A 72,089-nucleotide genomic window follows, 5' to 3' on the forward strand; every position below is an offset into this window, starting at 1 on the left:
TAGCATATCATATAAATATAGAACATGTGTTTAGTTAATTTTAAAAGTCAAGTTAGAAGGATTAACTTTTGTTCGCGAACAAGTTTAGAATTAACTAAACTATGTTCTAGTAATTACGAGTTTAAACCTTCGAATAAGATAGTTTTATATATATGAATCGAATGATGTTATGAACATCATTACTACCTCAAGTTTAGTAGGTAAACCTACTGGAAGTGACAAGAAATGATCTAGCTTCAAAGGATCTTGGATGGCTTGAAAGTTCTTGAAGTAGGATCATGACACAAAAACAAGTTCAAGTAAGATTTTTACTCGAATTAAGATAGTTTATAGTTATAGAAATTGAATCAAAGTTTGAATATGAATATTACCTTGAATAAGAAAGATAACCTACTGTATATAACAAAGGTTTCTTGATCTTAGATGATTACTTGGAATGGATTAGAAAGCTTGAAAGTAAATTAGTAAACTTGAAGGGATTTTTGAAGTGTTCTTGAAGTGTTCTTCCTATGATGATTATAGCTTGATTCTTGAAGTGATATTTGATGAATATGATGATTAACTACTGGAAAAGTACGTTCATAATAGTGTGTGTGTGTTGAGAGAGAATTAGAAAGAGAATTGGAAGTGAAATGGAGTGAATGATGAGTGGTAATTGGTGAGTGGTGAGTGGGTTTAAAAGGAGTTCTAGTTAGTTGAGTAGCTCATGGTAGAAGTTAAAATTGATTATTCATACATGACATAATCAAGAGTGGAATCCCATGCTAGTTCCTATTGGTATATACCCATAGTAAGTACGTTTTGAAGCTGTGTATAATACGGGTAAGAATACGACTAGAATTCTTGATGAAAGAAAAGAATGGGAAAGTAACTGTAACCATTTTCGTTAAGTATGAGTGTTTTGATATATGTCTTGAAGTCTTCCAAAAGTATTTTAATACATCTAAATACACTACATGTATATACATTTTAACTGAGTCGTTAAGTCATCGTTAGTCGTTACATGTAAGTGTTGTTTTGAAACCTTTAAGTTAACGATCTCAATTAATGTTGTTAACCCATTGTTTATTATATCTAATGAGATGTTAAATTATTATATTATCATGATATTATGATATATTAATATATCTTAATATGATATATATACATTTAAATGTCGTTACAACGATAATCGTTACATATATGTCTCGTTTCGAAATCCTTAAGTTAGTAGTATTGTTTATATGTATATAACTCATTGTTAATATACTTATGGAGATACTTACTTATCATAATCTCATGTTAACCATATGTATATCCATATATATATCGTCATGTCATTTTTACAAGTTTTAACGTTCGTGAATCGCCGGTCAACTTGGGTGGTCAATTGTCTATATGAAACATATTTCAATTAATCAAGTCTTAACAAGTTTGATTGCTTAACATGTTGGAAACATTTAATAATGTAAATATCAATCTCAATTAATATATATAAACATGGAAAAGTTCGGGTCACTACAGTACCTACCCGTTAAATAAATTTCGTCCCGAAATTTTAAGCTGTTGAAGGTGTTGACGAATCTTCTGGAAATAGATGGGGTATTTCTTCTTCATCTGATCTTCACGCTCCCAGGTGAACTCGGGTCCTCTACGAGCATTCCATCGAACCTTAACAATTGGTATCTTGTTTTGCTTAAGTCTTTTAACCTCACGATCCATTATTTCGACGGGTTTCGATGAATTGGAGTTTTTCGTTGATTTGGATTTCATCTAACGGAATAGTGAGATCTTCTTTAGCAAAACATTTCTTCAAATTCGAGACGTGGAAAGTGTTATGTACAGCCGCGAGTTGTTGAGGTAACTCAAGTCGGTAAGCTACTGGTCCGACACGATCAATAATCTTGAATGGTCCAATATACCTTGGATTTAATTTCCCTCATTTACCAAATCGAACAACGCCTTTCCAAGGTGCAATTTAAGCATGGACATCTCTCCAATTTCAAATTCTATATCTTTTCTTTTAATGTCAGCGTAGCTCTTTTGTCGACTTTGGGCTGTTTTCAACCGTTGTTGAATTTGGATGATCTTCTCAGTAGTTTCTTGTATAATCTCCGGACCCATAATCTGTCTATCCCCCACTTAACTCCAACAAATCGGAGACCTGCACTTTCTACCATAAAGTGCTTCAAACGGCGCCATCTCAATGCTTGAATGGTAGCTGTTGTTGTAGGAAAATTCTGCTAATGGTAGATGTCGATCCCAACTGTTTCCGAAATCAATAACACATGCTCGTAGCATGTCTTCAAGCGTTTGTATCGTCCTTTCGCTCTGCAGATCAGTTTGTGGATGATAGGCAGTACTCATGTCTAGACGAGTTCCTAATGCTTGCTGTAATGTCTGCCAGAATCTTGAAATAAATCTGCCATCCCTATCAGAGATAATAGAGATTGGTATTCCATGTCTGGAGACGACTTCCTTCAAATACAGTCGTGCTAACTTCTCCATCTTGTCATCTTCTCTTATTGGCAGGAAATGTGCTGATTTGGTGAGACGATTAACTATTACCCAAATAGTATCAAAACCACTTGCAGTCCTTGGCAATTTTGTGATGAAATCCATGGTAATGTTTTCCCATTTCCATTCCGGGATTTTGGGTTGTTGAAGTAGACCTGATGGTTTCTGATGCTCAGCTTTGACCTTAGAACACGTCAAACATTCTCCTACGTATTTAGCAACATCGGCTTTCATACCCGGCCACCAAAAATGTTTCTTGAGATCCTTGTACATCTTCCCCGTTCCAGGATGTATTGAGTATCTGGTTTTATGAGCTTCTCTAAGTACCATTTCTCTCATATCTCCAAATTTTGGTACCCAAATCCTTTCAGCCCTATACCGGGTTCCGTCTTCCCGAATATTAAGATGCTTCTCCGATCCTTTGGGTATTTCATCCTTTAAATTTCCCTTTTTTTAAAACTCCTTATTGCGCCTCCTTTATTTGAGTAGTAAGGTTATTATGAATCATTATATTCATAGATTTTACTCGAATGGGTTCTCTGTCCTTCCTGCTCAAGGCATCGGCTACCACATTTGCTTTCCCCGGGTGGTAACGAATCTCAAAGTCGTAATCATTCAATAATTCAATCCACCTACGCTGCCTCATATTCAGTTTTTTCTGATTAAATATGTGTTGAAGACTTTTGTGGTCGGTATATATAATACTTTTGACCCCATATAAGTAGTGCCTCCAAGTCTTTAATGCAAAAACAACCGTGCCTAATTCCAAATCATGCGTCGTATAATTTTGTTCGTGAATCTTCAATTGTCTAGATGCATAAGTAATCACCTTCGTTCGTTGCATTAATACACAACCGAGACCTTGCTTTGATGCATCACAATAAATCACAAAATCATCATTCCCTTCAGGCAATGACAATATAGGTGCCGTAGTTAGTTTTTTCTTCAATAATTGAAACGCTTTCTCTTGTTCATCATTCCATTCAAATTTCTTCCCTTTATGCGTTAATGCAGTCAAGGGTTTTGCTATTCTGGAAAAGTCTTGGATGAACCTTCTGTAGTAACCAGCTAGTCCTAAAAACTGGCATATGTGTTTCGGAGTTTTCGGGGTTTCCCACTTTTCAACAGTTTCTATCTTTGCCGGATCCACCTTAATACCTTCTTTGTTCACTATGTGACCGAGGAATTGAACTTCTTCCAACCAAAATGCACACTTTGAAAACTTAGCGTACAATTCTTCCTTCCTCAATAGTTCTAACACCTTTCTCAAATGTTCACCGTGTTCTTGGTCATTCTTTGAGTAAATAAGTATGTCATCAATGAAAACAATGACAAACTTTTCAAGGTATGGTCCACACACTCGGTTCATAAGGTCCATGAACACAGCTGGTGCATTAGTTAAACCAAACAGCATGACCATAAACTCGTAATGACCGTAACGTGTTCTGAAAGCAGTCTTTGGAATATCATCTTCTTTCACCCGCATTTGATGATACCCGGAACGTAAGTCAATCTTTGAATAAACAGACGAGCCTTGTAGTTGATCAAATAAGTCATCGATTCTCGGTAGTGGGTAGCGGTTCTTGATGGTAAGTTTGTTCAACTCTCGGTAGTCGATACACAACCTGAATGTACCATCTTTCTTCTTGACAAACAAAACAGGAGCTCCCACGGTGATGTGCTTGGTCGAATGAAACCATGCTCTAAAAGTTCTTGTAATTGGCTTTGCAGTTCTTTCATCTCGCTGGGTGCGAGTATGTAAGGAGCACGAGCTATTGGTGCAGCTCCTGGTACAAGATCTATTTGAAATTCAACGGATCGATGTGGGGGTAATCCCGGTAATTCTTTCGAAAATACATCGGGAAATTCTTTTGCGACGGGAACATCATTGATGCTCTTTTCTTTAGTTTGTACTTTCTCGACGTGTGCTAAAACCGCATAGCAACCTTTTCTTATTAGTTTTTGTGCCTTCAAATTACTAATAAGATGTAGCTTCGTGTTGCCCTTTTCTCCGTACACCATTAAGGGTTTTCCTTTTTCTCGTATAATGCGAATTGTATTTTTGTAACAAACGATCTCTGCTTTCACTTCTTTCAACCAGTCCATACCGATTATCACATCAAAACTCCCTAACTCTACTGGTATCAAATCAATCTTAAATGTTTCGCCAACAAGTTTAATTTCTCGATTCCGACATATATTATCTGCTGAAATTAATTTACCATTTGCTAATTCGAGTAAAAATTTACTATCCAAAGGCGTCAATGGACAACTTAATTTAGCACAAAAATCTCTACTCATATAGCTTCTATCCGCACCCGAATCAAATAAAACGTAAGCAGATTTATTGTCAATAAGAAACGTACCCGTAACAAGCTCCGGGTCTTCCTGTGCCTCTGCCGCATTAATATTGAAAACTCTTCCGCGGCCTTGTCCATTCGTGTTCTCCTGGTTCGGGCAATTTCTAATAATGTGGCCCAGTTTTATACATTTATAACAAACTACATTGGCATAACTTGCTCCGACACTACTTGCTCCGCCATTACTCGTTCCGACACCATTTGTTCCTTTCGTTCTATTAACCCCTGGTCCGTAGACCTCACACTTCACCGCGCTATGACCATTTCTTTTACACTTGTTGCAAAATTTGGTGCAGAACCCCGAGTGATACTTTTCACACCTTTGGCATAGCTGCTTCTGATTGTTGTTGTTGTTGCGGTTATTATTGTTGTTGGGATGATTGTTGTAGTTGCTGTTGTTGTTGTTGTTGTTGTTGTTGGGCCGTTTGTTGTAGTTGCGATTGATGTTGCGATTGTTGGGATAATTGTTGCGATTATTGTTGTAATTGCTGTTGTTGTTGTATTGGTGATTCTTATCACCGTTTTCCTCCCACTTTCTTTTGACTTGCTTCACATTGGCCTCTTCAGCAGTCTGTTCTTTAATTCTTTCTTCAATCTGGTTCACTAGTTTGTGAGCCATTCTACATGCCTGTTGTATGGAGGCGGGCTCGTGTGAACTTATATCTTCTTGGATTCTTTCCGGTAATCCTTTCACAAACGCGTCGATCTTCTCTTCCTCATCTTCGAATGCTCCCGGACACAATAGGCACAATTCTGTGAATCGTCTTTCGTACGTGGTAATATCAAATCCTTGGGTTCGTAACCCTCTAAGTTCTGTCTTGAGCTTATTGACCTCGGTTCTGGGACGGTACTTCTCGTTCATCAAGTGCTTGAATGCTGACCACGGTAGTGCGTACGCATCATCTTGTCCCACTTGCTCTAGATAGGTATTCCACCATGTTAACGCAGAACCTGTGAAGGTATGCTTAGCGTACTTCACTTTATCCTCTTCAGTACACTTACTTATGGCAAGCACCGATTCGACCTTCTCGGTCCACCATTTCAATCCGATCGGTCCTTCGGTTCCATCAAATTCCAAAGGTTTGCAGGCAGTGAATTCTTTGTAGGTGCATCCTACACGATTTCCTGTACTGTCAGATCCAAGGTTATTGTTGGTATGTAGCGCAGCCTGTACTGCGGCTATGTTTGAAGCTAGAAAAGTACGGAATTCCTCTTCATTCATATTCACGGTGTGTCGAGTAGTCGGTGCCATTTCCTTCAAAATAGTCAAATGGAACAAGTTAATCATACAGAATATTAAGAGTAGTTAATAGTATTTCGTAGCATAATATGAACTCATTTATAAAAGCTTTTTCTTCATATTACTATTTAATAAGTTTAAATTCGGGTAGTACCTACCCGTTAAGTTCATACTTAGTAGCTAATATACAATTCAACTACTACAATTCTATATGAAAAACTGATTGTAATAATATTTCGCGTTCAAACTTTTATACAATATTTTACAAACTTACAATACCGCTTATTTTACATAAAGCATGAAATATAGCACACAATAACTTTGATACAAGATAGTTGTGAAGATAATTCTAGCTAGTACACAAGTCGTTCAGCAAAGGCAATAAAGACACGTAATTCATACGTCCAGAAACAAGTCATGCATTCTGGTTTTACTAGGACTACTTCCCATCCTTGGTCTTGTGGAACATAACCATTATGGCCGTTGATAAGACAGCGTGTTGTAACGTCGTCAAAGGGACAAGGGTTACGTAATGACCAACAGTCTCGTAATAACCTAAAAACCTCATTTCTTACCCCAATTACCGACTCCGTCACTTGTGGGAACGTTTTGTTTAATAGTTGTAGCCCGATGTTCTTGTTCTCACTTTGGTGAGAAGCGAACATTACTAACCCGTAAGCATAACATGCTTCTTTATGTTGCATGTTAGCCGCTTTTTCTAAATCACGAAGTCCTATATTCGGATATACTGAGTCAAAATAATTTCTTAACCCGTTGCGTAAAATAGCATTTGGGTTCCCCGCAATATATGCGTCAAAGTAAACACATCGTAACTTATGGATTTCCCAATGTGATATCCCCCATCTTTCGAACGAAAGCCTTTTATAAACCAAGGCATTCTTGGAATGTTCTTTGAATGTCTTACAAACTGATCTCGCCTTAAATAGTTGTGCCGAGGAATTCTGACCGACTCTAGACAAGATTTCATCAATCATGTCTCCGGGTAGGTCTCTTAAAATATTGGGTTGTCTATCCATTTTGTGTTTTTACACTGTAAAATAGACAAGAGTTAGATTCATAAAAAAATACTTATTAATACAAGCAATTTTTACATATATCATAAAGCATAAGCACACTATATTACATATATTACACCACACGAATACAACTATCTTATTCCAACTCGCTCGTTTCTTCTTGTTCGGTTTTGGTTCGTTTTGCCAAGTTTCTAGGGATATATGATGTTCCCCTAATACGAGCCGTCGTTGTCCACATTGGTTTAGAAAAACCTGGTGGTTTAGAGGTTCCCGGGTCATTGTTACAACTTAAGGACTTCGGGGGTTGGCGATACATATAAAGTTCATCGGGGTTGGAATTAGATTTCTCTATTTTTATGCCCTTTCCCTTATTATTTTCTTTTGCCTTTTTAAATTCAGTTGGGGTAATTTCTATAACATCATCGGAATTCTCGTCGGAATCCGATTCATCGGAGAATTGGTAATTCTTCCAATATTTTGCTTCCTTGGCGGAAACACCATTAACCATAATTAACCTTGGTCGGTTGGTTGAGGATTCTCTTTTACTTAACCGTTTTATTATTTCCCCCACCGGTTTTATTTCTTCTTCCGGTTCCGATTCTTCTTCCGGTTCTGACTCTTCTTCCGGTTCCGACTCTTCTTCCGGTTCCTCTTCGGGAACTTGTGAATCAGTCCACGAATCATTCCAATTTACATTTGACTCTTCATTATTATTAGGTGAGTCAATGGGACTTGTTCTAGAGGTAGACATCTATCACATAATATCAAACACGTTAAGAGATTAATATATCACATAATATTCATATGTTAAAAATATATAGTTTCCAACAAAAATGTTAAGCAATCATTTTTAAAGAAAACACGGTCGAAGTCCAGACTCACTAATGCATCCTAACAAACTCGATAAGACACACTAATGCAAATTTTATGGTTCTCTAAGACCAACGCTCGGATACCAACTGAAATGTCCCGTTCTTATTGATTAAAAACGTTCCATATTAATTGATTTCGTTGCGAGGTTTTGACCTCTATATGAGACGTTTTTCAAAGACTGCATTCATTTTTAAAACAAACCATAACCTTTATTTCATAAATAAAGGTTTAAAAAGCTTTACGTAGATTATCAAATAATGATAATCTAAAATATCCTGTTTACACACGACCATTACATAATGGTTTACAATACAAATATGTTACATCGAAATCAGTTTCTTGAATGCAGTTTTTACACAATATCATACAAACATGGACTCCAAATCTTGTCCTTATTTTAGTATGCAACAGCGGAAGCTCTTAATATTCACCTGAGAATAAACATGCTTTAAACGTCAACAAAAATGTTGGTGAGTTATAGGTTTAACCTATATATATCAAATCGTAACAATAGACCACAAGATTTCATATTTCAATACACATCCCATACATAGAGATAAAAATCATTCATATGGTGAACACCTGGTAACCGACATTAACAAGATGCATATATAAGAATATCCCCATCATTCCGGGACACCCTTCGGATATGATATAAATTTCGAAGTACTAAAGCATCCGGTACTTTGGATGGGGTTTGTTAAGCCCAATAGATCTATCTTTAGGATTCGCGTCAATTAGGGTGTCTGTTCCCTAATTCTTAGATTACCAGACTTAATAAAAAAGGGCATATTCGATTTCGATAATTCAACCATAGAATGTAGTTTCACCACTTGTGTCTATTTTGTAAATCATTTATAAAACCTGCATGTATTCTCATCCCAAAAATATTAGATTTTAAAAGTGGGACTATAACTCACTTTCACAGATTTTTACTTCGTCGAGAAGTAAGACTTGGCCACTGTTGATTCACGAACCTATAACAATATATACATATATTAAAGTATGTTCAAAATATATTTACAACACTTTTAATATATTTTGATGTTTTAAGTTTATTAAGTCAGCTGTCCTCATTAGTAACCTACAACTAGTTGTCCACAGTTAGATGTACAGAAATAAATCGATAAATATTATCTTGAATCAATCCACGACCCAGTGTATACGTATCTCAGTATTGCTCACAACTCAAACTATATATATTTTGGAATCAACCTCAACCCTGTATAGCTAACTCCAACATTCACATATAGAGTGTCTATGGTTGTTCCGAAATATATATAGATGTGTCGACATGATAGGTCGAAACATTGTATACGTGTCTATGGTATCTCAAGATTACATAATATACAATACAAGTTGATTAAGTTATGGTTGGAATAGATTTGTTACCAATTTTCACGTAGCTAAAATGAGAAAAATTATCCAAACTTGTTTTACCCATAACTTCTTCATTTTAAATCCGTTTTGAGTGAATCAAATTGCTATGGTTTCATATTTAACTCTATTTTATGAATCTAAACAGAAAAAGTATAGGTTTATAGTCGGAAAAATAAGTTACAAGTTGTTTTTGTAAAGGTAGTCATTTCAGTCGAAAGAATGACGTCTAGATGACCATTTTAGAAAACATACTTCCACTTTGAGTTTAACCATAATTTTTGGATATAGTTTCATGTTCATAATAAAAATTATTTTCTCAGAATAACAACTTTTAAATCAAAGTTTATCATAGTTTTTAATTAACTAACCCAAAATAGCCCGCGGTGTTACTACGACGGCGTAAATCCGGTTTTACGGTGTTTTTCGTGTTTCCAGGTTTTAAATCATTAAGTTAGCATATCATATAGATATAGAACATGTGTTTAGTTAATTTTAAAAGTCAAGTTAGAAGGATTAACTTTTGTTTGCGAACCAGTTTAGAATTAACTAAACTATGTTCTAGTGATTACGAGTTTAAACCTTCGAATAAGATAGTTTTATATATATGAATCGAATGATGTTATGAACATCATTACTACCTCAAGTTTAGTAGGTAAACCTACTGGAAGTGACAAGAAATGATCTAGCTTCAAAGGATCTTGGATGGCTTGAAAGTTCTTGAAGTAGGATCATGACACAAAAACAAGTTCAAGTAAGATTTTTACTCGAATTAAGATAGTTTATAGTTATAGAAATTGAATCAAAGTTTGAATATGAATATTACCTTGAATAAGAAAGATAACCTACTGTATATAACAAAGGTTTCTTGATCTTAGATGATTACTTAGAATGGATTAGAAAGCTTGGAAGTAAATTAGTAAACTTGAAGGGATTTTTGAAGTGTTCTTGAAGTGTTCTTCCTATGATGATTATAGCTTGATTCTTGAAGTAATTTTTAATGAAGATGATGATTAACTACTGGAAAAATACGTTCATAATAGTGTGTGTGTGTTGAGAGAGAATTAGAAAGAGAATTGGAAGTGAAATGGAGTGAATGATGAGTGGTAATTGGTGAGTGGTGAGTGGGGTTAAAAGGAGTTCTAGTTAGTTGACTAGCTCATGGTAGAAGTTAAAATTGATTAGTCATACATGACATAATCAAGAGTGGAATCCCATCTAGTTCCTATTGGTATATACCCATAGTAAGTACGTTTTGAAGCTGTGTATAATACGGGTAAGAATACGACTAGAATTCTTGATGAAAGAAAAGAATGGGAAAGTAACTGTAACCATTTTCGTTAAGTATGAGTGTTTTGATATATGTCTTGAAGTCTTCCAAAAGTATTTTAATACATCTAAATACACTACATGTATATACATTTTAACTGAGTCGTTAAGTCATCGTTAGTCGTTACATGTAAGTGTTGTTTTGAAACCTTTAAGTTAACGATCTCAATTAATGTTGTTAACCTATTGTTTATTATATCTAATGAGATGTTAAATTATTATATTATCATGATATTATGATATATTAATATATCTTAATATGATATATATACATTTAAATGTCGTTACAACGATAATCGTTACATATATGTCTCGTTTTGAAATCCTTAAGTTAGTAGTCTTGTTTATATGTATATAACTCATTGTTAATATACTTATGGAGATACTTACTTATCATAATCTCATGTTAACCATATGTATATCCATATATATATCGTCATGTCGTTTTTACAAGTTTTAACGTTCGTGAATCGCCGGTCAACTTGGGTGGTCAATTGTCTATATGAAACATATTTCAATTAATCAAGTCTTAACAAGTTTGATTGCTTAATATGTTGGAAACATTTAATCATGTAAATATCAATCTCAATTAATATATATAAACATGGAAAAGTTCGGGTCACTACAGAAAACACGGCGTAACTTACAGTGTCCCCAATGTGATATACCCCATCTTTCAAATGAAAGCCTTTTATAAACTAAGGCATGCCTGGAACATTCTTCAAATGTTCTACAAACTAATTTTGCCGTAAATAATTGTGCCGACGAATTCTGACCGACTTTAGACAAGATTTCATCAATCATGTCCGCGGGTAGGTCTTCTAAAATTTTTGGTTGTCTATCCTTAACGTCCATTGTGTTTTTATACTGTAAAACAGACGAGAATTAGATTCGTAACAGATAATTATCAAATAATACAAGCAATTTTTTTTTACATACAACAAGAAAGTACAAGCACACTTATATTACATATATTACACCGCATGATTACAACTCTTTATTCCGACTCACTTGTTTCTTCTTCTTCGGACTTGGTTTGCTTCGCTAATTTCCTAGTGATATATGGAGCTCCCCTAATACGAGCTGTTCTTTTCACAAATGATCTAGAAGGACCCGGTGGCTTAGATATTCCCAGGTTATAGCTAAAACTTAAGAAATACCGGTGTTGACGGTTGATGTGTGCGAGGTGTAGTACGAAATAGATTATATTTTACTATGAAATACTATTAAATACGATACAATTTTACACAAGTTATTTATTTATTTATAGAATGGATATATCTAAACCTTGCTACAACACTTATAGGCAGTGTACCTAATCGTAGAGTAGTGTAGTTTTTACTAAGTCCGGTTCGTTCCCAAGGGAAACAACTAAATTTAACGCTATATTATATTTTAAACTATATTTGTATATATATATATATATATATATATATATATATATATATATATATATATATATATATATATATATATATATATATATATATATATATATATATATATATATATATATAAGTAGTATTATTATTATTATAAAAGGGGGTTTTTTACCGTTTAGTGACCGGTTTGTCGATTTTATGTCTTAAGTCACAATTAAAACCTAATATAAAATATTAAATATAAATATAACTTAATTTAAAGCGTAAAGTAAATGACAATAAATAAAAATGCGATAATTAAAAGTACGATAATTAAAATACGATAAATAAAATGACGATAAATAAAAGTAAGATGAGATATAAAATAAAGGAATTATACTTATTTAAACTTCCGTAATCATGATGTTCGACGTGTTGATTTTAATTTATTACCATGGGTTAATTGTCCTTTGTCCTGGATTATTTGATATTTCCATCTGGTTTTTGTCCATAACAGTCCATCGGTCAAAAATATAAAGTGCGAGTGTCCTCGTCAAATTATCCTTTTACCTGAAGTCAAATATTCCAACTAATTGGGGACTTAAACTGTAATAAGGTTTTAATACATTGTTAATGATTACACACCAGGTTATCGACTGTGTACAATCCAAGATTTTAATACTTTATTAACAATTACACCAAGTGTCCTTGTATGTAATCCACCCCTGTTTTAATGAGTCCATTGACTATTAATCCATCCCCGTGTCCGGTTAAATGAACGATTATTAATATTTATAAATATCCCGCCCATCGTATCCGATTGAGTGTATGTGGTTATTTATAATTACCTAAAATTGTAAATCTCTATATTAAATTAACGAACTATCATTCAGTTAAACAAATATAAAGCCCATTAATAGCCCATAGTCCAATTTCCACAAGTGTCGGTCTTTTGTCCAAACCCCAATTATGGTCCAAAACCCAATAACTCAGTCTTAATATTTAGTCTAACATCACGATTACTTCGGCTTAATTAAACATAATAATAACTTAGCTACGAGACATTAATTTAAAAAGGTTGAACGCGTAGTGTTACACGGACAGAATTTCGACTTACAAACTTAAAACATTTGCCACTATAACCTTATTATTATTAACTTAAAATTAAAATTAAAATTAAAATTATAAATATAAATATATTGAGAGAGAGTAAGATATATGATTGATGAAGGTGTATTTTACTCGTCCAAATTCGTGGTATTTATAGGACCTGGCCATGTTTTCTGGCTCATGCGATCGCATGAGTTTTACTCATGCTGGCCATGCGATCGCATGGCCCCTTGTCCCACCTCACATGTCTTGGTTTGCTAGCTTGCCGACGTTTTATTTATATATATATATATATATATATATATATATATAATATAATTTATATTAATTATATATATTATATTATATTCTTGTGCATAGTTGACTTGTAATTTTAGCTCTGTTACGTTGCGCGCTGATAGTTGGTTCATGTCCCGATTTTGGATTTTCGAACGTCCTTGAGTACTATTTAATATCTTGTACTTTGCGTTTTGCAGCTTGTACTCTTGTAATTTTGAGACGTTTCTCATCAATGAATTGAACCACTTGGATTGTACTTTGTACTTTTTAGCATTTTGGTCATTTGCGTCTTCAAATTGTCGAATCTGTCTTTTGTCTTCACCTTTTATTATTTAAATGAATATCACTTGTAAATAGAATAATTGCAACTAAAAGCTTGTCTTTCTTGAAGGATAATGCTATGAAATATGTGTTCGTTTTTAGCATTATCAAATATTCTCACACTTGAGCGTTGCTTGTCCTCAAGCAATATAGAACTTGAATATAACTTTACTAGAATCACTTCTTTATTCTTCACACTTTGTACATCAGTGATTTTAATACGGCGGTATGAACAATAGTAGTAACGATGTGGTTTACAGTCCCACATGACTATAAAAATTTAGATCCTTTAGGAAATTGGATCTTTATGAAAACGTTTGATCTTTTGAAAATTCAATCTAGCTTTTACCCTAGATAATTTTTCCGGAATAACCCTTCACCGGTGTTTGCAAAATGTTTTTGTGGGTTTTGTGGGTTATGTATTTGAAAATTTTAGCTCAAAACTTATGGTTTTGTGTCACCCACTTCCTAACCTTGTATTGGGAAAGCAACACGTCCAGTATACTTTCTCCGTATATTACCTTTCGGTAAACTACCGTCCGATTGTAAAGGAAAGCATTGAACAAGTAACTATTAAGGCAATGTCTAATGACATGCTTTTGATTATCATCTATATCGTGTCGGATGCAATTACTATCCTTTGTAGGAGCAATAGTAAAGATCACCCTATAGTTTTTTCGGTCTGGTACAAGGTCCTGTCTTCGACCATGCTATGCAACCACCGTTCTTACGGTTGACACCCGATTTGGTTCAGGGGACCTAATGATTTCCAGGTGAATTCCTAGGATTTTACGTTCAATGGTAATGAACGCATTGAAAATAGGGTTTCAGAAAACAAATCGGTTTGTAATTTTGATCAAAATATTTTCTTGTTCAAGCTCGAGTTTAGATATCATTGAATTCCATGAGTTTGTAATTCTCAATCTTTAAGGTCAATCTCAAGAATTGAGTAATATCAGGCTTAAAAGCTGATTTTTTTTATCTTTAAAGAGATTATCCTTTCTGGAGATCTGATTCATTAGTCTTATAAGCTAATTTGCACGGTGCCCCCCCCCCCATTGTAAGAGACAGATCCTCTCATGGTTAGGATAAGTCTGACCACATGGCGACCCTGTTTGATGCTGAGGTCCGTGGATTTCCAGCTGATTTTCGAGAAAACTTTTCAAGGTTTTTTGTAGACTCTACAACTGGTCTGGACGACAACTTCCTGACCTAAATCAAGAAGCGCGTGTCTTTTTCTCGGAAGACTTTACTTCCTTTTAAATTCCATTTATATTACAATAAACTGGGTAAAACTGATTAATATTGTTCAAAACAAAAGTATTTTCAATTATTTGTACAAAAATATGTAATATATGTTCTAAATAACTTGGTAAATTTTTCCCACACTTGGCTTTTATTTTTCTTTCTTTGCATTTTTATTTTCCTCTATTCCATTTTAAATGAATTCAAGCGTTTTGAGTTATTTCTCAATTTATGTCCTTTCCGAGGTAACAATAATTTCGGTGTTAACACCTAGTTTTATCGTTCATAAATATGTACAAACATGATTTTGAGTTCATTTAGTTAAAATATTTTAAAAATTTTACTAGAAGTGGGTAGTCAGTATATAAGACTAGGGTTGTTCTTTATTATCATAGAGCACTAGATTCTAATACAACTTCTGCGCGACTAGTAAAGTTTAACGGTGGCTATTAAACCAAGTGTATAAGTCAAAAAATTTTAAAGCCGAAAGAATTTAATCCCTTCCCACACTTAAGATCTTGCAATGTCCTCATTTGCAAGAAATCGGTTAACAATTTAAATTATTGAGGGTGATTAGCGTAGAAAAATGATTAAATTTTACTAAAGTTTCCAAACATATTGTTATTTGTGTTGAATGATAAATGGTGCACATCATTTATTCATTCCTGCAGTTGTTATAGCACATTTATTTTGCATCTTGTCATCAAAATTAGTTGCTTTTGCTGAACTTAATGCCAGTCTTTGAAAATGCGCTGTTTTACCCTGTTGTGTACATGAGATAAAATGCATACAATACAAATATAAACATGCATGGTAATTTGAAATGAGACTTAATATCCCACTTTCAAATTACAAAAATGAAATATTAGTACAAAATAATAAAAATGTTAAACATTACATAAAAGTATCAAAATGTTATATGTTTAACATAAATAGATAAAAATAATAAAAGATAAGAAATCACCAATGGAACACTATTGATTTGGATAGGGGTTCCAGTTCATATCATCGCTCGGGTTCCATGGTTGGTGATAGGTGTTCTGGTAGGCTTGGTTGGGGTCATACAGGTCAAAGGGTGGTCGCATGTCGGGCTGATGTGGTGGATAGTAAGCAGGTCGAGTTAAGATGTAGTTATGTGGTATCTGATATGATAGCTGGCTCATGATTTGGTTCTGATGAACTTGCCAGCTATCGTGTTGGCGTCGCCTGGAAGTCTCATACACATTCGCGGCTTGCCACTGCTCATACTGACGATGCCTATCCTAATTACTCATTTCCACCTCATCTATACGCTGGAAAACGTCAGTAAAACTATCCCTAATGACATCCCTGATGTCATCTGCTTCCTCCATCTCCTCATCCGAACCCCTCTCTACCTGTGGATGGGTGCCAAGATATGGTATTGGCATATTATGCCTCCGTTTTAGTACATTTCCACCTTGATATACCTGCAAACCTATAGTATCGGTTTGTTCCTCAACTACCATCATTGGACCCCCCGTGTTCCCTATCTACACCTAAGTACTCTCCAATGAGAGTAACAAAAATACCTCCTCCTATTATTCCCCCGTCCTGTATACCTTCCACAACTTTGGACAAATAATACCCAACACAGTAGGGAATATTAACAAAGCCTCTAGTGTCTCGAATGCACTTAAGGTAAAATAAATCGTTTAGAGTCATTTTCTCCTTGTTTTTACCTCTTTGTGTAATCGAGTTAGCTAAAAATCTATGTATTATACGAAGATCGGCTCTATTAATATCTAAATATGAGTGTCTTCCTCCCCATGTAAAAATATTAAAATTTTACATACGCCTCCATACGGCGTTAGCGTCAAAATCTCTATCTACCCTCTCACCGTGATAAATTAAAGCTGTACAGTCAGGTGATAATAATTCAGTGGGGGTGTAAATCTGTAAAGCTCTAGCCATGTCTATCATAGACATCCTGTACATCCTACCTCCAAGTAAAAATCTAAGAAAAGTCTTATCGTCTAACCTATCTACATCCTTATTTAAGGCTATGTACTCATTAGCTCAACACACCACTCCTTATATACAGGCCTACGAGTGGTAAATAAACGTTCCCAATTAGTAAAAGAAGAGCTGCCATACCTTTGGATTAGATGCTGCCTAACTGGGTTAGCTAGGTGGACCGTTTCCAAAGGCTCCCAATCTATTACCCTTAGTACTTCTACATTTTTTGTCCAAAGCTTAAATTTTTTACTTTGGTACGTCGGGTAATCTCTCCAACTTCTATCAAACCTTAGATTGGGGTGTAACTCCTGTTCATGAATTCTCGAGTGTTCTATTACATGGTGAACGGGAATTACTATGTAGGTAATAAAAAATTGTGGTTCTGGTTCATAGTATGGCACGTGTTGATTATAATGTTGTTATTGTTCAGGTTGTGGTTCCAGTTGTGGTTCTTGATCAGGTTCTTGTTCAGGTCGTCTAGACGATGATGCACTGTCTGTATCTGTATTTCTCTGCAAAACACATTAAACACAAAATTTGTGCATCCAAATACGCATTAGTGTTAGCAAAATACAAATTAAAACAATTACAATAACATGTTTAATTCATATTAAACTTATACTCATTTTCATATTTTTATCAATTCTACAATTTTTCAAATAAGCATATATGAAAATGTATACAAAGTTCATAAGCATTCAACTCAAATAACATGTCAAAATAATCAATACTAGCAATTAAACAAGTTTCAAATGGCATTTATATCAAATTAATCAAGTTCGTGATTTTTAGACTTAAAAAGTCCACTTTGATGTTCAAAAATCATGTTTAGGATCAAAGTTTGGATCATTTAACAACCTAAACATGTTACACTACTTAATTTAATAATAATTCATAACAAAAATCGGCCATAACTTGTTTATATCAAAAAGCCCAAATTGCTCAAGAACACAAACCCTAGATTTCTAAAAATTTTGAAGTTTAAGGCTTCAAATCATGACAAATAGCATCAATCTAGGCTATACAAGCATAATATACTAATAATTTAACTCTAATTATACTAGAAATTATCAAACTAAGATTATTGCAATTAATTGAAATTATCACAAAAATTAGGAAATTTAGGAGTTTAGGGGTGAAATTTTTACCTTTCTGCTTCCCCATCTGAGAAAAGACATGATTATAGCGGATTATAGAACGAAATTTGGTTGATTTTGGTGAAAAATGATGATTTTAGAGAGGGTTTGGGGTGTTTGCTCGTGTTTTTGTGTGTGTTAAATGTGGAGATAGAAGCAGCTCGTGGGGATTTTTTTAATCTGTCCAGGTTTTTGCCTCCATGCGATCGCATGGAATACTAGGCAAAACCTCATGTGATCGCATGGGGTGTATTTTTTTTTTCTTTTTTTTATAAAAACCTTTATCTTGTAAAACACTTAATTAATTTAATTTTAAAAATTTATTTCTTTTTAGAATGAGGGTGTTTCGGTACATTTACCTAGTTTGTCCCTCAACAAAATTTTAAAATTTCTCATTTTAAAGCGTTATTTTAAAAGCAAAGATTTTTGGGTTTTTTAATGTTTTTGACATACTTGAAATCAATAAGATTAAAATAAATGATAATAAAATTTCTCGTCCCACCATCGGGTAAAGCAATTTCGGTTCAACGACCTAGTCTTCAACTTACGACGAATTTTAAAAATTATATTTTTAATTTAATGAAATAAAGTACATTTTTGTTTTTAAATTCACACCAAACTTAAATTTAAAATGCATAAAATTTCATATAAATATTAATAATATTTATAAACATTAATTTTACAATCTTACATTTGGAAATAATATAGTTATATATTAATTTTAAAAAAAACAAGGTAAAAATAAAAATAAAAATCTTTTTGGTCTTTTATCCCACTTTAATCAATCAAATATTATCAAAAATATACGTCCCTCTTTTGGGTAAAGTAATTTTGGCTATTTTACCTAGTTTTACTCCTGACGAATTTTTGAAATATTTGGATTGATTGATTAAAGATATTTATACCTTATGAATAAACGGTAAATTTCGCAGTGATGTAATAAATTTTTGTATGATATCAATAATTTAGGTTTCGCATACCTAATTTTATTGAATATCAATTTAATACTTTATAGCAAACGATTCAGCGTTTATTATCAAAAGGTTAAAAGCAATAAATAAAAATAAATAAAAACTGTACATACTTACCTGTGAGAAAGAATTCTCAGAGACCTGCTTTAGCCGATTCATAGGAGAGTCGTGTGATTTGGTTTTCCATAGCTACATAAGCGTAACCTCGATTCTTCGATAACTTTTCTTCTAAACATATGAACGGTCCTTCTCTGCATAGAGTAACAAATTCGGTATTTGAATATGTTTGATTGTTTGAACATTTACCTTCGTGTGACCATTTTCCGCATTTATGACATCTTTCAAGTGTCGTGCTCTTCTTTTTGTTGCGGATTTTGATTTTCCTTTACCAAAATGTGTCTTATGATGATTTTTCCTGAGTTCTTTCCTCAATTCGTCCATTTTTCCTCTTATGAATGATACCAGTTCACTCGGGAAAGTGTTATTATTACGTTTAGTAATCATAGCGTGTAGTAGTAGACCATGGTTCAGATCAAAGGAATTCTTCATCTCGTAAAACCTAAAAGAAATAAAAATTCAGAATGGGGGGAGAAGACTAGTTCTTTAGGGTCTGCTAGGGAAAAACCATTCGAATACCATTTTCGAGAACTACACGAAAACAGAACATCTAACTCTAACAGAAATTCATATTATCCTTAAAAAGACTTAATTCTCCCCAAACTTAGTTAGCTGTGGTGTTGAAATTATGATTAACTTCATTGTTATCTTCAATTGGATCATCAACAACTTGCATATCTCTAACTTTGGCTTCAAGCCATTGATTGATTTCTTCTGTAACATTCACAAATTCAATTAACATTGCCTTTTCTTTAGGCGACAAATTGGATACTAATCGGTTACATAACTTAAAGTTCCCCTTAATCCTAACATCTTGAATCCGTTTATAAAGTTTCTTCATTGAACTGTTGAAAACGGGTTCATCTAATTTCGTATCAATAACGGGGTTCTTTGTTATCGGGTTATCATTAGGTGTTTCTTCATCTTCGCCACACATAGGCATTTTTATGGGTTCAACAGTTTTGGTTGGTGGAGATCTAAACTTTCGGTTCACAAAGGTAATCGATTTGTCACCATCCCTAAGTGTCATTCTACCTTCTCTTACATCAATGAATGCTTCGGTGGTTGCTAAAAATGGTCGACCTAATATTAGAGGAATATCAAGGTCTTTCTCCATATTAATAACTATGAAGTTTGCAACAAAGGTCAAACTTCCCACTTTAACAAGTAAATTATTGGCTATTCCAACCGGGTGTTTAATGGTTTGGTCAAATAATTGAACACCTATGCTGGTTGGTCTTAATTTACCCACACCTAATCTTTTGTATAAGGAAAGAGGCATAACATTTGCACTTGCTCCTAAATCTGCGAGTCCATTATACATAGCACCATCATTAAGCAAGCAAGAAATGATAAATTCACCTGGGTCTCCTACTTTAGTAAGTAGAGTTAGTTTGTTAACCTTTTTCGGGTGATCTTTTCTTGGTTCTTTCACTTCTACTTGAACTTCTTGTTCACATTTTTCTTCGTTTCTTGGAATGGGAGGTTTGTATAGGAATTCTTCTTCATCACTCCAATTTGAAGCTTCCCCGTCTTCCAATTTTGGTTTTTCATATGTTGTTGATAACATATTTATGTTTTCATTCTGAGGGTTTTCTTGGGTGGTGAAATTATGATTGACTTCATTGTCAACTTCCATTGGACCATGTATGTAAGGTTTAACTCTGTCACCATTAACTTTAAATTCAATCCCATTTGAATTTATCAACTCTATTGTTCCATATGGGAAAACGTTTTTGACTATGAATGGTCCAGACCATCTTGATTTCAATTTTCCAGGAAATAGCTTGAATCGTGAATTGAAAAGAAGGACTCTGTCTCCTTCTTTAAATTCTTTTGAACTTCTGATTCTTTTATCATGCCATTTCTTTGTTCTTTCTTTATAGATTAACGAATTTTCGTATGCTTCATGTCTTAATTCTTCTAATTTGTTTAGTTGACTTAACCGTAGACGTTCAGCTTCTTGTAAATCAAGATTACACGTCTTCAAAGCCCAAAATGCTTTGTGCTCAATTTCTACTGAAAGGTGACATGCTTTTCCGTAAACGAGTTTAAAAGGTGTGGTTCTAATTGGAGTTTTGTAGGCTGTTTTAAAAGCTCAGAGTGCATCCTCCAATTTCATGGACCATTCCTTCGGATTTGATCCTACAATTTTTTTAGAATACGTTTTAATGCTCGGTTGGTATTTTCAACTTGTACACTTATTTGTGGATGATAAGTGGTTGAGATTTTATGAGTTACTCCATATCTTTTGAGAACTTTCTCAAGTTGATTATTACAAAAATGAGTACCCCGATCACTTATTAAAGCTTTCGATGTTTCAAACCTAGCAAAAATACGTTTTAGGAAGTTGACTACAACTCGTGCATCGTTAGTTGGGAGAGCTTGTGCTTCAGCTCATTTAGATACATAATCAATGGCTACGAGAATATAGAAATTATTATGAGATTTTGGAAATGGACTCATAAAGTCAATACCCCAAACGTCAAATACTTCACATACTTGAAGGACATTTTGTGGCATTTCATCACGTTGACTTATTTTTCCGGCCCTTTGACAAGCATCACAGGATTTACAAAGAAGGTGTGCGTCTTTGAAAATTGTAGGCCAATAAAATCCAGCATCGTAGACTTTTCTTGCTGTGAGTTGAGGCCCATAATGCCCTCCTGTTGGTCCTGTGTGACAATGGTTTAGGATTTGACTAGATTCATCTCCGAATACGCATCGGTGTATTATTCCATCGGGACAACTTTTAAACAAATGTGGATCTTCCCAGAAATAGTGTTTTATATCACTAAAGAATTTCTTTCGTTTTTGGTACGACAAACCTTCTTCAAGGAATCCACATACTAAGTAGTTTGCATAGTCTGCAAACCATGAAATTTTATTATAATCGATCTTCAAAAGATATTCATCAGGAAAGTTGTCTTGTATGGCCGATTCGTTTAGAACTTCTAATTCGGGATTTTCAAGACGAGAAAGATGATCAGCGACGAGATTTTCTGCTCCCTTTTTGTCTCGGATTTCAATATCGAATTCTTGTAAGAGTAAGATCCAACGGATTAATCTTGGTTTGGCATCTTGTTTTGAAAACAAGTATCTAAGAGCAGAATGATCGGTATAGACCACCGTTTTAGCTATAAACAGATATGAACGAAATTTGTCAAAAGCAAAGACAATAGCAAGGGGTTCTTTTTCAGTAGTTGTGTAATTCGTTTGTGCTCCTTGTAACGTCTTACTAGCGTAATAAATAGGTTGAAATCATTTTTCAATCCTTTGTCCTAAACGGCTCCCATTGCAAAATCACTTGCATCGCACATGAGTTCAAATGGTAAATTCCAATTTGGAGTTATCATGATCGGCGCATTAGTGAGTTTTTTCTTTAAGAATATTAAAACATTTGATACATTCATCTGAAAAGATGAATGGAGCATCCTTTTCAAGCAGTTTATTCATAGGAGTGGCAATTTTAGAAAAATCTTTTATGAAACGTCGGTAAAAACCGGCATGCCCTAGAAAACTCCTAACTCCTCTAACATTGGTGGGATGTAGAAGTTTAGCAATTACATCTACTTTAGCTCTATCCACTTCAATTCCTTCCTTTGAAATTTTATGACCAAGTACGATGCCTTCTTTAACCATGAAATGGCATTTTTCCCAATTAAGAACTAGATTTGATTGCTCGCATCTAATAAGCATTCGTTCAAGATTAACTAGACATGATTCAAATGTATCACCGAAAACTGAAAATTCATCCATGAAAACTTCCATGCATTCTTCTATCATGTCGTGAAAAATCACCATCATGCACCTTTGAAAGGTTGCAGGAGCGTTGCAAAGTCCAAATGGCATGCGTTTGTAAGCAAAAGTACCATAAGGGCACGTGAATGTGGTTTTCTCTTGGTCCTCGGGTGCGATTGGAATCTGAAAGTATCCGGAGAAACCGTCAAGAAAACACTAGTAACTATTCCCAGCTAACCTTTCCAACATTTGATCAATGAAAGGTAAAGGAAAGTGATCTTTTCTGGTGGCCTTCATTTAATTTTCTATAATCAATACAAACACGCCATCCTATTACAGTCCTAGTAGGAATAAGCTCATCTTTTTCATTTGTGATGACAGTCATGCCACCCTTCTTAGGTACGCATTGAACTGGGCTTACCCATGGACTATCAAAGATTGGATAAATTAAACCTGCATCTAGCAGTTTAATAATTTCTTTCTTAACAACATCTTGCATATTAGGATTTAGTCTTCGTTGGCGTTGCACATAGGTTTTATGACCTTCTTCCATAAGGATTTTATGTGTGCAATACGAAGGACTTATGCCTTTAATGTCATGAATCTTCCATGCAATAGCTGGTTTATGAGCTTTTAGCACAGAAATGAGTTGAGATTTTTTATTTTCTGTAAGAGAAGACGATATTATTACAGGTAATTCAGATTCACCATGTAAATAATCGTATTCCAAATGGGTTGGAAGTGGCTTTAACTCTAATATTGGTGGTTCTTCTATCGATGATTTGTATCGATATCTGTCTTCATCTTTTAGCATTTGAAGTTCTTCTGTTGTTGGTTCGTATTCATTAGCCATGAGTGTAGCTAACATTTCAGCTTCATCAATTGGTTCAGTTCCTTCTCCTAAAGAACATTCTCCTGTTCCTTGTAATTCTTGAAATTCTTGTAACAATTGTGCATGTGAATCTATAGTTTGAATATAATAACATGTATCATCTGCAGATTGCGGTTATTGCATGGCTCTATCAATAGAAAAGGTAACACTCTCGTCCTCTATACTTAGGGTCAGTTTCTTACCGAACACATCTATTATTGCTTTGGCCGTGTTTAAGAATGGTCTTCCTAGTATGAGAGGAACTCGAGAATCTTCTTCCATGTCCAGAATAACAAAATCTACTGGAAATACTAAAGTACCAACTTTAACTTGCATGTTTTCTGTAATACCCAAATAACAGGTATTATTATAACATAGTTGTTATTTATTCTATTTATAAAAAAAACACTCCATTTAGTTTTGTCGGCCAACGAAACCAAAACATAATTGTTGGTTCATTCCTTACCTAATATATCATAATAATGACCATTTTTTTATTCTATTGATTGATACTGAACATGGCTTTTGAGTCAGAATTCAACAACTCCAATTACAATATACAATAGAAAATAAGAAACTTGAGAAGTAGTGTGTAGCTGAAATTTCATTCCTTTAGGTTCTATATTATAAAAGGCAACCCTTAGTACAACCATTTCAAAATACGGAGTAATAAAAAAAAACTTTAAGAGAAACGAACGTGAACAAACACCTTGAGTTCAAGTATAGCAACAACTTGAGGTAACTTCCATATTTAATATATGCTTATAATTATTTACTGTTAGAAGGCATACATAAAGTTTAATGATCAATTTTTACATAGTTACTCATTTAGTGTTCATATACATAATCAAAACTAACCAACAGTTATATTCATTATTTTCAATGGTGATATGGGAAGGTTGAGTCTTAAAACTATATATATATTTTTTGTTTCAAATAGAAAGATTAAAAAAAATGAAGTTAACACTTCATGTATGTACGAATGATTGAAATTAAGTATGGTGTCACTTTATAAATTTCAAACTTCCAACTCTTAATATATCATCAAGTTTACAAATTAAATATACACGAGAGTTGATTTAAAAATCAAAGTTGACATACAGTAGGTGGTAGTATGCATACAAACAACTCATGAGTCATTATAATATATAGATTTAATTTTATAGACGAAAATGATATTTGATTAATTTAGTAAGTTTTAGCTTTATATCAAATAAGTATAACATCTCATATTTTAGTGGTTGTTGTTTATGACATGTTACGAATATAATAGTATGGATGATACATATGAACCTATTAACCAAATAACTAGGGTTCTCAGTTAGAAGGTTATAATATTTGTAGAAGGTAGTAAAAAGTTATATTATAATTGTAGGAGGCCTGTAGAGAAAGCCAGGAAGGCTAGTCAGATATTGTCAGGTGAGTTCATCAGATTTTTCCAAACTGGGATACATGCATAGTTAGTTTTATTTAAAGTTCAGTTATCATGCTTTTATTTTAAAATAAGGCAGTCATGCATGCGTAGAGTATATTATTTCCTTATGAACTTGCAGTTGTTTAGCAGTTATCTGGTACCATGATATTTTCGTCTAGTAAGACAAATTCGCAGTCTTATATTGGTTCATAAAGATATATATATATATATATATATATATATATATATATATATATATATATATATATATATATATATATATATATATATATATATATATCTTGCATGCTAGTCAGTTTTATTTTGTAGTTACACAATTTATTTTAGAATGGCATGATATTTTAAGAAGCATTTTGTTATAGTTAAACTATGAGCTCACCAGCGTTAGCTGACCCAGTTTAGCATGTATCTCAGGAAAAGATAAGGCATCAAGCTCTAAGGGAAAGGCAGTTTAGCAAATGACCAAGACTTTATGATTTGAGTTTGATATATTAAAGAGTGTTTTGTGTGAAATGTAAAATGCTTTAATGTAGTTATAAGTCTTCCGCACTTTGGTTTGAAATGTATGATTGAGCATTAAGTTTTTAAGTTATTGCTAGTAGTCATGAGCCATGAAGTTTAGGCCGTGACAAGTTGGCATCAGAGCATTTAGTTTAAGAGAATAGGTACTTGACTTAGATACCTAGACTTAAACCGTAGATTCTAAGGGACAGTAGTTCGTAGTAGTTAATAATGATTAATAGAAACCAGCATTATGATACGTAGTAGAAATAACTAGAACATGTATGTAAGGTAAAGTGACAATTATACTTGGCCAATATAAATTGTGAGTTTACAGGTACATGCATGTGCTAGGTAATTCCTATTATGTGGATTAATAGTTGTTTTCTATAGTTTTATTAATGTTTCACCTATCAGCATTATTATCATTACAATAATTCTTTTATAATGTAATAATAAGTCAGTGAGCTAACTCATTACATTAAATACCAGTAAGAATGTCCAATAGATCAGGAAGAGCAGCTTCAGTGACTCCTGAAAATAGCTCTCCTCATGAGGGGTTAAATAATTTGGAACCGAATCAAGGTCGGGGTAGGGGAAGGCCTCAAAAAGGATGAGGGCATGGATTAATTAATTCAACAACTCATTGGGCTAGATCAACAGTTGGTCAAGGCAGAGGCAGAGGCAGAGGAAATGTGGAGAAAAGGTTGAATGATCAAGAATTTAGAGCAACGATAAATGAAGAAGTTACCAGAGCTCTTCGAGCTGCCTTACCTGAAGAAATTACACAAATTCGCCAAGCTGATCGGAATGAGCGAGAACATATAACAAGCGAGGCAGATACCAGGAACACGGAAAACTCTAGGGATACTAGAAGTAAGATCAACACTGGAGAAACAATACCGGAAGATGAGGAACATGAAAGTGGGAACCAGACTGGTCGTAAGAAAAAGGGGTGTAACTATAAAAGCTTCGCGGCATGCCATCCACCTAACTTTAATGGTGAAGGTGATGCAACAGTTACTATGAAGTGGATAAGGGAAATGGAATTAGTGATTGAGACCAGTAACTGCGCAGATGAGGATTCTGTGAAATATGCAGTACATTCTTTCAAGTCAGAAGCTCTATTTTGGTGGGATAATATAAAAGATGTTCGAGGGTTAGCTGCTATTCGAAAGCTTACTTGGAAAGAGTTTAAAGATATCCTTATGGGGAAGTTTTGTCCAGAGGGTGAGATTAACCAATTAGAGCAAGAATTCTTATCTTTGGAGCAAGGGAACATGTCGATGCGCGAGTATACTACTAGATTTAATGAGAAGGCAAGATTTGCTCCACATCAAGTGTCTATAGAAAAAAGAAGAATCAATCGTTTTATTTATGGCATGAATCCAGGAGTCAGAGAACTTGTTAGGGCCATGAAGCCTAAAACTTATCAGGAGGCTGTAGATGCAGGACCAGAGATGGAGAAAGAAAAACTATGACAGAATGATGGCACAAGTGGTTTTAAGAGGAAGTGGGAAGGGAACGATGAAGAATCAAAGAGGCACAATTCTAAAAACAAAAAGAAGAGAGGTAATGAAAATAAACCTCATTGTAAGAAATGTAACCGGTCACATTCTGGGGAATGTAAATTAGGGTCGACATCCTGCTATAAATGTGGGAAAACAGGTCACATTTTAAAGGAATGTCCACTGTGGACATGATACAATTGTGGTGGTACGGGACACATCGCACCTAACTGTCCGAATCCATAGAAGGCTGCTACGTGAAATTTGCGATTAACTAATGGAAAATCTGATAAGAGTGGAGGTATACCAATTGCTAAGGGTCGAGCTTATATAATGACTACAGAGGAAGCTAAAGAGACGCCTGATGTAGTTTCAGGTACTTTTCTTGTCAATAATGTCTATGCAAACGTTTTATTTGATTCTGGTGCAAATAGAAGTTTTGTATCTGCCACTTTTTGCCATTATTTAAATAAGGATGTCAAGAAGTTAGATAGAAATTTTTTAGTCGAAATGGCTGATGGTGGACAAACAACAATTTGTGAAATATTCGAAGATTGCATAATTAACTTAGATGGAAACGAATTGCCAGTTAAATTAATGCCTATGCCCTTAGGAGGATTCGATGTAGTAATTGGTATGGATTGGTTATCGGATAACAAAGCATGAATTGTATGTGATGAGAAGATGATTGAGTTACGGGCTCCAAGTGGAGAATGCATACATATTTATGGTGATAAAAGGAAGAACGATATTGCTATCATATCTACAATAAAGGCTAGAAAATACTTAAGAAAAGGATGTGTTGCTTATCTAGCATACGCGATAGATGCTGAGCCAGACCAAAGAGTGGAGGATGTCCCAATTGTTAAAGAGTATCCAGATGTCTTTCCAGAAGATTTGGCAGGAATTCCACTAGAAAGTCAAGTTGAATTCAGAATCGACATCGTGCCAGGTGCAGCACCGATAGCTAAAGCACCATACCATTTAGCTCCAATAGAGATGCAAGAACTCATGAAGCAGTTGCAAGAATTGTTAGATAAAGGTTTTATACGACCAAGTTCATCGCCATGGGGAGCTCCGATTCTGTTCGTAAAGAAGAAAGATGGAACGATGCGAATGTGCATAGATTATCATGAATTGAATAAGGTGACAATCAAGAATAGATATCCATTACCAAGAATTGATGATTTGTTTGATCAACTTCAAGGAGCTAGTTATTTCTCAAAGATAGATTTGAGGTCGGGTTATTATCAATTGAAAGTTCACGAACAAGACATACCAAAGACAGCTTTTCGTACAAGATACGGTCATTATGAATTTCTGGTAATGCCGTTTGGATTAACAAATCCACCTGCGGCGTTCATGGATTTAATGAATAGAGTATGTAAGCCGTATCTAGACAAGTTTGTCATTGTATTCATTGATGACATACTTGTTTATTCAAAGACTCGAGAGGATCATGAGCGACATTTAAGAGTTATATTAGAACTATTGAGGAAAGAACAACTTTATGCCAAGTTTTCAAAATGTGAGTTTTGGAGTCGGGAAGTACAATTTTTGGGTCACGCAGTGAATGAACGAGGAATCCAAGTAGATCCGGCAAAGGTTGAAGCAGTAATGAAATGGCAACCACCAAGAACACCTTCAGAAATTCGAAGTTTTCTAGGATTGGCTGGCTATTACAGGAGGTTCATACAAGATTTCTCAAGGATAGCAAAACCATTAACTAGGTTGACACAGAAGAAAGCCAAGTTTGAGTGGGGATCTGAAGAAGATGAGGCATTTGAAACTTTAAAGAAGAAACTCAGTAGTGCACCAATCTTATCCCTACCCGAGGGAACTGAAGATTTTGTGGTCTACAGTGATGCATCACATAAAGGATTTGGATGTGTTTTAATGCAACGTAATAAGGTTATCGCATATGCATCTCGTCAATTGAAAGTTCATGAAGAAGGTTACACGACACATGATTTAGAATTAGGTGCAGTAGTGTTTGCCTTAAAGCTTTGGAGACACTATCTCTATGGCACCAAATGTGTGATTTACACAGATCATCAAAGTTTGAAACATGTGTTTGATCAGAAGAATTTGAATATGCGACAACGTCGATGGTTAGAGTTGTTAAATGACTACGATTGTGAGATACGTTACCATCCTGGAAAAGCGAATGTAGTTGCAGATGCCTTAAGCAGAAAAGAGCGATTGAAGCCACTCAAAATTAGGGCAATGAGAATAGATGTCAAGATTGATTTAGCTGATCAGATACGTGAAACTCAGCAAAAAGCTCTTCAAGAAGATAACATTAAGAAGGAAAGAATGACTGGGAGATTAAAGTTGCTAGAAGAAGGTCGTGATGGAATTCAGAGATTTAATGGCAGAGTATGGATTCCAAAACTAGGAGATCTTCAGAGTAAAGTACTTGAGGAAGCACACAAGTCTAAGTACACAATGCACCCTGGAAGCAATAAAATGTACAAAGACTTAAGAAATGACTATTGGTGGCCAGGGATGAAAAGATCTATCGCGCAGTATGTGGAAAGATGTTTAACATGCTTGAAAGATAAGACAGAGCACCAGAAGCCGTCAGGTTATCTACAACAATATGAAATTCCTGTATGGAAATGGGAAAATCTCACCATGGATTTTGTCACGAAGCTACCGAAGACGTTGCGAGGTCATGATGCAATATGGGTGATTGTAGATAGGCTGACAAAATCAACTCACTTTTTACCGATCAAGGAGACTTACCCATTAGAGAAGTTGGAGCGGTTGTATATAAATGAAGTCGTATCAAGACACGGTGTACCTGTGTCGATTGTATCAGACAGAGATGCTCGATTTACTTCGAGGTTTTGGAGAAGTTTTCAGATTGAATTAGGTACTCGTTTGAACCTAAGTACCGCATATCATCCTCAGACAGATGGGAAAAGTGAACGGCTGATTCAGACGATGGAGGACATGCTAAGGGCTTGTGTGATAGACTTTGGAGGTCATTGGGATGACTATCTGCCACTTATTGAATTTTCTTATAACAACAGTTACCATTCAAGCATTAATGCAGCTCCTTATGAAGCATTGTATGGTAGAGGAGAAAGCCAGATGTTAGGTCCCGAAATTATCCAAGAAACAACAGACTAGATTGTTCAGATCAAAGAAAAGATGAAAACTGCACAAGACAGATACAAAAGTTATGCTGATAAAAAAAGGAGACCAGTAGAGTTTTCCATTGGAGATCGAGTAATGCTAAAGGTATCTCCATAGAAAGGGCTGATAAGATTTGGCAAAAGAGGGAAATTGAGTCCACGTTACATTGGACCATTTGAAATCATAGCAAGAGTTGGAGTGGTAGCTTATCGTTTAAAGTTGACAGAGGAACTAAGAAGTATACATAACACATTTCATGTGTCAAATTTAAGAAAGTGTATAATTGATGAGTCAACAGTTGTACCACTTGAAGAGGTTCAAGTAAATGAAAAGCTAAGATACGATGAGGAGCCAATTAAGATAATAGATAGCAAAGTTAAGAAGCTGAGAAGCAAAGAGATACCGATGGTAAAAGTTGAGTGGCGATTCCATCGAGGTCCTCAAGCAACTTGGGAACCGGAAAGGGAAATGAGAGAAAAGTATCCCGAGCTTTTCGCCACCTAATAAATTTCAGGGACGAAATTTGTGATAAGAGTAGAGGAGTTGTAATACCCAAATAACAGGTATTATTATAACATACTTGTTATTTATTCTATTTATAAAAAAAACACTCCATTTAGTTTTGTCAGCCAACGAAACCAAAACATAATTGTTGGTTCATTCCTTACCTAATATATCATAATAATGACCATTTTTTTATTCTATTGATTGATACTGAACATGGCTTTTGATTCAGAATTCAACAACTCCAATTACAATATACAATAGAAAATAAGAAACTTGAGAAGTAGTGTGTAGCTGAAATTTCATTCCTTTAGGTTCTATATTATAAAAGGTAACCCTTAGTACAACCATTTCAAAATATGGAGTAATAAAAAAAAACTTTAAGAGAAGCGAATGTAAACAAACACCTTGAGTTCAAGTATAGCAACAACTTGAGGTAACTTCCATATTTAATATATGCTTATGATTATTTACTGTTAGAAGGCATACATAAAGTTTAATGATCAATTTTTACATAGATTACTCATTTAGTGTTCATATATATAATCAAAACTAACCAACAGTTATATTCATTATTTTCAATGGTGATATGGGAAGGTTGAGTCTTAAAACTATATATATTTTTTTTGTTTCAAATAGAAAGATTAAAAAAAAAATGTGTACGAATGATTGAAATGAAGTATGGTGTCACTTTATAAATTTCAAACTTCCAACTCTTAATATATCATCAAGTTTACAAATTAAATATACATGAGAGTTGATTTAAAAATCAAAGTTGACATACAGTAGGTGGTAGTATGCATACAAACAACTCATGAGTCATTATAATATATAGATTTAATTTTATAGACGAAAATGATATTTGATTAATTTAGTAAGTTTTAGCTTTATATCAAATAAGTATAACATCTCATATTATAGTGGTTGTTGTTTATGACATGTTACGAATATAATAGTATGGATGATACATATGAACCTATCAACCAAACAACTAGGGTTCTCAGTTAGAAGGATATAATATTTGTAGAAGGTAGTAAAAAGTTATATTATAATTGTAGGAGGCCTGTAGAGAAAGCCAGGAAGGCTAGTCAGATATTGTCAGGTGAGTTCATCAGATTTTTCCAAACTGGGATACATGCATAGTTAGTTTTATTTAAAGTTCAGTTATCATGCTTTTATTTTAAAATAAGGCAGTCATGCATGCGTAGAGTATATTATTTCCTTATGAACTTGCAGTTGTTTAGCAGTTATCTGGTACCATGATATTTTCGTCTAGTAATACAAATTCGCAGTCTTATATTGGTTCATAAAGATATAGATATATATATATATATATATATATATATATATATATATATATATATATATATATATATATATATATATATATATATTGCATGCTAGTCAGTTTTATTTTGCAGTTACACCATTTATTTTGGAATGGCATGATATTTTAAGAAGTATTTTGTTATAGTTAAACTATGTGCTCACCAGCATTAGCTGACCCAGTTTAGCATGTATCTCAGGAAAAGATAAGGCATCAAGCTCTAAGGAAAAGGCAGTTTAGCAAATGACCAAAACTTTATGATTTGAGTTTGATATATTAAAGAGTGTTTTGTGTGAAATGTAAAATGCTTTAATGTAGTTATAAGTCTTCCGCACTTTGGTTTGAAATGTATGATTGAGCATTAAGTTATTAAGTTATTGCTAGTAGTCATGAGCCATGAAGTTTAGGCCGTGACATTTTCCATTATCCCTCTAGGATATTTTACTGATCGATTGGCTAGTTGTATGCTTATTCATGTTGGTTTCAATTCTTCGAGGTCTAGTTTAGCGTATAGTGAATACGGCATTAAATTTATACTAGCACCTAAGTCTGCCAATGCTTCTATTGAACTAAGACTTCCCAGAAAACATGGAATTTTGAAACTTCCTGGATCTGAGATTTTTTCTGGTAGCTTATTCAATAGCACTGCAGAACAATTAGCATTCATAGTAACAGCCGAAAGTTCTTCCATTTTCTTTCTATTTGTGATTAGATCTTTCAGAAATTTAGCATATCTAGGCATTCCTAAAATCACATCAATGAAAGGAAGATTTACATTTATTTGTTTAAACATATCCAAAAATTTGGATTGCTCGGCTTCAAGTCTTTCTTTTCTCATTTTACTCGGGTAAGGAAGTGGTGGTTGGTATGGTTTAACATAAGGTTTAGCCTTAACTGTGTTATTTTCATTAACCTTTTCAACTACCGGTTCTGATTCCTTCTCTTTTTCTGGCTGTGGTGCCTGTGTAGTAGGAATAGCGTCATTAGAAATTACAGTCATTTCAGGTGGTTTAAGTGTAATACCACTTCTCGTGGTAATGGCTTTAGCTGTTTCATTCCGGGAGTTAGCATTTGTATCACTAGGTAGACTTCCCGGTTTTCTTTCACCTATCAACCTTGCTAGGATGCTTACTTCTTATTCCAGATTTTGAATAAAAGCTTGTTGATTTCTAAATGCTTGAGCATTTTGTTCATTGGTTTGTTTCTGAGATGTGAAAAACTGAGTTTGTGAAACGACCCATCCGTATTACTATAAACATAGTACGTTATTCATTGGTCTCATAGCGAGGTATTCGACCTCTATATGATACGTTTTAGAAAGTTTTGCATTCGTTTCATGAAAAGCACACCAGTATTATACATAATGCATATTTTTAAACAAGTGGGCGATTATTTAAGAATAAATCCCCATGATACATCGGTTTCCAAATACTACACACGTGACATAACAGTCGAATACAATACATGACAAAGTTTTTATTGAATGCAACACTTCATTTAAACAAAAGCATGAGACTCCATGCATAGCTTGCTCAGATAATGCAACAGCGGAAGACTTTCTTAAGGACCTGAGAATAAACATGCTTAAACAGTCAACACAAAGGTTGGTGAGATATATAGGTTTAAAGCTAGCATCGATATAAATATAGACCACAAGATTTTATAGTTATAAATATTTCAATAAAGATATTCTATAAGTTGTTGAGCGCTTCGGTAACCATACTTAACCATAAATGTAGCATATTCTCTTTATTATGAAATCTCCCTACACTGTACCAAGTGTAGTAAAAATAAAGTACTATGTAACCGTTTATGATACTAGAGCTACTAGCCCGGTTGGGGTTGTCAAACCCGATAGATCTATCAATAGGATTCGCGCTTACATGTTCTTACAACATGTAAATATTAGTTACCAAACTATTAGGGAAGATATGCAAGGTGGTACAACTCAACGTAGAATATATTTTAAGTACTTGTGTCCATGGCGTAAAACATAAAATGATGTATTCTCATCCCAAAATATGTTTAGAGTTTAAAAATGGGACTATATACTCACAGTAGTAAAAGTATATTAATAATAAGTTTTCAGCTTATTAAAAATATGGCCGTCGTCCTTGGATTCACGAACCTATAACAATAATAATGATTCAGATAATAATACGACATGTGAATAAAATAAAACAAGTTCATAGAATACTTATATATTAATTTTTAACATTTTTATGTTAGTAGTCTTTTGTTAGTAGTCCAAAATAGTCCGAAATGTCCAATAGTCCAATAATCGGTATATACATAATCTTAGAATTACCCCCACGATGTATTGTATACGTATTCTCTTTGCATCAACCCAGAGACGTATTGTATACGTTTTGTCTTAGAATTTATCAAAACGTATTGTATACTTATTGTCTTAGGATTTATCAAAACGTATGTATACTTATTGTCATGAAATGTACCAAGATTATTATATATATATACAATCTTGGAATTAGCTAAGATTATAATATTTTGTTATACTAATGATAACATATCCAAATATATATAGAAAAAGTTAGCAAGGATACGGTTAATATAGTTTTTACAATATAAATTTCGTCCATACAACGTTAATTTTAGCAGATTTTGTTTTGCTCGCCAAATATTCATTACAACTCCGTTTAAAGTGAATAAAATTGCTATGGTTTCATAATGAACTGTAGTATTTAGAACTAAACTGAAAAAGTGGTGGTTTATAGTCGGAGTTACAGGTTACAAGTCATATTTGAAAGAGGTAGTCATTTCCGTCGAAAAACGAAATCTTGATGACCATTTTGAAAAACATACTTCCACTTTGAGTTTAACAATAATTTTTGGATATAGTTTCATGTTCATAAGAAATATCATTTTCTTAGAAGAACTACTTTTAAATCAAAGTTTATCATAGTTTTTAATTATCCAACCCAAAACAGCCCCCGGTTTTACTACAACGGCGTATGTCCGGTTTTACGGTGTTCTTCGCGTTTACAGGTTTTAAATCATTAAGTTAGCTTATCATATAGATATAGAACATGTGTTTAGTGGATTTTAAAAGCTATGTTAGAAGGATTAACTTTGTTTGCAAACAAGTTTAGAATTAACTAAACTATGTTCTAGTGATTACAAGTTTAAATCTTCGAATAAGATAGTTATATATATATATATATATATATATATATATATATATATATATATATATATATATATATATATATATATATATATATATATATATATATATGAATCGAATGATGTTATGAACATCATTACTACCTCAAGTATAGTAGGTAAACCTACTGGAAATGATGAGAAAATAACTTGAGCTTCAAAGTGTAGTGACCCGAACTTTTCCATGATTATATATTAATTGAAAACTATATTTGCATGTTTAAATGTTTCCAACATATTAAACAATCAAACTTGTTAAGACTTGATTATTTGAAATGAGTTTCATGTAGACAATTGACCACCCAAGTTGACCGGCGATTCACGAACGTTAAAACTTGTAAAAACTATATGATGACATACATATGGATATATATAGTTATCATGATATTATGATAAGTATGTACCTCATTAATGTCACACCCCCCAAAATGTACAAGGGGGTAATTGTGACCAATCATATCATAACACAGTTGTATAAACGAGAACGACTCTATATGAGACTTTTTAAATAAAACCTTTGTTAATAAAACAGCGGAAGCAGTAATACATGTTTACATTATTATTAAAACGTAAAATAAATGTTTATGAACTAAAATATAATATGCGATGTGGACTCCATGCAAGCATCAAATCTATCATCACAAAGTTGCAAACAGCTAGCTCAATCATCACCTGAGACAAAACATGCTTAAAGTGTCAACCAAAAAGGTTGAGTGAAATTCACAGGTTTATAAATAATATCCAAAGTTTTAGACCACAATATTTAGTTTAAAGTTGATTGATATAGAAATATCAATCTAAAAGTGTTGCTGCATTTTGTAATATCGCTACTAAACAAGTTTACCATATGACACCTTGTACTGTCAGTGTCGTGGAATCATTATTATGTAACCAAAGACCAACGGTCAAATGGTTAGAGACATTACTCTCAATAGGCCTACTCACAATAATTAAGTTTGCATTTAAACGTAGCAATTAACGATATTACGGTAGGGATTTAGCATGAATCAAAGCATGACAGCATAGTTAACAATTTAGTACTTGTGTCTAAGCGTAAAACAGTTATAAAGCAAGCATGTGTCTCACCCCAAAAGTTGTAAAATAGTTATGAAACAGTAAAAAGTGGGGCTATGAAGTTCACCTTAGTAGCACAAAAGAGTATTCCACGAAAGAATTGAACGGAAGGACGTGACCGAGATCTCAACCTAGAGATAGAACGTATGATCAGACATTGCCTAACAGACAATAGTATATAGTACTATATTAATAGTAATGGTTCACTAAAGAATTTCCATTTTCGGAAGGTTACTATTTATGGAAAGTTCCCACTTATAGTAATTTTCCAATTTTAGAAAGTGCGGGTTAATCTTTAGCAAGACGTTGTACAACTTTACTCAAACTTCATTGCTATCAAACAAGTCAGGAATGACCAGATGTAACCCGGGGCCCAGGACTCTTGACCAGAATCTAAGTCATGGCATTCGAGATCCACAAGCTTACCCATAAATGGCAACCTAGACATCATTCACTTACGACCGTGAGTAGCGATGAAGTTCACATGAATTGTATATTAGCTGATGAAGTTCACATGAATTGTACATTATCTTTGATTAACCTTCACTTTAGGTTTATATGTTATTATATATGTTATATTATATTTATTAATGTATTAACAATTTGATTATCTTATATTATATACTATAAGTTATTATTATTAAATTAGTATAGTTATAAAATAAGTGTTTATTAATAATGTATTGTTATTAACTTACATTATAAGCATTATACTTTATTATATAGTATACTTAGTTATTAACCGTAAGTTATAATAATAATATTAATTTAGTATATTTAATATACTTATGTTAATCGAAAATCATACTAATATATGTTAATTCAAATATTAATTCATTAAATATTATATTTATAATTTTTATAAACTTAGTTAATTATACAATTCAGTAGGATATTTTATAAAAATAATTTTATCAAGTTTTTGTATTTATTTCCCACTTTTATTTATATATATACTCGGTTTATATTAATCAAATTTAATTAGGTAATAAATATTAAATCGACCTAAATAAATAATTTTATATTTTTTACAGGTTCTATATTATGTAAAAATGTTATAAAAATTATTAAATCAAATTTTATTTCAAAATATTATTTATTTAATGTTTTCTAATTATTTAACCATTGTAATCGGCCTATAATTAAATAAATAGGAAAATAATTTAAATTAATTTTTATATTTTTTTTAAAGTATCTAGTGATGCTACTAATCATATAAAAATTTTATAAAAATATTCAATACACGTTTGTATTTATTTTGTATTTTCTTTATTATTTCTCTCGGTTTAGAATAATGCAAAAGTAAATTCTTTTTAAATACTAATCGTCCCATTTATTTAATTTTTATAATTTTTACTTGTTTATAAAAGTATAATAATCTCAAAAAAAATATAATTATTTTTATTACTGTTTAATATTTTATTACGAATTTTATATTGTTTTTATGTTTAAATACTACATAATTCATATTTAATTATAATTAATATTCCATAAATTATCAAAATTATTTTTATACATCATAATACTTATAATACTGATTATAACATGTAAAAATAATTTATATATATTAAATTCAAATTTTTAAAGAATATACAAAAAATAAAAGCAATTCGATAAAAAATATAGAAAATACCTCAAGTACTTTCCCAAATTTGTGAGAGAGTTTTTCCAAAGATTTGATACAAGTTTTTATGAAATAGAAGTGTGTATTTATAGGAAAAAAATGGTTGGTGAAAAGAAAAAATATAAATAAAATAAAGGTGCCAATTTTGACAAAAAAATAAAAATATGTTAAAAATGTTTTTAATAAGTTTTTGTTTTTGAAAATATTTAGTCAAAATTCATGGGCTCATTATTTAATTTATAAAAAAAATCTCTTTTTTTAATAGCTAAAATATATATATATATATATATATATATATATATATATATATATATATATATATATATATATATAATGATTAAAATAACTTATCATTTAATTAATAATTATGTTTCATATAGTTTTAAATATAATACGCATTAATATTAATATTAACTAAAGTTATTTTATATAATTAGTGTAAACTTTAGTTAACAAAAAGTGTCGACTAAAAATAAATATTTGATCAATGTCAAATTTAATTATATATTACGTATGGATAACAACCCTATAGTCAAATTAGTCAATTCAGGTATGGAAATATGAGGGTTGTTATAGTGCCTACCCGTTAAAAGAAATTTCGTCCCGAAATTTAGTTGTTGTCATTAATCGGTGTTGTTCGTACATAGACTAGGATATTTACGTTTTATTTGGTTTTCACGTTCCCAGGTATGCTCGAGGCCTTGCGTGAATTCCAACGGATAGAATATTGTTCTGTTTCAAGAATTAAAATTATACAAACCATAATTTCTACAAGTTCTTCTACGAAGTGCATTTTATTATTAATGCGGAGATCATTCAAAATGATGATGTTATACAAGTCATTTCAGTAAATTGGATATATAAAATGTGTTATGAATAATATCGAGCTCATTTTAACCTTGAGCGTTTATGCCACCACGCTAGGGTAGACAAAATAGAGAGGAGTTCATGAAAATCATAGTCGTGAAATTTGATAGAGATTGTCATTCTTTACAACAAGAATGATGAATATGAGTTGAAAATATTGTTTTATCAACATTGGGTAATATGGATAAAACGATTCGATTATAGGAAGAGTATAAATGAAGTTATCTTAAAAGTTTGAAATAAGGAAATATCAGTTTGCCTTAACTTTTGACATAATTAAAGGTGATTTCCGGAATTCAAGGGATTTAAAGGAAATCTTTATAATCTGTATAAGATTTGATTCTCCGATAATTAAGGAAATTAAAATTGCCTTGATTGTTGTGTCTAGAATTTTGCTATAAATTAGCTTCTTCTGTTTCATTATCATCACCACTTCTATACTTTCTTTCTCGATTCATACTTCCAAAGATTGTGAAAATGCTCTATCCAGTTCTTATCCTGGATATTTTTCTGACTATCGTTTCTGTCATTCTTCTTTTTCATTTACCCCCAGAGGAATATGTTTACTTCTACAATTACCTTGGGGTTATAGTGTTTTTAATTCTCCCGTGTCTTTATGTTGCTATACGCATTGATATACACGGTTTGTAATTTCCGTGTTGTTATCGGGCTTTATATTTTCCCTTATATGTCGGAGCTCTATGCTCTTGTTATTCCTTCCCGACTTCAAGTCAAGCGAATAATGGTCTAGAATTCGTAGGTATGGAGTTTCGAATGATCATAATATACAAAGCAGAAGGAAAGGTAATAACACGATTTGATTTGTCAAATTACTAGAATTACTAAGGATAGAACTATCGAGAATATATGTTCTTGATATGTTCAGAGGTTAAGTAGAATGTAAAAGTCATGTAACATGGCAAATGATGATTATAAAGTCTATGAATCATCATCTTCCATTAAAAATTTAGCATGACTTACTGTAATATAATCACGTTGGCCTGACATCATTATATTATACTAACTCATGCTTCAATTCCCAACACTACCTCAAATCATTCAAAATTTAAACTTGTATGTTATAGAAATATAGAAACTAAAAAGTTTCCTTTATTATGTAACACAGATAGTGCGAAGTGATAAATAATTTCGGACAAGAATAGTTATGAAGGTATCTTCAGAAATATAGAGGATATTTATAACGAAAGATACGATAATATCTTAGAATTTTCTAAGATCCAATGATAATGAGGAAAATTCTTGTGTAAGGATTTAGAATGCGTAAGGAGATCTTTTGTGGTTTTCATCAGAATTTGAATCATCTAGATTCTTTGATTACAGGTTTAGTCCTTGTGATTTGTCCATGGTCTCCTTCATGGTTAGCTCAATCCGTTTTTCAGTTCTAAATCTGAGCTTTTTCAATATGTCATTCTTTATCATCAAACTTTTGGCCATTAAGACCACCTATAGCTTTTGCTGCTTCGTCAGCATTCTCAAGGTTAACGAATCTGAATCATTGATTATCAATCTGAGGTGTTTTCAAGAATTTTAAATTTGAAGTGTTTAAGAGTAGGATGTAACCATCAATGGTTCTAATTTTGGTGGTTTGACGTGATAATTCATCACAAAATACGAATGAATATATATATGAATTTAGTAATCTTTAGGAAGATAACACCTGCTAAAGCTTTACTTGGATTTTGATATGTCAAAATTAGAATATGTAATTGAATTTGTACGAAAATGGTTGTTCTTTAGTGAACGGATACATATATCTTGTGAACGTAAGTAGTATAGTTAATGATTATTGAATCAGAATTGAAGAATGTACAATGCAACATATTAATGTGAGATATAAATATTTCTCGGGTATTACCTACCCGTTAAAATATTTTCACAATTAACAGTTTGTACAAAAGAACTTTAATTACAATCTTTATAGAGATATACGTTCATATATGTATTCTTCAAATATAATATAGATTTAATGAGTTAATATAATATTAAAATCATTTGATTTGCGGTTGGAACAAGAATAAATAATCTTCAAAACTTGAGAGATTACATAATCGTCGCGGAATATTTCTTTAATGGAGTTATGAATCAATACTTCATCGTTCATTGTTATTGATATACCTCGGTATATGATGTTGGTGCTCGTGGAATTCTTGTGAAATTCACAAGACACGAATAATGTTTTCTAAAAAGTTTTGAGTACATCTAAAATGGAAGTGTAAAATCAGACATGTATTTGAATAATACACTTGATTTATTATGAAATGGAGTTTATTGTGCTGAAGCAGTGATTAACGATCATTAAGTCATTAATGAAGGATGTACATTATAGCATATTAGTGATATGAATTAACCAAGTAGTACATACTAGTTAAGATTTACACGTAATAGCTTAGTATGAAAAGATTTATCATTGTTTCAAACCATATATATATAAAGTATACATATATAATTCTTCAGGAAGAATGAGTCAATACATCTTAACTCATTATTACTAATATTCCTTAGTATCTATGGGGCGTATGATGTTGATATCCGAGGTACTGAGTGTGATGTTAAGGCGTGAAATGCAGATGTTGTTGTTGGTGATGCTGATGCTGTTGGTGGTGATGCTAATGGTGCTTACAATGCTTGTGGTGTTGGTGATGTTGGTGGTATTGTTGGTACTAGTAGTGCTGGTTATGTTGCTGGTGCTGCTTGTGGTACTTGGGTAGTAGGTGTGAGCCTAGCTTCCAAATTGTACACTGTTTCCTCCAGGGTTTCTACTTTTTGCTCGAGTCTATGGATTTGTTCTACCCATTCCTCCGTAAGGTTTGTCAATTCTTGATATTTAGTTCGAAGTCTTCTAACTTCTTCTAATAATCCTATCTGGTTAGAATTCGGGAGTAGAGGACGAATACTGTCTTGGGCTACATTGAGTCGACCTTCGAGGCGGAAAATCCTTGCGAAGAGAGTGAAAGTGGTATGCGAACAGGTTCGCCGGTAAGTGGATCGAGTACTCTGATGTTTGGTGGTAAGTTTGGCTTGTGATAAGGAGTACCTTCTTCATTTCTCCATAGGGTGAGTATTTCGCGAACCCATCCCCATTTTCTGAAGAAATCTCGGTAATTGATCGGTGGGTGTGCTCCCATCACGCTATCTTCGGAGCTAGAGGAACTTGAGGAATCAGGTGAGAAATCCATATTATGTGTTTGGAATAAGGTTTGATATGAAATGGGTGTTGAATATTGAATGATATATTCGTCTCCTTGAATACATATATATAGAAAAATATTTCCGTAATTTACGGAGGAAATTTAGGAAAAGTGTTAGACAAAGTCTATTGGGATAGATATGATAAGATATGATTTGTCTATACTCCATTTATGCAATAATTGCAGTATGACGTGTCTAGATTAAAAATGATAAGTATGTAATCAGATAATGATTAAAGACTTTCAATTCGTAATGGCCTATTCAGGTCTAGGGCTTGAGCTATAGGATCCTTTAAATTGGTAATCCAAACCCTTCCATTCTAGAGTTTCGTAGACGCCATCCGTCAAGAAAATTCAATGATCAAAAATAACGAGAAAACAAAGATTTAAAAGTAACGAATATGAGTAGTGATGACATTATAATATCTTTGAGATTCTCGATAACTCAATGACATTTTCCGGTTCACAAACCGATGCATAAAGGCATAAAGCATATAGGTACGTGGTATAACAAGGAGGTTATATACGTTTGAGTATGAATAGTAACAAATATTGGAGTTTCAAAAATCATGGATAATATTTCATGTAATACATATGTAATACACAAAACCATGATAGATGACATAGGAATGTCGAGAACGGTGTCGCATTTAAATGTGGTGGCGGAATTGAATAGTACTTAGGAGAATGAGCAGAGTTCTTAGATTGACTCGGCATTCTAAGATAAGTAAAGTTTCTAAAGTATAGTGCAGCATTTAACAGTTAAAAGCAATAATTAAAGGCACTATAGTCAAAGGAAGTTGTAGTCCTACATTGCTAAGGTACCTAATTGTATAAGGCACACTTAAAATGCAATCCTGGTTCTCTACAACAGCCTGCTCTGATACCAATCTGTCACACCCCCCAAAATGGACAAGGGGTAATTGTGACCAATCATATCATAACACAGTTGTATAAACGAGAACGACTCTATATGAGACTTTTTAAATAAAACCTTTGTTAATAAAACTGCGGAAGCAGTAATACATGTTTACATTATTATTAAAACGTAAAATAAATGTTTATGAACTAAAATATAATATGCGATGTGGACTCCATGCAAGCATCAAATCTATCATCACAAAGTTGCAAACAGCTAGCTCAATCATCACCTGAGATAAAACATGCTTAAAGTGTCAACCAAAAAGGTTGAGTGAAATTCACAGGTTTATAAATAATATCAAAAGTTTTAGACCACAAGATTTAGTTTAAAGTTGATTGATATAGAAATATCAATCTAAAAGTGTTGCTGCATTTTGTAATATTGCTACTAAACAAGTTTACCCTATGACACCTTGTACTATCAGTGTCGTGGAATCATTATTATGTAACCAAAGACCAACGGTCGAATTGTTAGAGACGTTACTCTCAATAGGCCTACTCACAATAATTAAGTTTGCATTTAAACATAGCAATTAACGATATTACGGTAGGGATTTAGCATGAATCAAAGCATGACAGCATAGTTAACAATTTAGTACTTGTGTCTAAGCGTAAAACAGTTATAAAGCAAGCACATGTCTCACCCCAAAAGTTGTAAAACAGTAATGAAACAGTAAAAAGTGGGGCTATGAAGTTCACCTAAGTAGCACAAAAGAGTATTCCACGAAAGAATTGAACGGAAGGACGTGGCCGAGATCTCAACCTAGAGATAGAACGTATGATCAAACATTGCCTAACAGACAATAGTATATAGTACTATATTGATAGTAATGGTTCACTACAGAATTTCCATTTTCGGAAGGTTACTATTTATGGAAAGTTTACACTTATAGTAATTTTCCAATTTTAGAAAGTTCGAGTTAATCTTTAGCAAGATGTTGTACAACTTTACTCAAACTTTGTTGCTATCAAATAAGTCAGGAATGACCAGATGTATCGGGGGGCTCAGGACTCTTGACCAGAATCTAAGTCATGGCATTCGAGATCCACAAGCTTACCCATAAATGGCAACCTAGACATCATTCACTTACGACCGTGAGTAGCGATGAAGTTCACATGAATTGTACATTATCTTTGATTAACCTTCACTTTAGGTTTATATGTTATTATATATGTTATATTATATTTATTAATGTATTAACAATTTGATTATCTTATATTATATACTATAAGTTATTATTATTAAATTAGTATAGTTATAAAATAAGTGTTTATTAATAATGTATTGTTATTAACTTACATTATAAGTATTATACTTTATTATATAGTATACTTAGTTATTAACCGTAAGTTATAATAATAATATTAATTTAGTATATGTAATATACTTATGTTAATCGAAAATCATACTAATATATGTTAATTCGAATATTAATTCATTAAATATTATATTTATAATTTTTATAAACTTAATTAATTATACAATTCAGTAGGATATTTTATAAAAATAATTTTATCAAGTTTTTGTATTTATTTCCCACTTTTCTTTATATATATACTCGGTTTATATTAATCAAATTTAATTAGGTAATAAATATTAAATCGACCTAAATAAATAATTTTATATTTTTTACAGGTTCTATATTATGTAAAAATATTATAAAAATTATTAAATCAAATTTTATATCAAAATATTATTAATTTAATGTTTTCTAATTATTTAACAATTGTAATCGACCTATAATTAAATAAATAAGAAAAATAATTTAAAATTAATTTTTATATTTTTTTTAAAGTATCTAGTGATGCTACTAATCATATAAAATTTTTATAAAAATATTTAATACACGTTTGTATTTATTTTGTATTTTCTTTATTATTTCTCTCGGTTTAGAATAATGCAAAAATAAATTCTTTTGAAATACTAATCGTCCCATTTATTTAATTTTTATAATTTTTGATTGTTTATAAAAGTATAATAATCTCAAAAAAAAATTTATAATTATTTTTATTACTGTTTAATATTTTATTATGAATTTTATATTGTTTTTATGTTTACATACTACATAATTCGTATTTAATTATAAATAATATTCCATAAATTATCAAAATTATTTTTATACATCATAATACTTATAATACTAATTATAACATGTAAAAATAATTTATATATATTAAATTCAAATTTTTAAAGAATATACAAAAAAATAAAAGCAATTCGATAAAAAATATAGAAAATACCTCAAGTACTTTCCCAAGTTTGTGAGAGAGTTTTTCCAAAGATTTGATACAAGTTTTTATGAAATGGAAGTGGGTATTTATAGAAAAAAAATGGTTGGTGAAAAGAAAAAATATAAATAAAATAAAGGTGCCAATTTTGACAAAAAAATAAAAACATGTTAAAAATGTTTTTAATACGTTTTTGTTTTTGAAAATATTTAGTCAAAATTCATGGGCTCATTATTTAATTTATAAAAAAATCTCTTTTTTTAATAGCTAAAAATATATATATATAATGATTAAAATAACTTATCATTTAATTAATAATTATGTTTCATATAGTTTTAAATACAATACGCATTAATATTAATATTAACTAAAGTTATTTTATATAATTAGTGTAAACTTTAGTTAACAAAAAGTGTCGACTAAAAATAAATATTTGATCAATGTCAAATTTAATTATATATTAGGTATGGATAACAACCCTATAGTCAAATTAGTCAATTCAGGTATGGAAATATGAGGGTTGTTATAATTAAGTATTTTAACAATGAGTTATATACATAAAAATGAGACTATTGAATTAAGAAACTTGAAAACGGTATATATAACGATTATCGTTATAACAACGTCTTACTAATTACATATAAATCATTTTAAGATATTGATACACTATATATAAACATGTTAAATGATAAGTAAACATATCATTAAGTATAATAACAATGAACTACATATGTAAAAACAAGACTACTAACTTAAGAATTTCGAAACGAGACATATATGTAACGATTATCGTTGTAACGACATTTAACTGTATATATATCATATTAAGATATATTAATACATCATTATATCATGATAATGTAATAATTTAACATCTCATTAGATATAATAAACAATGTGTTAACAACATTTAACAAGATCATTAACTTAAAGGTTTCAAAACAACATTTACATGTAACGACTAACGATGACTTAACGACTCAGTTAAAATGTATATACATTTAGTGTATTTAGATGTATTAGTACACTTTTGAAAGACTTCAAGATACATATCAAAGTACTTCTACTTAACAAAAATGCTTACAATTACATCCTCATTCATTTTCATCAACAATTCTACTTGTATGCACTCGTATTTGTACTTGTACAATACACAGCTTCTAAATGTATTTACTATTAGTATATACACTCCAATGATCAGCTCTTAGCAGCCCATGTGAGTCACCTAACTATGTGGGAACCATCATTTAACATCTAGCATGACTTATGAGCAAGGAAACAAAAACAAGAACTCCTTTTAACCCCACTCACCTTCACCACTCACCACCTACTCCATTTCACTTCCAATTTTCTTCCTAATTCTCTCTCAAAACACACACACTCTTCCATGAACGTCTAAGTTACTATTTTTCCAGCAAAAATCATCAAATACAAGCTTTAATTATTACCTATAATCATCATAAAAACACATCAAGAACACTTCCAAGTTTACAAGTTTACTTCCAAGTTTCCTAATCCATTCCAAGCAATCATCTAAGATCAAGAAACCTTTGTTATTTACAGTAGGTTATCTTTCTAAATTAAGGTAATATTCATATTCAAGCTTTGATTCAATTTCTATAACTATAACTATCTTAATTCGAGTAATAATCTTACTTGAACTTGTTTTTGTGTCATGATTCTATTTCAAGAACTTCCAAGCCATCAAAGATCCTTTGAAGCTTAAGTTATTTTTTCATCATTTCCAGTAGGTTTACCTACTAAAATTGAGGTAGTAATGATGTTCATAACATCATTCGATTCATATATATAAAACTACCTTATTCGAAGGTTTAAACTTGTAATCACTAGAACATAGTTTAGTTAATTCTAAACTTGTTCGCAAACAAAAGTTAATCCTTATAAATTGACTTTTAAAATCAACTAAACACAAGTTCTATATCTATATGATATGCTAACTTAATGATTTAAAACCTGAAAACACGAAAAATACCGTAAAACCGGATATACGCCATCGTAGTAACACCGCGGGCTGTTTTGGGTTAGTTAATTAAAAACTATGATAAACTTTGATTTAAAAGTTGTTCTTCTGGGAAAATTATTTTTCTTATGAACATGAAACTATATCCAAAAATCATGGTTAAACTCAAAGTGGAAGTATGTTTTCCAAAATGGTCATCTAGACGTCGTTCTTTCGACTGAAATGACTACCTTTACAAAAACGACTTGTAACCTGTATTTCCAACTATAAACTTATACTTTTTATGTTTAGATTCATAAACTTAAGTTCAATATGAAACCATAGCAACTTGAATCACTCAAAACGGATTTAAAACGAAGAAGTTACGGGTAAAACAAGATTGGATATTTTTGCTTGTTGTAACTACGTGAAAATTGGTAACAAATCAATATTAATCATATCCTAGCTAACTCATACTGTATTATACATGTATTCTAATATATTATGTAATCTTGGGATACCATAGACACGTATGCAAATGTTTTGACATATCATATCGACCCATGTATATATATTATTTGGAACAACCATAGACACTCTATATGTAGTAATGTTGGAGTTAGCTATACAGGGTTGAGGTTGATTCCAAAAATAAATATACTTTGAGTTGTGATCTAGCCTGAGACGTGTATACACTGGGTCGTGGATTGATTCAAGATAATATATATCGATTTATTTATGTACATCTAACTGTGGACAACTAGTTGTAGGTTACTAACGAGGACAGCTGACTTAATAAACTTAAAACAGTAAAACGTATTAAAAATATTGTAAATATATTTTGAACATACTTTGATATATATATACATATTTGTTATAGGTTCGTGAATCGACCAGTGGCCAAGTCTTACTTCCCGACGAAGTAAAAATCTGTGAAAGTGAGTTATAGTCCCACTTTTAAAATCTATTATTTTTTAGATGAGAATACATGCAGTTTTATAAATGTTTTACAAAATAGACACAAGTGATCAAAATTACATTCTATGTTGAATTATCGAACCGAATATGCCCCTTTTTAGCTTGGTAGCCTAAGAATTGGTGTTTATGATAATTGCCACCAATTGAAGCGAATCCTAAAGATAGATCTATTTGGCCCAACAAGCCTCATTCAAGTTACGGATGCTTTAGTACTTCGATTTATCATGTCCGATGAGAGTCCCGGAATGATGGGGATATTCTATATGCATCCTGTTAAGGTCGTTTACCAGGTGTTCATCATATGAATGATTTTTATGCAGATTGCATGTTGTTTATGAGAAATGGAAATATGAAATCTTGTGGTCTATTATTACTATTTGATAAATATGTAGGTTAAACCTATAACTCACCAACATTTTTTTTGACGTTTAAAGCATGTTTATTCTCAGGTGATTATTAAGAGCTTCCGCTGTTGCATGCTAATTTATGGACAAGAGTTGGAGTCAGCATGCTAGTATAATATTGTTTAAAAACTGCATTCGAAGACTTAAATTGATGTGTAATATTATTGTAAACCATTATGTAATAATCGTGTGAAAACGCTATATTTTAGATTATCATTATTTGATAATCGTCGTAATATTTTTAAACCTTTATCGATAAAATAAAGGTTATGGTTTGTTTTAAAATCGAATGCAGTCTTTGAAAAACGTCTCATATAGAGGTCAAAACCTCGCAACAAAATTAATTAATATGGAACGTTTATAAATCGATATGAACGGGACATTTCACAAAGGATCTTTGATGGCTTGGAAGTTCTTGAAGCCGAATCATGACACGAAAACAAGTTCAAGTAAGATTACTACTTGATTTAAGGTAGTTATGTTTATAGGAATTAAACCAAAGCTTGGATATGATTATTACCTTGATTAAGAATGAAAAGTTACTGAGATTAGATGGAAGTTCTTGATCTTTGATGAGTTGTTGGATTGGATTAAAAAGATTGGAAGTAATCTTGCAACTTCTTGATTCTAGGTTGTTTTTATGATGATTAAAGCTTGTAATTGAAGCTAAATGATGGGGAAAATACTTGAAGATGATCAAGTATGAAGTTAGGAGTATTTTAAGAGAGAATTGGGAGTGTAAGTATGAGAAAATGAAATAAAGAAATGGTGTGTATGCATAAAAACGTTTTTTTAGTTTATAAAGAAAGAAAAGATTCCTAATTTTGTTTTCTTGCTAAATAATTCATGCTACTTCACAAATGGTTGGTTCCACATGTTCCTTAAATATTTAAGGCTGCTAAGGAGCAGATTTTTATTGGTATATACCAATAGTAAATACATCTAGAAGCGGGGTATAATACGAGTGCAAATACCGAGCGAATACGAGTAGAATTCTTGATGAAAACAAATGGGAATACAATTGTGATTATTATTGTTAAGTAAGAGTGTTTTGATATATGTATTGAAGTCCTTCAAATTTGTATTAATACATCTTAATACATTATATATATATATATATATATATATATATATATATATATATATATATATATATATATATATATATATATATATATATATATATATATATATATATATATATATATATATGTATATATATATATATATATATATATATATATATATATATATATATATATATATACATTTTAACTGAGTCGTTAAATTATCGTTAGTCGTTACATGTAAGTGTTGTTTCGAAACTTTTAAGTTAACGACCTTGTTAAATGTAATTAATCCCATTGTTATTATATCTAATGGGATGTTAAATTGTTATATTATCATGATAATATGGTGTGTTAATATATCTTAATACGATATATAAATATTAAGACGTTATTACAACGATAATCGTTACGTATATATATCGTTTCGAAATCCTTAAGTTAGTAGTCTCATTTTATGTATATAGTTCATTGTTAATATACTTAATGAGATACTTAATTATCATTTCATCATGTTAAATATATATATAAGTTCATATATATATTATCATGTTATTTACAAGTTATAACGTTCGTGAATCATCGGACAAGTTGGGTGGTCACACGTTTACATAAAATTCGTTTCAATTAATCAAGTCTTAAAAAGTTTGATTGCTTAATATGTTGGAAACATTTAATCATGTAGATATTAATATTGTTCAATATATAATCATGGAAAAATCCTGGTCATGACAGTTTGAGATTCAACTAGCTTTGACATCATGTCTTCTAAATTTGGCTTTTTATCATCGGTTTGTGGTGGTTTATTTTGAAAAATAGGTCTTTGCTGGTTGTAAGTATTGTTAGATACTTGTTGATTGCTAGGACCTTGTTGGTTGTTGTATGGAACATTTCGGTTATAATTCTGATTGTAGTTTGGTCTTGGCGGTTGATAATTACTTTGATAATTATTTCCAGGCCTTTGGTTCATGTATGAAACATTCTCTCGTTGTTCCATTGTTTGTTCAATACTGAGACAATCTTTTGTCAAATGTGGTCCTCCACACTACTCACAACTAATTTAAAATGTCCCGTTCATATTGATTATAACCGTTCCATATTAATTGATTTCGTTGCGAGGTTTTGACCTCTATATGAGACGTTTTTCAAAGACTGCATTCATTTTTAAAACAACCATAACCTTTATTTTATCAATAAAGGTTTTAAAAAAAACATTACGTAGATTATCAAATAATGATAATCTAAAATATACTGATTACACACGACCATTACATAATGGTTTATAATAGAAATATATTACATCGACATATGTTTCTTGAATGCAGTTTTTACACAATATCAAACAAACATGGACTTCAAATCTTGTCCTTATTTTAGTATGCAACAGCGGAAGCTCTTAATATTCACCTGAGAATAAACATGCTTTAAAAGTCAACAAAAATGTTGGTGAGTTATAGGTTTAACCTATATATCAAATCGTAACAATAGACCACAAGATTTCATATTTCAATACACATCCCATACATAGAGATAAAAATTATTCATATGGTGAACACTGTTAACCGACATTAACAAGATGCATATGTAAGAATATCCCCATCATTCCGGGACAACCTTCGGATATGATATAAATTTCGAAGTACTAAAGCATCCGGTACTTTGGATGGGGTTTGTTAGGCCCAATAGATCTATATTTAGGATTCGCGTCAATTAGGGTGTCTGTTCCCTAATTCTTAGATTACCAGACTTAATAAAAAGGGGCATATTCGATTTCAATAATTCAACCATAGAATGTAGTTTCACTTACTTGTGTCTATTTTGTAAATCATTTATAAAAACTGCATGTATTCACATCCCAAAAATATTAGATTTTAAAAGTGGGACTATAACTCACTTTCACAGATTTTTACTTCATCGGGAAGTAAGACTTGGCCACTGGTCGATTCACGAACCTATAACAAATATGTACATATATATCAAAGTATGTTCAAAATATATTTACAACACTTTTAATACATTTTGATGTTTTAAGTTTATTAAGTCAGCTGTCCTCGTTAGTAACCTACAACTAGTTGTCCACAGTTAGATGTACAGAAATAAATCGATATATATTATCTTGAATCAATCCATGACCCAGTGTATACAAGTCTTAGGCTAGATCACAACTCAAAGTATATATATTTTTGGAATCAACCTCAACCCTGTATAGCTAACTCCAACATTACTGTATATAGAGTGTCTATGGTTGTTCCAAATAATATATATACATGGGTCGATATGATATGTCAAAACATTTGCATACGTGTCTATGGTATCCCAAGATTACATAATATATTAGAATACATGTATAATACAATATAAGTTAGCTAGGATATGATTTGTATAGAATTGTTAATATTTCCCGTAGCTACAAAAATCAAAAAATATCCAATCTTGTTTTACCCATAACTTCTTCATTTTAAATCCGTTTTGAGTGAATCAAATTGCTATGGTTTCATATTGAACTCTATTTTATGAATCTAAACAGAAATTGTATAAGTTTATAGTCGTAAATATAAGTTACAAGTCATTTTTGTAAGAGGTAGTCATTTCAGTCGAAAGAACGACGTCCTGATGACCATTTTGAAAAACATACTTTCACTTTGAGTTTAACCATGATTTTTGGATATAGTTTCATGTTCATAAGAAAAATCATTTTCCCAGAAGAACAACTTTTAAATCAAAGTTTATCATAGTTTTTAATTATCAAACCCAAAACAGCCCGCAGTGTTACTACGACGGTGTATGTCCAGTTTTACGGTGTTTTTCGTGTTCCAGGTTTTAAATAATTAAGTTAGCATATCATATAGATATAGAACATGTGTTTAGTTGATTTTAAAAGTCAAGTTAGAAGGATTAACATTTGTTTGCGAACAAGTTTAGAATTAACTAACCTATGTTCTAGTGATTTCAAGTTTAAACCTTCGAATAAGATAGCTTTATATGTATGAATCGAATGATGTTATGAACATCATTACTACCTCAAGTTTTGTGGATAAACCTACTGGAAAAGAGACAAATGGATCTAGCTTCAAAGGATCTTGGATGGCTTGAAAGTTCTTGAAGTAGAATCATGACACGAAAACAAGTTCAAGTAAGATTTCCACTCGAAATAAGATTGTTATAGTTATAGAAATTGAATCAAAGTTTGAATATGAGTATTACCTTATATTAGAAAGATATATTACTGTAAATAAGAAAGATTTCTTGAGGTTGGATGATCACTCTACAAGATTGGAAGTAAGCTAGCAAACTTGGAAGTATTCTTGATTTTATGAAACTGGAAATTGTAGAATTTATGAAGAACACTTAGAACTTGAAGATAGAACTTGAGAGAGATCAATTAGATGAAGAAAATTGAAGAATGAAAGTGTTTGTAGGTGTTTTTGGTCATTGGTGTATGGATTAGATATAAAGGATATGTAATTTTGTTTTCATGTAAATAAGTCATGAATGATTACTCATATTTTTGTAATTTTATGAGATATTTCATGCTAGTTGCCAAATGATGGTTCCCACATGTGTTAGGTGACTCAAATGGGCTACTAAGAGCTGATCATTGGAGTGTATATACCAATAGTACCTACATCTAAAAGCTGTGTATTGTACGAGTACGAATACGGGTGCATACGAGTAGAATTGTTGATGAAACTGAACGAGGATGTAATTGTAAGCATTTTTGTTAAGTAGAAGTATTATGATAAGTGTCTTGAAGTCTTTCAAAAGTGTATGAATACATATTAAAACACTACATGTATATACATTTTAACTGAGTCGTTAAGTCATCGTTAGTTGTTACATGTAAGTGTTGTTTTGAAACCTTTAGGTTAACGATCTTGTTAAATGTTGTTAACCCAATGTTTATAATATCAAATGAGATTTTAAATTATTATATTATCATTATATTATGATGTATGAATATCTCTTAATATGATATATATACATTAAATGTCGTTACAACGATAATCGTTACATATATGTCTCGTTTCAAAATCATTAAGTTAGTAGTCTTGCTTTTACATATGTAGTTCATTGTTAATATACTTAATGATATGTTTACTTATCATAATATCATGTTAACTATATATATATATCCATATATATGTCATCATATAGTTTTTACAAGTTTTAACGTTCGTGAATCACCGGTCAACTTGGGTGGTCAATTGTCTATATGACACCTATTTCAATTAATCAAGTCTTAACAAGTTTGATTGCTTAACATGTTGGAAACACTTAATCATGTAAATAACAATTTCATTTATTATATATAAAAACATGGAAAAGTTCGGGTCAGTACATAATTCGTATAGCGTGAATATCTTTAGTCATCTTTTCCATTCGTCTTTCGAAAGCATCTAACTTTGCGGAAATGGAATCAAAGTCATGGCTAGAATCGGCTCTAGCCGCTTTAGATGATCTAACGTTGTCTTTTTCTTGATGCCACTCATGTAAGTGGGAAGTAGTGTTATCAATAATTTTGTAAGTTTCAGTTGCGGTTTTCTTCATAATGGAACCACCAGCTGCTATATCGATGTCTTTTCGTGTAGTAATATCGCATCCTTGGTAGAATATTTGTACTATTTGATAAGTGTCTAAACCATGTTGAGGACATCCTCTCAACAACTTTCCAAATCTTGTCCACGCCTCATATAGAGTTTCATTTGGCTTTTTCGTGAACGTAACAATTTCTTCTTGAAGTCTCACAGCTTTAGATGCTGGAAAGAATTGTTTAAGAAATTTTTCAACTAAGACATCCCATGTATCAATCGCCCCTTCAGGTAATGATTCTAACCAATCTTTGGTTTCTCCCTTTAAAGTCCAGGGAAATAACATGAGATATATCTGTTCATCCTCAACTTCTCTGTAACGACCCGGAAATTTTCGACCAAATTTAAACTCTAATCTCTATATGGTTCCGACACGATAAGCAAAAACCCTAAAGTTGACCCGCACTTTTTCGATCGTTCTATACTCATAAGATTAATATTTACATAAATTAAACCTTACCAACATGATAAGCAATCCAAATTGTTGAGACTTATGTTTTCGAAAAGAGTTTTACACAACGTTTGACCGTCTAGTTTGACCGATGATATCACGAACTATACAATATATGATAATTATACGTTTGTGTATATATATGTATATATACATATTTAACATGATCTAAGAATGTTTTAATATCTCATTTTGTATTAATAACAATAAGTTATAAGTATATTTTGAAACTACTAACTTAAGTTTTCAAAACGATAACCATACGTAACGTTATTTGACTTAAATACTTATGACCTATATTGTTTATACATATATCGTATAAGTAATGTATTTAATCACTTTTAAAGACTTAAATACATAAAACAATATAAGTATATTTACAAAAGATAGCTATATTTGAATCCTCGTTCCGTTTTCTCAAAGATTTCTATACGTATACCTAGGGTATATGTACCCGTATCATACGCAGCTTCTAGATGTATTTACTATTGGTATATACCAATAAAAATCTGCTCCTTAGCAGCCTTAAATGATTAAGAAACATGTGGAACCAACCATTTGTCAAGTAGCATGAATTATTTAGCAAGAAAACAAAGTTAGGTATTTTTTTTTTCCTTTATAACCTAAAAACGTTTTTATGCATGCACACCATTTCTTCACCCCATTTTCTCATACTTACACTTCCATTTCTCTCTCAAAATACTCTTAACTTCATACTTGATCATCTCCAAGCATTTTCCACATCATTTAGCTTCAAAAACCTTACTTAAACACCATAAGAAAACCATACAAATACACTTCAAGAAATCCTTCCAAGAACACAAACTTACTTCCAATCTTTCATCCAATTCCATCACCCTTTTGGTTCTAGCTTTTTACTCCTCTTTTACAGCAACCTTGTCCAAGGAACTTGAGGTAGTATCTATGTTCATAACCTTATTCGATTCATATATATATATAGCTATCATATTTTGTGGTATACAATTTTAACAACAAGAACATAGTTTGAAAGTTTTCAAACTTGTTTGCAAACTAAATAGATCCTTCTAACTTAACTTTTAAAATACTTCAAGACCTGTAATATAACTTAAATATATGCTAACTTAACAAGGTATAACTTGGTTTTTCAAAGAATATCTTAAAAACTGTTTTTACGACGTCGGAGTGCAACCGGGGACTGTTTTGGGTTGGATAATTAAAAACCATTTTAAACTTTGAATTGGAGGTTTATTTTCTGGAAAAATAATTTTTACTATGAATATGATAACACATAAAAATTTCATGATTTAATTCAAAGTATAAGTATTTTTAGAAAAATGGTCATTAAGTGTTATTTTTTTGTAACAAAAATGTTTAACTTCATAAGTTTCACTAAAGTTTCACCTATGCCGTGTGATTTTGAATACAAACCAAGGTATTTTCAGTTCATAGTCTTAAAGAGGGACTCGATCCAAGGAGATGGCAAGTTGAATCAACGAAAACGGATTTGTAACGAAGAAACTATGACTGAAACAAAATTGGTTATCCTAGACTTGTTTAACTTCGGGATTAATTGGGAAAAATTAAATAAATCACATATTTCTAAGATAACATGATATTTTATATATATGTACTTATAATTCAATTTTATATGGTTCAGGATCACCCGTAAACAACACGAGAAGATTAATCATAAGATCCCATGTTTGTACGCAACACGTCATTTGACAACACCGGTACTTTATGTACGCAACACGTCATTTGACAACACCGGTACCGTGGGTCAAGATTAATCTCGACCAATACATATACGATGGGGTTTTATTTATTTCATTGCGGGTATGTCAGGCGAATATGTCAATTATGGATGTAACTATAGATTGCCTTTTAAGAATAAATGCAACGTTTGTAAGATGTATCATATAGAGGGCAAGTACCTCGCAATGTTATCAACTATTGTAATTCGTTTGTAATCAATATGGACAACGTCCGGATGATTAGTTTCGGATCCTTTCAGTTGGTATCAGAGCGTTGGTCTTAGCGAACCAGGCCTTTGACCGTGTCTAACTAGTAGTTGTTAGGATACATTAAGTGAGTCTGGACTTTGACCGTGTCTGCCTGTCAAAAGTTTTGCTTATCAATCCTAGTCGGAAATCATCTGCTTATCATCCTTAGGGAACTGCCTGCTTATCATTCTTAAGTCTAGACACGTATTACTGCATTTAGTGCATCGATAATGTATAGACAAAATTCATATCCTAGCGTATCTGTTACTATAGACATTGCCTGACGTATTTCAAAGATTCTTCGTAATTCATGGGATTTTGATATTATATATACATATGTAAATTATGTATTGAAGAGTACCAAACCCAACTCCTATAATCTATTCCAAACCAAAAATTCATTTCTCCGACCATACAAGATGGATTCTTCATCCAGCTCAAATTCCTCCGACTTCGATAGCTTCGCCGATATGGATTTCCATTCGAGCTCCGAGAACAGCGTTACCGGAATGGATCAACCAATTTCCCATCATCTATTCTGGATGAATTGGGGATGGGTTCGTAATATACTAAATTTATGGAGGCAAGAAGAAGGTGATCCATTCCATCCACCAAATTGTCCTCTTAACGATGAACCTGAAGCACTTACCGGCGAACCTATTCGAAACACCATTTTCTCGCTCATTTCTAGAGTATCTCGTCATGATTACATACTATCCCATATTTCAAATCTTGTTCATTCGCTCGTTCCAACCGTCAATCATCCCGGTATAATAGAAGAAGTCAACGAACTCCGTGCTCGGGTAGTGGTTTTGGAGAATATGGTGCGAAGGTTACAAACACCAACAGCAGCACCAGCAGCATAATCCGTACTACCATCGTCAACGCCGACAGTACCTTTATCACCCCAAACACAACCGCGCCTTAAATCTCAACATCACAATCTGTATCTCGAATATCAACATCACACGACTCAATATCTGTACTTCGAGTATGATCTTCGTTCTATATATCGTTCTACATCGATTATCTTCGCTTTACGTATCGTATGACGATTATGTAATTTCTAAAGTCTTAGAGATTATGTAATCTAGAATTAACGATAAATCAAATGAGTTTAATATCTTATTGACTCATTAAATCTATGATTATCTGTGAAGAAAATATATATGCAAGTATATTTTCATAAAGATAGTAATTAAAAATTCCTTCGTACAAACTATTAATGATGAAAATATTTTAACGGGTGGGTAGTACCCGAGGAATATTTAGAATTCACATTAATAAGTTATATTGTACATTCTTGAATCTGATTCAACGGTTATCTATTATCTTACTTACAACCACCGATATTCGTATCCGCTCACCCCAGAATAACCATTTTCAATCAAATTTCATATTCGGATTTTGACCTACCAGAATCCAACAAGTGGCATAAAGAAGAAAACATTGGACAAAAAAAAAAAAAAATTGTTAGAAACACACGATTTAACTAATTAAAAATCTATTAAGGATTCCACGCTAACTGTTCCGGCTAACTCTGGACAATTAAAATGAATTAAAATGTTGATTGTAACATATGAAGCTAAACAATTCTTCAAGCTTGCCACTTGATTTTATCTTAAACCTCATTCGTAACTTGACGATTACAATTCGCATTCAAATCCTTTCATGATTCCTGAAAACACCTCGACCGAGAAGTTGAACCCGCCGCACCTCGCCTACGGAATGAAGATTTATACATACAGTTATACACCTGAAGAACTCTCGAACCCAAATTCATAATTTAACACATAACGTATTGAATCCTTTGCCATTTATTAGCAAGAACAACCCTACAATTCCTTTTCAAGAAGCTAATTTTGTCACAGCTCCACTTCGACTTTTCAGTGAGATTATTTCTATTATAATCATGATATTTATACCTTGTCCTTTCGCCGTCATTGCCGGAAAACCTTTTATATCCCTCGACAACATCAACAGGTGCACCAGCAGATCGTTATCCTTTTGGCGAAATCAACAATCATTATTTTGAAAATCTCGCAGAACTTCTTCCATCATATCTATAATGTCTATCCCTAAGAATTTCATAATCTGAACGTGAAGTTTCTGAAAAACACCCGGGACTATGAAATAGTTCTTGAAATTCTAACGAAGCAGCAAAAACTGTAAACGCCTTTAACGGTCAAAAGTTTGATGACAAAGAATAGTAAGGTGGTAAAGCTGAAAAAAAAAAAGTTTGGAACTAGAAAACGGATGAAGCAAAGTATGAAAGAGGCTGTGGATAAATCACAGGGACTGAACCTGCTCTCAAAGAATACAAACGATTCCGTACCTCCTGAAACCGTCAGTAAGAACCCTACTCTTTATTCAAAACCTTGCACGGATGATATTTTTCATCATCATCTTATCTTAGATATTATAAGATATCTTCATATCATTCGTTATACATATTTTTCATATTTCTGGAGATATTTTTACAACTATTCCTATCTGCGATCATTTATCTCTCCGTAACATCTGCGTTACAATATAAAAGAAACTGTGTTAATTTCTAAATTCTGAAACCTCCGAGATTAAAATATAAATGATTTGAAGTAGTGTTGGGAACTGATGCATGAATTAGTATAATATAATGAAACTTGATCAACTTTATTATATTACAGTAAGTCATGTTAAGTTTCTAATGGAATGTGATGATTCACAGTACCGTCATCATGTGCCATGTTACACGGCTCTTACATTCTATCAAGTCTCCAAACATATTAGAACGTATCACCTTGATAGTTCTATTTTTCCGGAATATTCGAGTAATTTAACGAATCAAGATCGTGTCATTACAATTTCATTCTAAAACCAATAGCTAGGTTCATTCCAAATTTCCTACCTACGAATTTCGGACCATTGTTCGCTTGGCTCGAGGACGGGAAGAAGAAACGAAGGGACAAAACCTCAGAATAGAAATAGGAACATAAACCACAGCAAATAAGAGAGAGCATTAACTGTGGATGACAATGATTTTAAGGGACGGGAGTAGGAACATCGAAATATAAGGGAAGGTATAAAACCTAACAACAACCCCGAAACTACAAACCGTGCATATCAATACGTATTGCAACGTAAAGGCACGGGAGAATTAAAAACATTATAATTCCAAGGAAAGGATAAAAGAGAATAGATTCTTCTGGTGATAGATGAAAAAGAAGAATGAAAGATATGAAAGTTAGAAATATAACAAGGATTAGAATGGGATGGAGCATATTAGCGAATGTCTTAAAGTAGGAACTAAAGAGAAAGAATAGAAGATGTGGGAAGAAAGAAAGGGAAGGAGGTAAATTTATAGTGAAATATTCGACAAAGAAATCAAAACAGATTGCCGCGTTAAATCAAAGAAGATCCTGATCGCCGCAAAACTAAATCTTATTACATAAGATTTTCTTTAAAACCCTTAAATCCCGGAAATCGATCATAATCACGTCATCGGTTACAACAATTCTATATTTACTCATTTCACTCTTTTGTGATAGCTTCGCTCGTGCGTCTCACATAACCGAATCGTTTTATCTAAATCTTTCAATAATGATAAAATTTAATTATTACCTCATATTCGTCATGAAAACATTCCTATTGTTATTTATGACAACCTCTACCAAATTTCGAGGACGAAATTTCTTTAACGGGTGGGTACTGTAACGACCCGGAAATTTTCGACCAAATTTAAACTCTAATCTCTATATGGTTCCGACACGATAAGCAAAAACCCTAAAGTTGACCCGCACTTTTTCGATCGTTCTATACTCATAAGATTAATATTTACATAAATTAAACCTTACCAACATGATAAGCAATCCAAATTGTTGAGACTTATGTTTTCGAAAAGAGTTTTACACAACGTTTGACCGTCTAGTTTGACCGATGATATCACGAACTATACAATATATGATAATTATACGTTTGTGTATATATATGTATATATACATATTTAACATGATCTAAGAATGTTTTAATATCTCATTTTGTATTAATAACAATAAGTTATAAGTATATTTTGAAACTACTAACTTAAGTTTTCAAAACGATAACCATACGTAACGTTATTTGACTTAAATACTTATGACCTATAATGTTTATACATATATCGTATAAGTAATGTATTTAATCACTTTTAAAGACTTAAATACATAAAACAATATAAGTATATTTACAAAAGATAGCTATATTTGAATCCTCGTTCCGTTTTCTCAAAGATTTCTATACGTATACCTAGGGTATATGTACCCGTATCATACGCAGCTTCTAGATGTATTTACTATTGGTATATACCAATAAAAATCTGCTCCTTAGCAGCCTTAAATGATTAAGAAACATGTGGAACCAACCATTTGTCAAGTAGCATGAATTATTTAGCAAGAAAACAAAGTTAGGTATTTTTTTTTCCTTTATAACCTAAAAACGTTTTTATGCATGCACACCATTTCTTCACCCCATTTTCTCATACTTACACTTCCATTTCTCTCTCAAAATACTCTTAACTTCATACTTGATCATCTCCAAGCATTTTCCCCATCATTTAGCTTCAAAAACCTTACTTAAACACCATAAGAAAACCATACAAAAACACTTCAAGAAATCCTTCCAAGAACACAAACTTACTTCCAATCTTTCATCCAATTCCATCACCCTTTTGGTTCTAGCTTTTTACTCCTCTTTTACAGCAACCTTGTCCAAGGAACTTGAGGTAGTATCTATGTTCATAACCTTATTCGATTCATATATATATATAGCTATCATATTTTGTGGTATACAATTTTAACAACAAGAACATAGTTTGAAAGTTTTCAAACTTGTTTGCAAACTAAATAGATCCTTCTAACTTAACTTTTAAAATACTTCAAGACCTGTAATATAACTTAAATATATGCTAACTTAACAAGGTATAACTTGGTTTTTCAAAGAATATCTTAAAAACTGTTTTTACGACGTCGGAGTGCAACCGGGGACTGTTTTGGGTTGGATAATTAAAAACCATTTTAAACTTTGAATTGGAGGTTTATTTTCTGGAAAAATAATTTTTACTATGAATATGATAACACATAAAAATTTCATGATTTAATTCAAAGTATAAGTATTTTTAGAAAAATGGTCATTAAGTGTTATTTTTTTGTAACAAAAATGTTTAACTTCATAAGTTTCACTAAAGTTTCACCTATGCCGTGTGATTTTGAATACAAACCAAGGTATTTTCAGTTCATAGTCTTAAAGAGGGACTCGATCCAAGGAGATGGCAAGTTGAATCAACGAAAACGGATTTGTAACGAAGAAACTATGACTGAAACAAAATTGGTTATCCTAGACTTGTTTAACTTCGGGATTAATTGGGAAAAATTAAATAAATCACATATTTCTAAGATAACATGATATTTTATATATATGTACTTATAATTCAATTTTATATGGTTCAGGATCACCCGTAAACAACACGAGAAGATTAATCATAAGATCCCATGTTTGTACGCAACACGTCATTTGACAACACCGGTACTTTATGTACGCAACACGTCATTTGACAACACCGGTACCGTGGGTCAAGATTAATCTCGACCAATACATATACGATGGGGTTTTATTTATTTCGTTGGGGGTTTTATTTATTTCATTGCGGGTATATTAAACATCTAAAAATGAACCATTAAAATTGAATTACTAACAACGAGCTACTAACTACGGACTAAGAAATTATTCAAAGTATTAAAAGTATAACAGGTATATATATGTGACGTTTGTTTAAAAATAAAAGGTATTGATATATTATATATGGATAGGTTCGTGATATCAACCGGAGACCAAGTCAAATTATATATATCTTCAAGACGAAAGTGAGTATATAGTCCCACTTTTAAACTCTAAATATTTCGGGATGAGAATACATGTATTTTATGTTTTACGTTATGGACACAAGTAACTGAAAAATATATTCTACGTTGAGTTGTACCACTGGCATACTTCCCTGTAGCTTGGTAACTAATATTTACAGCGGTATTGTAAACGCGAATCCTGTTGATAGATCTATCGGGCCTGACAACCCCAACCGGACTGGACGACCAGTATTCAACGGTTGCACAGTACTTCGTTTCGTGACTACACTTGGTACAGTGTAGTAAGATTTCATATTAAAGGGAATATGCGACGTGATTAATTGTTAAGTATGGTTACCAAGTGCTCAACCACTTAGAATATTTTTATTAAAATGTTTATATATGAAATCTTGTGGTCTATATTTATATCGCTGTCGACATTAAACCTATATCTCACCAACTTTATGTTGACATTTTAAAGCATGTTATTCTCAGGTATGAATTAAGTCTTCCGCTGTGCATTATCTCGTACTAAGGATACTACTTGAGGCCATTAAGGACTTATATCATAAGGCGTTGCATTCGAGTCATTGAAGTTCATAGAGACTATTATTAAGTAAATGGCGGTTTAGGTCATTTGAATATTATGAAATGTCAGGCGAATATGTCAATTATGGATGTAACTATAGATTGCCTTTTAAGAATAAATGCAACGTTTGTAAGATGTATCATATAGAGGGCAAGTACCTCGCAATGTTATCAACTATTGTAATTCGTTTGTAATCAATATGGACAACGTCCGGATGATTAGTTTCGGATCCTTTCAGTTGGTATCAGAGCGTTGGTCTTAGCGAACCAGGCCTTTGACCGTGTCTAACTAGTAGTTGTTAGGATACATTAAGTGAGTCTGGACTTTGACCGTGTCTGCCTGTCAAAAGTTTTGCTTATCAATCCTAGTCGGAAATCATCTGCTTATCATCCTTAGGGAACTGCCTGCTTATCATTCTTAAGTCTAGACACGTCTTACTGCATTTAGTGCATCGATAATGTATAGACAAAATTCATATCCTAGCGTATCTGTTACTATAGACATTGCCTGACGTATTTCAAAGATTCTCCGTAATTCATGGGATTTTGATATTATATATACATATGTAAATTATGTATTGAAGAGTACTAAACCCAACTCCTATAATCTATTCCAAACCAAAAATTCATTTCTCCGACCATACAAGATGGATTCTTCATCCAGCTCAAATTCCTCCGACTTCGATAGCTTCGCCGATATGGATTTCCATTCGAGCTCCGAGAACAGCGTTACCGGAATGGATCAACCAATTTCCCATCATCTATTCTGGATGAATTGGGGATGGGTTCGTAATATACTAAATTTATGGAGGCAAGAAGAAGGTGATCCATTCCATCCACCAAATTGTCCTCTTAACGATGAACCTGAAGCACTTACCGGCGAACCTATTCGAAACACCATTTTCTCGCTCATTTCTAGAGTATCTCGTCATGATTACATACTATCCCATATTTCAAATCTTGTTCATTCGCTCGTTCCAACCGTCAATCATCCTGGTATAATAGAAGAAGTCAACGAACTCCGTGCTCGGGTAGTGGTTTTGGAGAATATGGTGCGAAGGTTACAAACACCAACAGCAGCACCAGCAGCATAATCCGTACTACCATCGTCAACGCCGACAGTACCTTTATCACCCCAAACACAACCGCGCCTTAAATCTCAACATCACAATCTGTATCTCGAATATCAACATCACACGACTCAATATCTGTACTTCGAGTATGATCTTCGTTCTATATATCGTTCTACATCGATTATCTTCGCTTTACGTATCGTATGATGATTATGTAATTTCTAAAGTCTTAGAGATTATGTAATCTAGAATTAACGATAAATCAAATGAGTTTAATATCTTATTGACTCATTAAATCTATGATTATCTGTGAAGAAAATATATATGCAAGTATATTTTCATAAAGATAGTAATTAAAAATTCCTTCGTACAAACTATTAATGATGAAAATATTTTAACGGGTGGGTAGTACCCGAGGAATATTTAGAATTCACATTAATAAGTTATATTGTACATTCTTGAATCTGATTCAACGGTTATCTATTATCTTACTTACAACCACCGATATTCGTATCCGCTCACCCCAGAATAACCATTTTCAATCAAATTTCATATTCGGATTTTGACCTACCAGAATCCAACAAGTGGCATAAAGAAGAAAACATTGGACAAAATAAAAAAAAATTGTTAGAAACACACGATTTAACTAATTAAAAATCTATTAAGGATTCCACGCTAACTGTTCCGGCTAACTCTGGACAATTAAAATGAATTAAAATGTTGATTGTAACATATGAAGCTAAACAATTCTTCAAGCTTGCCACTTGATTTTATCTTAAACCTCATTCGTAACTTGACGATTACAATTCGCATTCAAATCCTTTCATGATTCCTGAAAACACCTCGACCGAGAAGTTGAACCCGCCGCACCTCGCCTACGGAATGAAGATTTATACATACAGTTATACACCTGAAGAACTCTCGAACCCAAATTCATAATTTAACACATAACGTATTGAATCCTTTACCATTTATTAGCAAGAACAACCCTACAATTCCTTTTCAAGAAGCTAATTTTGTCACAGCTCCACTTCGACTTTTCAGTGAGATTATTTCTATTATAATCATGATATTTATACCTTGTCCTTTCGCCGTCATTACCGGAAAACCTTTTATATCCCTCGACAACATCAACAGGTGCACCAGCAGATCGTTATCCTTTTGGCGAAATCAACAATCATTATTTTGAAAATCTCGCAGAACTTCTTCCATCATATCTATAATGTCTATCCCTAAGAATTTCATAATCTGAACGTGAAGTTTCTGAAAAACACCCGGGACTATGAAATAGTTCTTGAAATTCTAACGAAGCAGCAAAAACTGTAAACGACTTTAACGGTCAAAAGTTTGATGACAAAGAATAGTAAGGTGGTAAAGCTGAAAAAAAAAAAAAAGTTTGGAACTAGAAAACGGATGAAGCAAAGTATGAAAGAGGCTGTGGATAAATCACAGGGACTGAACCTGCTCTCAAAGAATACAAACGATTCCGTACCTCCTGAAACCGTCAGTAAGAACCCTACTCTTTATTCAAAACCTTGCACGGATGATATTTTTCATCATCATCTTATCTTAGATATTATAAGATATCTTCATATCATTCGTTATACATATTTTTCATATTTCTGGAGATATTTTTACAACTATTCCTATCTGCGATCATTTATCTCTCCGTAACATCTGCGTTACAATATAAAAGAAACTGTGTTAATTTCTAAATTCTGAAACCTCCGAGATTAAAATATAAATGATTTGAAGTAGTGTTGGGAACTGATGCATGAATTAGTATAATATAATGAAACTTGATCAACTTTATTATATTACAGTAAGTCATGTTAAGTTTCTAATGGAATGTGATGATTCACAGTACCGTCATCATGTGCCATGTTACACGGCTCTTACATTCTATCAAGTCTCCAAACATATTAGAACGTATCACCTTGATAGTTCTATTTTTCCGGAATATTCGAGTAATTTAACGAATCAAGATCGTGTCATTACAATTTCATTCTAAAACCAATAGCTAGGTTCATTCCAAATTTCCTACCTACGAATTTCGGACCATTGTTCGCTTGGCTCGAGGACGGGAAGAAGAAACGAAGGGACAAAACCTCAGAATAGAAATAGGAACATAAACCACAGCAAATAAGAGAGAGCATTAACTGTGGATGACAATGATTTTAAGGGACGGGAGTAGGAACATCGAAATATAAGGGAAGGTATAAAACCTAACAACAACCCCGAAACTACAAACCGTGCATATCAATACGTATTGCAACGTAAAGGCACGGGAGAATTAAAAACATTATAATTCCAAGGAAAGGATAAAAGAGAATAGATTCTTCTGGTGATAGATGAAAAAGAAGAATGAAAGATATGAAAGTTAGAAATATAACAAGGATTAGAATGGGATGGAGCATATTAGCGAATGTCTTAAAGTAGGAACTAAAGAGAAAGAATAGAAGATGTGGGAAGAAAGAAAGGGAAGGAGGTAAATTTATAGTGAAATATTCGACAAAGAAATCAAAACAGATTGCCGCGTTAAATCAAAGAAGATCCTGATCGCCGCAAAACTAAATCTTATTACATAAGATTTTCTTTAAAACCCTTAAATCCCGGAAATCGATCATAATCACGTCATCGGTTACAACAATTCTATATTTACTCATTTCACTCTTTTGTGATAGCTTCGCTCGTGCGTCTCACATAACCGAATCGTTTTATCTAAATCTTTCAATAATGATAAAATTTAATTATTACCTCATATTCGTCATGAAAACATTCCTATTGTTATTTATGACAACCTCTACCAAATTTCGAGGACGAAATTTCTTTAACGGGTGGGTACTGTAACGACCCGGAAATTTTCGACCAAATTTAAACTCTAATCTCTATATGGTTCCGACACGATAAGCAAAAACCCTAAAGTTGACCCGCACTTTTTCGATCGTTCTATACTCATAAGATTAATATTTACATAAATTAAACCTTACCAACATGATAAGCAATCCAAATTGTTGAGACTTATGTTTTCGAAAAGAGTTTTACACAACGTTTGACCGTCTAGTTTGACCGATGATATCACGAACTATACAATATATGATAATTATACGTTTGTGTATATATATGTATATATACATATTTAACATGATCTAAGAATGTTTTAATATCTCATTTTGTATTAATAACAATAAGTTATAAGTATATTTTGAAACTACTAACTTAAGTTTTCAAAACGATAACCATACGTAACGTTATTTGACTTAAATACTTATGACCTATAATGTTTATACATATATCGTATAAGTAATGTATTTAATCACTTTTAAAGACTTAAATACATAAAACAATATAAGTATATTTACAAAAGATAGCTATATTTGAATCCTCGTTCCGTTTTCTCAAAGATTTCTATACGTATACCTAGGGTATATGTACCCGTATCATACGCAGCTTCTAGATGTATTTACTATTGGTATATACCAATAAAAATCTGCTCCTTAGCAGCCTTAAATGATTAAGAAACATGTGGAACCAACCATTTGTCAAGTAGCATGAATTATTTAGCAAGAAAACAAAGTTAGGTATTTTTTTTTTCCTTTATAACCTAAAAACGTTTTTATGCATGCACACCATTTCTTCACCCCATTTTCTCATACTTACACTTCCATTTCTCTCTCAAAATACTCTTAACTTCAAACTTGATCATCTCCAAGCATTTTCCCCATCATTTAGCTTCAAAAACCTTACTTAAACACCATAAGAAAACCATACAAAAACACTTCAAGAAATCCTTCCAAGAACACAAACTTACTTCCAATCTTTCATCCAATTCCATCACCCTTTTGGTTCTAGCTTTTTACTCCTCTTTTACAGCAACCTTGTCCAAGGAACTTGAGGTAGTATCTATGTTCATAACCTTATTCGATTCATATATATATATATATAGCTATCATATTTTGTGGTATACAATTTTAACAACAAGAACATAGTTTGAAAGTTTTCAAACTTGTTTGCAAACTAAATAGATCCTTCTAACTTAACTTTTAAAATACTTCAAGACCTGTAATATAACTTAAATATATGCTAACTTAACAAGGTATAACTTGGTTTTTCAAAGAATATCTTAAAAACTGTTTTTACGACGTCGGAGTGCAACCGGGGACTGTTTTGGGTTGGATAATTAAAAACCATTTTAAACTTTGAATTGGAGGTTTATTTTCTGGAAAAATAATTTTTACTATGAATATGATAACACATAAAAATTTCATGATTTAATTCAAAGTATAAGTATTTTTAGAAAAATGGTCATTAAGTGTTATTTTTTTGTAACAAAAATGTTTAACTTCATAAGTTTCACTAAAGTTTCACCTATGCCGTGTGATTTTGAATACAAACCAAGGTATTTTCAGTTCATAGTCTTAAAGAGGGACTCGATCCAAGGAGATGGCAAGTTGAATCAACGAAAACGGATTTGTAACGAAGAAACTATGACTGAAACAAAATTGGTTATCCTAGACTTGTTTAACTTCGGGATTAATTGGGAAAAATTAAATAAATCACATATTTCTAAGATAACATGATATTTTATATATATGTACTTATAATTCAATTTTATATGGTTCAGGATCACCCGTAAACAACACGAGAAGATTAATCATAAGATCCCATGTTTGTACGCAACACGTCATTTGACAACATCGGTACTTTATGTACGCAACACGTCATTTGACAACACCGGTACCGTGGGTCAAGATTAATCTCGACCAATACATATACGATGGGGTTTTATTTATTTCGTTGGGGGTTTTATTTATTTCATTGCGGGTATATTAAACATCTAAAAATGAACCATTAAAATTGAATTACTAACAACGAGCTGCTAACTACGGACTAAGAAATTATTCAAAGTATTAAAAGTATAACAGGTATATATATGTGACGTTTGTTTAAAAATAAAAGGTATTGATATATTATATATGGATAGGTTCGTGATATCAACCGGAGACCAAGTCAAATTATATATATCTTCAAGACGAAAGTGAGTATATAGTCCCACTTTTAAACTCTAAATATTTCGGGATGAGAATACATGTATTTTATGTTTTACGTTATGGACACAAGTAACTGAAAAATATATTCTACGTTGAGTTGTACCACTGGCATACTTCCCTGTAGCTTGGTAACTAATATTTACAGCGGTATTGTAAACGCGAATCCTGTTGATAGATCTATCGGGCCTGACAACCCCAACCGGACTGGACGACCAGTATTCAACGGTTGCACAGTACTTCGTTTCGTGACTACACTTGGTACAGTGTAGTAAGATTTCATATTAAAGGGAATATGCGACGTGATTAATTGTTAAGTATGGTTACCAAGTGCTCAACCACTTAGAATATTTTTATTAAAATATTTATATATGAAATCTTGTGGTCTATATTTATATCGCCGTCGACATTAAACCTATATCTCACCAACTTTATGTTGACATTTTAAAGCATGTTATTCTCAGGTATGAATTAAGTCTTCCGCTGTGCATTATCTCGTACTAAGGATACTACTTGAGGCCATTAAGGACTTATATCATAAGGCGTTGCATTCGAGTCATTGAAGTTCATAGAGACTATTATTAAGTAAATGGCGGTTTAGGTCATTTGAATATTATGAAATGTCAGGCGAATATGTCAATTATGGATGTAACTATAGATTGCCTTTTAAGAATAAATGCAACGTTTGTAAGATGTATCATATAGAGGGCAAGTACCTCGCAATGTTATCAACTATTGTAATTCGTTTGTAATCAATATGGACAACGTCCGGATGATTAGTTTCGGATCCTTTCATTCTCTGATTTTGAATAGAGTACAGATTCTATTAAAGGTACGAAAATTTTCATTTGGATCTTCCTTTGGTGCACCACTAAATTGGCATTGATTAGTTACCATGTGTAGAATTTGTCCTTTGATTTCATAATCTGGTGCATTAATGTTTGGTTGAGTAATGGCATGACCTTGGCCAGTGCGTTTAGCCCCCATTCGATCTTCCATACTTAGAGGTTTCGGATTTTCCATGATTGAGTTTGTTGAATCTGAATCACTAGAGGATTCTGATTTAATGGTTTCTTCCTCGACAATCTCTGGATGAGTAATTTGTGGTTTAGGAGGAATGATTAGTGGTTCAGGATCTCTAAATTGTCCCTGAACATCCTCCGGATTCTCAATTGTGAGGTCGGGTTCTAAAAATGGATTATCGGAAATTTGAATTGGAGTACTTGGTCGACTAGATGACGATTCTAAAGAAAAATCAACGGCGACAATGTTAGCTAGATGTCTTGATCGAGTTACAGGTGGTGAACGTATGAAAGGTGGTGAACGTTTTGCTCGGTGCATTCACTGAATATCCTATTAGTTATAAAAGATAAAAATTATATAAGTTATCAAATTAATAGACTTTTCTGATTTTGCCCACGTTTCCAATAGCCAATAGATGCAGCAGGTAGCCAGGACCCTTTAAATCGGAAGCCCACAACTCGCCACTAACAAATCCAACTATTACTACGAACCTGAAAATTTTGGATGTCTATCAATTTAACCGCTTAAAATAATTTTTTCGTCGAAATTTAAAGAAGATAAAATTTATGTCCTAAAAACTAAAGCGTAGAAATAAGAAAGAAAAAGAGTGCGTCGAAAAACGTCGAAAAATAAAAGGTCGAAAAATAATAATAAGAAAGTAAGGCGTCGAAACTTAAAAGTCTAAAAACTAAGAATTAAAACTTACGTCTAAATGTATTAAAGCTTAAAAGGAATTCTATATCCAAAATGGCAATAACTTAAAAGGCACTAAAATTTATAAAATATTAAAGCGATAAACGACGTCGTAAAATTTTAAAGCACCTAAATCTTAGTCTAAAGAAAAAGTACTTAAGGGATTTTACGGTAAATCTTAGAAATCTAGATATAAAAATAAACTACGGAAAAATACTAGTCTTAAAACTAATTACGAACGATAAAAATACAAATTACGAAATAAACGTTTAAAATATACAATTTATAAAAAGATATAAAAAGTGATAAAATTACTTATTTTTATAAAAAATATTATTTTTATATTATTATTTTATAAAAGTATTAATTTTTATATTATTAAAACTAATTAAAACTTAAAATACAAAATTAATTAAAACTTTAAACTAATTATTATTATATAAAACCCTAATCTATATTTAATTAATTATAATTATAATTTAAACCTAACCCTAATTCGATCAGACTAGGTAACTGACCTGTCTTTTCACCTCATGCGATCGCATGAGGTATTAGTTGTTTGGCCATGCGATCGCATGGAGTCGGGTTCCAGGCCAGATCTTGGGCTGCTACAGTACGGCCCGTTTACTCTTTTACTTATTTTTTTCTGATTTTTAATAAAATAAAAAAATAAAGTAACTTAAATAAAACTTATAAATTAAAAAAAATTTACTTATTAGTTTTTATAACTTTTAAAAATGAAAATATAAACTTTTTATTTTAAATACTTAAAAATATAGTAATATATATTTTTTTATGTTTTTATATTTTTGTTTTCAGTATTTAAAACTTATATAAATATATTTTTACAAAAATGGCTTAAAAACTTAATAAATTTTTTTATAGCGTTTCGCTTTCGGCATTGTTGAAATTCTCCAGCAACGGCGCCAAAAATACTTGATGTTATGCGAGGTGTATACGAAATAGTTATATTTTTATTGCGAAATACTATTAAATACGATACAATTT

General features: G+C 32.2%; 2 protein-coding genes across 2 annotated transcripts; both read left to right on the forward strand.

Annotated features, from left to right (window-relative positions):
• The first annotated feature begins 27,618 nt into the window (after positions 1 to 27,618).
• LOC139868779 (uncharacterized) lies at positions 27,619 to 27,951 on the forward strand. Its single transcript, XM_071857122.1, has one exon. It carries the CDS (start codon positions 27,619 to 27,621, stop codon positions 27,949 to 27,951), a length of 333 nt encoding a protein of 110 aa, XP_071713223.1.
• A 2,493-nt stretch (positions 27,952 to 30,444) lies between these two features.
• Positions 30,445 to 30,933, forward strand: LOC139868781 (uncharacterized). Its single transcript, XM_071857123.1, has 2 exons — positions 30,445 to 30,534; positions 30,649 to 30,933. The coding sequence occupies exons 1-2, from the start codon at positions 30,445 to 30,447 to the stop codon at positions 30,931 to 30,933; spliced, it is 375 nt and encodes a 124-aa protein (XP_071713224.1).
• Positions 30,934 to 72,089: the final 41,156 nt, after the last annotated feature.

The sequence above is a fragment of the Rutidosis leptorrhynchoides genome, chromosome 9, assembly GCF_046630445.1.
Source record: "Rutidosis leptorrhynchoides isolate AG116_Rl617_1_P2 chromosome 9, CSIRO_AGI_Rlap_v1, whole genome shotgun sequence".
NCBI classification, from domain to species: Eukaryota; Viridiplantae; Streptophyta; class Magnoliopsida; order Asterales; family Asteraceae; genus Rutidosis; species Rutidosis leptorrhynchoides.

What these genes read in the sequence shown, in the direction of transcription:
- LOC139868779 (XM_071857122.1), top strand. Translation starts at nt 27,619, where the DNA reads ATGACTACAGAGGAAGCTAAAGAGACGCCTGATGTAGTTTCAGGTACT.
- LOC139868781 (XM_071857123.1), top strand. Translation starts at nt 30,445, where the DNA reads ATGAAAACTGCACAAGACAGATACAAAAGTTATGCTGATAAAAAAAGG. An exon ending in GAGATCGAGTAATGCTAAAG is followed by an intron (nt 30,535 to 30,648) that starts GTATCTCCATAG and finishes TATCGTTTAAAG; the next exon opens with TTGACAGAGGAACTAAGAAG.